Source organism: Bos mutus, chromosome 29 (genome assembly GCF_027580195.1).
Source record: "Bos mutus isolate GX-2022 chromosome 29, NWIPB_WYAK_1.1, whole genome shotgun sequence".
Classification (NCBI taxonomy): domain Eukaryota; kingdom Metazoa; phylum Chordata; class Mammalia; order Artiodactyla; family Bovidae; genus Bos; species Bos mutus.
This window is the reverse complement of record NC_091645.1, coordinates 32,494,324-32,564,915: the sequence shown is the minus strand read 5'-3', so window position 1 is coordinate 32,564,915 and position 70,592 is coordinate 32,494,324. Positions and strand designations below refer to the sequence as shown.

Here is a 70,592-nt window from a genome sequence, read left to right as displayed (position 1 = left end):
CTAAGGGGAAGGTTCATAGCAATACAGGCATACCTCAAGAAACAAGAAAAAAGTCAAATAAATAACCTAACTCTACACCTAAAGCAACTGGAAAAGGAAGAAATGAAGAACCCCAAGGTTAGTAGAAGGAAAGAAATCTTAAAAATTGGGGCAGAAATAAATGCAAAAGAAACAAAAGAGACCATAGCAAAAATCAACAAAGCCAAAAGCTGGTTCTTTGAAAGGATAAATAAAATTGACAAACCATTAGCCAGACTCATCAAGAAACAAAGGGAAAAAAAATCAAAGCAATAAAATTAGAAATGAAAATAGAGAGATCACAACAGACAACACAGAAATACAAAGGATCATAAGAGACTACTATCAGCAATTATATGCCAATAAAATGGACAACGTGGAAGAAGTGGACAAATTCTTAGAAAAGTACAACTTTCCAAAACTGAACCATGAAGAAATAGAAAATATTAACAGACCCATCACAAGCATGGAAATTGAAACTGTAATCAGAAATCTTCCAGCAAACAAAAGCCCAGGTCCAGATGGCTTCACAGCTGAATTCTACCAAAAATTTAGTGAAGACCTAACACCTATCCTACTCAAACTCTTCCAGAAAATTGCAGAGGAAGGTAAACTTCCAAACTCATTCTATGAGGCCACCATCACCCTACTACCAAAACCTGACAAAGATGCCACCAAAAAATAAAACTATAGGCCAATATCACTAACGAATATAGATGCAAAAATCCTTAACAAAATTCTAGCAATCAGAATCCAACAACACATTAAAAAAAATCATACACCATGACCAAGTGGGCTTTATCCCAGGGATGCAAGGATTCTTCAATATCCGCAAATCAATTAATGTAATACACCACATTAACAAATTGAAAAATAAAAGCCATATGATTATCTCAATAGATGCAGAGAAAGCCTTTGACAAAATTCAACATCCATTTATGATAAAAACTCTCCAGAAAGCAGGAATAGAAGGAACATACCTCAACATAATAAAAGCTATATATGACAAACCCACAGCAAACATAATCCTCAATGGTAAAAAATTGAAAGCATGTCCCCTAAAGTCAGGAACAAGACAAGGGTACCCACTTTCACCACTACTATTCAACATAGTTTCGGAAGTTTTGGCCACAGCAATCAGAGCAGATAAAGAAATAAAAGGAATCCAAATTGGAAAAGAAGTAAAACTCTCACTGTTTGCAGACGACATGATCCTCTACATAGAAAACCCTAAAGACTCCACCAGAAAATTATTAGAGCTAATCAATGAATATAGTCAAGTTGCAGGATATAAAATCAACACACAGAAACTCCTTGCATTCCTATACACTAATAATGAGACAATAGAAAGAGAAATTAAGGAAACAACTCCATTCACCGTTGCAACGAAAAGAATAAAATACTTAGGAATATATCTACCTAAAGAAACTAAAGACCTATATATAGAAAACTATAAAACACTGGTGAAAGAAATCAAAGAGGACACTAATAGATGGAGAAATATACCGTGTTCATGGATCGGAAGAATCAATGTAGTGAAAATGAGTATACTACCCAAAGCAACCTATAAATTCAATGCAATCCCTATCAAGCTACCAACATTATTTTTCACAGAGCTAGAACAAATAATTTCACAATTTGTATGGAAATACAAACAACTTCAAATAGCCACAGCCATCTTGAGAAAGAAGAATGGAACTGGAGGAATCAACCTGCCTGACTTCAGGCCCTACTACAAAGCCACAGTCATCAAGACAGTATGGTACTGGCACAAAGACAGAAATATAGATCAATGGAGCAAAATAGAAAGCCCAGAAATAAATCCACACACCTATGGACACCTTATCTTTGACAAAGGAGGCAAGAATATACAATGGAGAAGAGACAATCTCTTTAACAAATGGTGCTGGGAAAACTGGTCAACCACTTGTAAAAGAATGAAACTAGAACACTTTCTAACACCATACACAAAAAAAAACCTCAAAATGGATTAAAGATCTAAACATAAGACCAGAAACTATAAAACTCCTAGAGGAGAACATAGGCAAAACACTCTCCGACATAAATCACAGCAGGATCCTTTATGACCCACCTCCCAGAATATTGAAAACAAAAGCAAAAAATAAACAAATGGGACCTAATTAAAATTAAAGGCTTCTGCACAACAAAGGAAACTATAAGCAAGGTGAAAAGACAGCCTTCAGAATGGGAGAAAATAATAGCAAGTGAAGAAACTGACAAAGAATTAACCTCAAAAATATACAAGCAATTCCTGAAGCTCAGTTCCAGAACAATAAACGACCCAATCAAAAAAATGGGCCAAAGACCTAAACAGGCATTTCTCAAGGAAGACATACAGATGGCTAACAAACACATAAAAAGATGCTCAACATCACTCATTCTCAGAGAAATGCAAATCAAAACCACAATGAGGTACCATTTCACACCAGTCAGAATGGCTGCTATCGCCACCAGGAAACTCCTATCCAAAAGTCTACAAGCAATAAATGCTGGAGAGGATGTGGAGAAAAGAGCACCCCCTTACACTGTTGGTGGGAATGCAAACTAGTACAGCCACTATGGAGAACAGTGTGGAGATTCCTTAAAAAACTGGAAATAGAACTGCCATACGACCCAGCAATCCCACTGCTGGGTATACACACGGAGGAAACCAGAATTGAAAGAGACACGTGTACCCCAATGTTCATTGCAGTACTGTTTATAATAGCCAGGATATGGAAGCAACCTAGATGTCCATCAGCAGATGAATGGATAAGAAAGCTGTGGTACATATTCACAATAGAGTATTATACTCAGCCATTAAAAACAATACATTGGAATCAGTTCTAGTGAGGTGGATGAAACTGAACCCTATTATACAGAGTGAAGTAAGCCAGAAAGAAAAACACCAATACAGTATACTAATGTATATATATGGAATTTAGAAAGATGGTAAAGATAAACCTGTATGAGAGACAGCAAAAGAGACACAGATGTATAGAACAGTCTTCTGGACTCTGTGGGAGAGGGCGACGGTGGGATGATTTGGGAGAATGGCATTGAAACATGTATAATATCATATGAGAAACGAATTGCCAGTCCAGGTTTGATGCATGTCACAGGATGCTCGAGGCTGGTGCACTGTGTTGACCCAGAGGGATGGTATGGGGAGGGAGGTGGGAGGGGGGTTCAGGATAGGGAACACATGTACACCCATGGCGGATTCATGTTGATGTATGGCAAAACCAATACAATATTGTAAAGTAATTAGCTTCCAATTAAAATAAATAAATTTATATTTAAAAAAATAAAATTAAGTCCAACTTTCCTATTTTTGCTTTTGTGACTCATGCTTTGGATGTCATATCTAAGAATTCATTGCCAAAAGTAAAGTCTTAACAATTTACTCCTAAGTTTCTTCCAAAAGTTCTATAGTTTTAGCTCTTATATTGTGGTTATTGATCAATTTTAAGGTAATTTTTGTATGTGGTTGAGGTAGGGGGCCCACTGTCATTATTTTGCATGTGGATATCCAGTTATGCCAACACTGTCTATTAAAGAGACTGTTTATCCCCACTGACTGGTATTGCCGTACTTATCAAAAACCAATTGGCCATGGATGTATGGGTTTATTTTGGAAATCTCAATTTTGTTTCCCTGGACTAAAATATCTATTCTTATGGCAATTAAGTATCATTTTTATTACTGTAGCCAGCCTTTTGTTAATTTCCAGAGTTCTGAAAGTGTTGATTATCCATTTTTTTATTGTTTTTATGGAGGTGCAGATTTTCAGAGGTCATTATACACTCATCTTTGTGGATGACCAGTTTGTGTTAGTCTACAAATATGTGCAAAATTATTCAAAAGTCATTGTGTAGTTCAAGCTTCATCATTATAAAAGTATTAATTTCTCTCTCATTTTCTTTTTCTGTCCCTAAATAAAAGTTTGTCTGATACTGAAGTTGTAACTCTGGCCTTTTTTTTTTTTTTTTTTTGGTTGCAATGGTTGTGATGTCTTTTATTATCATTTTATTTTATTTTCATTTTGAACTTGGAAATTAACTGCGATCAGAAACACCCTATCCTATTTGTAAAATATATGTATATATATTGCAGTATAATTTACATAGAAGTGCAAAGAACTTTCACAATCTTGACACATCTGTGTAAATATTATACAGCTTAAGGAAAATAACATTACCCAAACCTCAAAAATCTGCTCACATTTCCCTTCAGCTGTTTTCACCCTGTAAGGATAAATTATATCTTGACTTCTCATAGTGTAGGTTAGTTTTACCTGGGTTTTTTTTTTTTTTTTTTTTTTTTTTTTTGGTACTGTAAGTGAATTATATACTCACTGTGTGCTTCCCTTTGTGTGACTTATTTTGCTAAACTTTACGTTGGATGTCTCCCTCATTGCTCTGTGATGCAGTGGATCATTCATCTACATTCTGGATATTATCCTGTTATGTCAACTGTACCATGTCTTCTACTGAAGGGCATTTGGGTAGTTGACATTTTATGTATACAAGGAATACTACTGCTCGGAACATGCAGGTCTGTCTCATGGTACATATATGTTTCAGTACACATTTATTAAGTGTAATCTGAGCTTGAGATTGCTGTGTACAAGCATGGGTATGTTCAGTTTTAGCAGGCATGGACAGAGTCTTCCAGAAGTGTTTCCAGTTCATTTATATGAACTCAGTAATACTTAGCATTTTAATCTTTTTATAAATCATTGCCAAGCTGGTAATATTTTTCATTTGCATTCCTCTAAAGTTGAGAGTTTTTCATGTGCCTATTTTCCATTTGCATTTATTTTTTCAGTTGCCTTGACAAGTCTTCTGACCAGCATACAACTGAATTTTCTGTCTCCCATAGTGATTTCTAGAAAATCACTTGTGTGTGCAAATCTTTTGCTGGTTGTATGTATATATTACAAATGTCTTCTCACACTTTGGATTTTTGTTATGTCTTAATAAACAAAAGCTCCTAACTTTGAAAAAATGATTCATTTATCTTTTCCATTCAGATAATCCTTATCCACTGAATTGGAGTAGTGCCTTGTCATAAACAGATGGCAGTGCGTTGTAGAGCTACTTCTGGGTTCTCTTTTCTATTCTATTAATCTGTCTTCCTTTTTTGACATTAATAGCACTCTTCCTTAATTTTTATCATTGGTCTTGATATTTAGTTATGGAAATTCTCCTGCTTTTAAATTATTTTTCATGATCATCTTGGCAACTATAGGTCTTTTGTACTTCCATATATATATTTAGAATAAAATTGTGAATTACCAAAAAAGAAACTTCTGGAATTCCAGTTAGTATTTTATTGATTCTGTAGCTCGACTTAGTGAGAAATGCTATTTTTAAAAAGAGGTTACCATTCTTGAACATACTGTATCTTTCCATTTAAGTTTTTCATTCTACCAACAATGCTTTTGTAGTTTTCAGTGTAGAGAGTTTGCATATCTCACTAGATTTATCTATTTTTGTTGTTTAGTCTCTAAGTCATGTCTGTCCCTATGGACCCCAAGGACTGTAGCCCACCAGGCCCTTTTGTCCATGGGGTTTCCCAGGCAAGAATACTGGATGGGTTGCTATTTCCTTCTCCAGGAGATCTCCCCAACCCAGAGGTCAAACCCACATCTCCTACATTGGCAGGAGGATTCTTTACCTCTGAGCCACCAGGGAAGGCCAGGTTTATCTGTAGGTAGTTGTTATTTTAGTGCTACTTTCACCTGTATTTCTTTTTATTTATTTATTTATGGCTGTGCTGGGTTTTTGTTGCTGTGCAGGCTTTCTCTTGTTGCGGCAAGCAGGGGCTACTCTCTAGTTGCAGGGTGTGGGCTTCTCATTGCAGTAGCTTCTCTTATTGCAGAACACGGGCTCTACAGTGTGCAGGCTTCAGTAGTTGCAGCACATGGCCTCAGTAGTTGTGGCTCCTGGGCTCCAAAGCACAGGCTCAATAGTGTGGCACATGGGCTTAGCTGTCCCACAGCATGTGGGGTCTTCCCAGACCAGGGATCAAACCCATGTCTCCTGCATTGACAGGGGGATTCTTTACCACTGAGCCACCAAGGAAGACCTCAACTGTATTTCTTATTTCAGTTCCATTCTATTTCAACTGCTTAGTCAGTAATAAACAAATGTTTTGAATTGTCCATGTATCCAGTAACCTTTGAAATTTACTTATAATGATTATTTCTAAATTCTTTTGGATTTTCTACATATGCAATCATATCACAGGTTAATAATGATCATTTTTTCCTTTCCAATTATTAGAGTGTTTCTTATTCTTGCTCTTTTGTTCTAGATAGTATCTTCAGTAAAATGTTGAGTAGAAATGGTATAAACAATCTGCTTTGTTTCTAAACTTAGAGGAAGAGTGTTCAGTATTTCACTGTTAAATAAGTACTAGATTTTGAGTAGCTTCCCTTAAATATAGTTTGTTCTATTTCTAGTTGGCTGAGAATTTTTGTCCAAAAAAGGTGTTGAATTTTACCACTTTTCCTCTGCATCTATTGAGATGATTGAAGGGCTTTCTTTTAGTCTGTTATTATAGTGAATTATATTGACTGGTTTTCACATATTAAGTGAAAGAAGTGAAAGTTGTTCAGTTGTGTCTAACTCTAGCCAGCCAGGCTCCTCTGTGTATGGAATTCTCCAGGCAAGAATACTGGAGTGGGTAGCTGTTCCCTTCTCCAGGGGGATCTTTCCAACCCAGGGATCGATCCCAGGTCTCCCGCATTGCAGACAGATTCTTCACCATCTGAGCCACCAGGGAAGCCCAAGAATACTGGAATAGGTAGCTGTTTCCTTCTCCAGAGGATCTTCCCAACCCAGGAATCGAACCAGTGTCTCCTGCATTGCTGGCGGATTCTTTATCAGCTGAGCTACCAGAGAAACCACTGAAATTATGTGACAAACCCACTTGTTCAGTGTTTATATAAATATATACACATACACATAATATATAAGTACATATATATATACACACACACTGGTATACATGTAGCCTCATTAGCTCTTTTGCCTCTTTGATAATAAGGGATATTGGCTTGTAATTTTTTTTTCCTTGTCAAATATTGGTATCAATGTTAGGCTGAACACATAAAATAATTTAGAAGTGTTGACTGTTTCTATCCTCTGAAAGAATAAATTTAAGATTTATATTATTTCTTCCTTATGTGTTTTGAGAAATTCATCTGTGAATCCATTTAGTTTTCTTTATTGGATATTTTTAAAGTAGAGCTAACTTCTTAAAATACATAGAGAATTATTCAGATTTGCTTTTCTTCTGTGTAAGTTTAAATATTATATTTATCAAGAAATGTAACCATTTTATCTAAGTAGTCAAAATTATTGGCATAAAGGTGTTCACACCTCTTGATACCTTTCTAATGTTTGTAGAATTTGATATGATTCTACTTATTTATTCCTGAGAATGCTAATATATGACTTTCGTGTTTTTATCTTCATTAGTTTTTCTGGAGGTTTGTCAATATTATTAATCTTTTCATGTAACTATCCTTTGTTGATTGCATGTGTGTGTCACACACATGACATTATCATTATCTTGATAATGTCTACCATTATTCTTTCTTTCTATGTTCTTTGGATGTAGTTTGTTTTAGTTTTTTCAGATGACATTATCACGGATTGTAAACTATTTTCCTTTGCTAATATATACATTCAGAACTAAAAATTGTCCTCAGAACTTTGCTTTAGTTGATAATAATGATATTTTCAGTATCATCCAACCCAAAGCATTTTCTTACATTGCGGTTTCTACTTTGACCTTATGTAGAATTGTATTTCTTAACTGAAAACCTTTTGGAGATATCTAATTATTAATTTATAATTTAATTCTACTGTAGTCAGTAGAAAATTACTTGGGCTTTCTCTTTTGAAATGAACTGAGGTTGGTGTTCTCGCCCAGAGTACAGTCTGTTTTGGCAGCATTTGAAAGAATAAGCACACTGCAGATGGTGAGTATAGAGGTCTACATATGTCAGTGAGTTCAAGTTGATTGAGCATGTTGTTCCCTGTAGGAATTTAGTAATATCTTTAGTAATTTTTCCTTATTTGTTTTACAAGTTACTGAAGAAAAAATGCTAAAACCCTAAACTATGATTGTGTATTTCTCTATTTTTTCTTTTAGTTCTGTCAATTTCCACTTCATAAATTTTGGAAAGTATGCTATTAAGTACATACAAATTTAACATTGGTGTGTTGTTGTTGTTCAGTCACTAAGTTGTGTCCAACTCTTTGCAACCTCATGAATTGTTGCATGCCAGGGTTCCCTGTCCCTCACCAACTCCTGGAGTTTGCCCAAGTTCATGTCCATTGAATTGATGATGTTATCCAGCCATCCCATCTTCTGTTGCCCTCTTCTCCTTCTGCCTTCAATCTTTCCCAGCATCAAGGTCTTTTCAAATGAGTCACCTGTTCACATCAGGTGGCCAAAGTAAACTGCTATTGATCAACATTAAATAGCCCTACTGAACAAAAACAATATTTCTTACCTTAAAGGTGACTCTAATTTAATATGACTATAGCAGCTCTCTTTTTTCTTAGGACTTAATGTGGTATATATTTTTTAATTTTATTATTTCCCATCTCTTTATTTGTATAATATGCTCCTCTAAAGGGTATACATCAAGGCTGTATATTGTCACCCTGCTTATTTAACTTATATGCAGAGTACATCATGAGAAACGCTGGGCTGGAAGAAGCACAAGCTGGAATCAAGATTACCAGGAGAAATATCAATAACTTCAGATATGCAGATGACACCACCCTTGTGGCAGAAAGTGAAGAGGAACTCAAAAGCCTCTTGAAGAAAGTGAAAGTGGAGAGTGAAAAAGTTGGCTTAAAGCTCAACACGCAGAAAATGAAGATCATGGCATCCGGTCCCATCACTTCATGGGAAATAGATGGGGAAACAGTGGAAACAGTGTCAGACTTTATTTTTGGGGGCTCCAAAATCACTGCAGATGGTGATTGCAGCCATGAAATCAAAAGATGCTTACTCCTTGGAAGGAAAGTTATGACCAACCTAGATAGTATATTGAAAAGCAGAGATATTACTTTGCCAACAAAGGTCTGTCTAGTCAAAGCTATGGTTTTTCCAGTGGTCATATATGGATGTGAGAGTTGGACTGTGAAGAAGGCTGAGTGCCGAAGAATTGATGTTTTTGAACTGTGGTGTTGGAGAAGACTCTTGAGAGTCCCTTGGACTGCAAGGAGATCCAACCAGTCCATCCTAAAGGAGATCAGTCCTGGATGTCCATTGGAAGGACTGATGCTGAACCTGAAACTCCAATACTTTGGCCAACTCATGTGAAGAGTTGACTCATTGGAAAAGACCCTGATGCTGGGAGGGATTGGGGGCAGGAGGAGAAGGGGACGACAGAGGAGGAGAAGGGGTCGACAGAGGATGAGATGGCTGGATGGCATCACCAACTCGATGGACATGAGTTTGAGTGAACTGCAGGAGTTGGTGATGGACAGGGAGGCCTGGCGTGCTGTGATTCATGGGGTCGCAAAGAGTCGAACACAACTGAGTGACTGAACTGAACTGAACTGAACTGAAACGGTATGCAGTTTTGGATTTTTATCCAGTCTGACAATGTTTGTCTATTAACTGGATTATTTGGTCCATTTTAAATCAATGTAATTACTAATACATTTTAGATAGTTTTAAGATTAACATTTTTCTATTTACACAATCTGTTCTTTCCTATCCTGTCCTTGTTTTACCTTAGGTCACATATTATTTCATTGTTCACTTAGAGGCTGACTGTTCCTTTCAGCGCTTTAAAGATATCTCCACTATCTTATGTCTTCCATTGTCATGTGGGAAAGATTGTCATAAATCTTATTGTTGCTTCTTTGAAGATAATGATTTTTTTCCCCTGAACTTTTTAAGATTTTTCTCTGTATCTTTAGTTTTCAAGAAGCTATTGTGTGCCTGGTGTATTTTGCTTTGTATTTATCGTCCTGTGATTAACTGAGCATCTTGAATCTGTGTTCTGATGCTTTGACATCTGGAGCCTTGCTGACCCTGGAGGGACTGCCCCTCCGAGGATCAACCACTTCCCTGAGAGAGCAGATAACTTGCCCACAAGTGCACTTTCAAACACAGGCCAACCGATCCAGGGTCTACACCCCACCATCTCCTTTATCAGGCCATCACACTCCAGGCCATTATTCCCCACCCTAATCACCCAAGGGCCAGGCACCAAACAGTAAGGCACCATCTGTTGGCCTTACTATTCACAAATGTCCTATACTTTAGGACACTAGGCTTCTCGAAAGTGTTGCCTGTAGACCGTGTCTCTGATTGCTAACTCCCCCTGCCTCACCATACTCCGGCCTGGAGTCTGTTCCATTGTTCCATTGATGCTGCTCATACCAAGGTTACCAATAACCTCCTCGTCTGATGATGCCAAACACCTGCCAAACAGGTGTTTTCTGAGTAGTCATTCATTCTTCCATTAAGTTTTTAGTAAGTCGCGCTTTTGTGATAGGCACTCGGGTTCTGACAGTGAATAGGACAGACGGGGCCCAGACCCCGAGGAGTTTACACACTAGTGAGGCAGACACAATGTGAGCAAGTGTAACAGAGTGCTAAGTGCATATAACAGGCGATACTTCTGCTGCCTTCAGGTTGGCAACCCAGGCCCCAAACTGAGGACAAACAGGAGCTGTGTGCCTCTTCTTCTCAAGAGGACTGGCTACCACCAGCACAACCTCCCAAGGGGCAGCATGTCAGCCTGAGCACCACCCCCCAGGCCTCTGCAGCTGGGGAGGGACCTGTGCAGAAGGCCTGCCCCGTGTCAGTGCCCAGGCAGATCCTGCTCCTCTCTGTGCTGCTGCTGCTGCTGCTGCTAAGTCACTTCAGTTGTGTCCAACTCTGTGCAACCCCCATAGACGGCAGCCCACCAGACTCCTCCATCCCTGGGATTCTCCAGGCAAGTACACTGGAGTGGGTTGCCATTTCCTTCTCCAATGCATGAAAGTGAAAAGTGAAAGTGAAGTTGCTCAGTCATGTCCGACTCTTCGAGACCCCATGGACTGTAGCCTACCAGTCTCCTCCATCCATGAGATTTTTCCAGGCAAGAGTACCAGAGTAGGTTGCCATTGCCTTCTCCCCTCTCTGTGCAGGCGGGAGGAAAGAGCTGCCCCGCAGAGCAAGGGCTCCGAGATAGCCTGTCTTGGCAGGAGAGAGCGTCATCTCTCTTCTTGCAGTGGCCAGTGGCTGAACTGCAGAGCCTGTGACTCAACCTATACCCAAGAGGGGTCTCGGGGACCACACAGCACCCCTGACTCCTGACATTTGAACCTGTGTGCCTCCCCCAACCCCCAACGCCCATATTACTGAAGGAGGGAACCTGGCAGGACCAGCTCCCTCAGGAAGGTTGAACAGTTTGCTGATATTCATCAGTTACTAATGGAGAGTAAACATTGTAAATGCTGGTGGTTTATGGGCTGGGGCTGCGACGTCAAGGAGAAAAATACAGAGTGATCAATGATCTAGGATTTCAAAGCCCTAGAGAAAGGATCCTGCCCACCGCCCCCAGCTGACAGAGACCAAACCATCTTGAAATCCTTCCTTGACACCATGTTTGTAGACCAAGGGTCCAAGACCCCCTGACTAGAGGGACAGATATCCTGGGACAGGGTCATGGTCCATCTGAAAGGTAGACTGAGGGAAAAGTACCAGACAAGTACTCAAGACTGAGGCATCTTCTTTAAGGTCATTTCTTGCCGCCTTAAACCTTTGGGGAAGAAAGAGGGGTATGGAAAGGGAGGGAGGGACTGAGGGATAGGAGAGGCAGTGGGCAGGGGGAGAGGGGAAGTGGGGAGGAAAAGAAGGGACATTGGTTGATTCTACCAGGTCTCACAGCCCATTCCTACCTCTAAAAGAGAAAACAAGCACCTTACTTAATCCCTAAGGTCACCATGGGTACCAAATGAAATGCACATGGAAGAATGTTCTAAAGTATGGAGCACTGGGTTAGCCTGAAGTTAGGGACAATTTTAAAATAGATGAAGGGCCTTTAAATAACAGTTTAATACAAAGAAGAGGCTCCTGACTGAAACTATTTATTTCTCCTCACCAGTTAATTTTTTTTAAACTTAGCTTTGCCACAGAGCTGACAGATCTAGCCAGAAAGGTTCATTTATGTCCATATCCTCAGCCACACAAAATCCAGGGGTCCCAGTTTACAGCCTGTTGTTGGGGAGTTTGAAGGGTTGGCACTCTTATTTGTGTGAAAACAGGAGACTACAAAACAATCCAAGTACCTGCTTTTAAGAATTAAGACCAGAGTGTATGAAACATCAAAAAAAAAAAAAAAATATATATATATATATTTTTTTTTTTTTATTAGACTCAAAAAGGACCAAGGAAACAGGAAATGGAAGCTAGGAGAATGGTGGCAGTTCACTGAGGCAAAGAAGGCCAGACAGACACTGGGAGGCATGCTGCTGGCACAACAGCCCCGCTACCTGGCTCTTAGGGCATTTTATATGGAGACTTTTTATCATAAAAGATGTTTGTAAATTTGTAGCTGGCCCTGTTTCTGTTTTTGTTGGGCTGGTGGTGCAGCTGCTTTCTTCACTTGGAGCCATGAGCGTAAAGAGAAATGCACTTTGGTATTTGCACTCCACCTGAAGACCAAAGGAAATTAAAGCAAGCATAGTCTGAGCTGGTACACGAGTAGAGTGCTGCTGAGGCAGACCCCAAGGAAGCAGGGCTGTTAAGCAGCAGGGTGCAGTGTGGCATGACCAGGGAGGAAAGTGTGCTGGTCTCAGCAGTCGGGTCCCTTGGGTCCACCCAAACGACGGCCCCTTTGGGGTTCAGCACAGAGTGGCTGCCACACCACTGCCTCATGTATGAAATGTCGCCATAGGCCTGCTTGTGAGGGCTAGGACCCACTTGGACAGATAGAGCCAAGCCCAAGGATTGTCTTCACCTAACCGAAGAGTCAGCATATCTTCTCCCAGCTCTTTAACATTTCAGGTGCTGTGAAAAGTCTACAAGTTAAAGAACTTTGTAAGTGGCCCGCTCACTTTTTGCTCAGGGGCTGACTTCTCTTCGTAAGGCCCCCAGCAGTGACTGAAACTGCAGCCAACACTTCCTCCTCACTCCACCTGCCCCTCACCCTGCCTAAGTTTCTTCCCCAAACTCCTACCACCTTATTCTATTAGGTCGGTACAAAAGTAATTGCAATTTCAGAGTGTGAATTTTATGTCATTATAACTAGGCTCAAACACATCTTCATTACTCAAAATAGGAACCATTACAATCAATACAATTGCCGACAAGAAATAAGTTTGTTTACTCCTATAGCATAAAACCCTGTGCTTTGGGATTCGATGAACCCTTAGAAAGCATTTTCTGCATCCTGCTGGTTATGGAAGCGTTTTCCCTGCAAAAAGTTTTCAAGATGCTTGAAGAAGAGGTAGTCAGTTGGCAAGAGGTTGGTGAATATGGTAGATGAGGCAAAACCTCATAGCCCAATTCATTCAACTTTGAAGCGCTGGTTGTACGACATGCGGTCAGGCATTGTTGTGGAGAACTGGGCCTTTTCTGTTGACCAATGCTGGCTGCAGGCACCGCAGTTATCGGTGCATCTCGTCAGTGTCCTGAGTATACTCTTCAGATATAATAGTTATGGCGGGATTCAGAAAGCTATAGTGGATCAGACTGGCAACAGATCACCGAACAGAGACTATGGCCTTTTTTGGTACAAGTTTACCTTTGGGAAGTGCTTTGGAGCTTCTTTCATACTACTGGTTGTCATATAAAACCCACTTTTCGTGGCATGTCACAATCCCATCGAGAAATGGTTGTTGCATAGAATAAAAGAAGACACTTCAAAATGACTATTTTTTTTTTATTTCAGTCAGCTCATAAGGCACCCACTAATTGAGCTTTTTCACCTTTCCAATTTGCTTCAAACGCCAAATATCTATAGAATGGTCAACGTTGAGTTCTTTAGCAACTTCTCATGTAGTTGTAAGAGGATCAGCTAAGTCGATGGCTCTTAGTTGGTTATTGTCAACTTCAGACTGCCGGCCACTACGCTCCTCACCTTTAAGGCTCTTGTCTCCTTTGAAAATGTCTTGAACCACCACTATATTTCATTAGCAGTTCCTAGGCCAAATGGGTTGTTAATGTTGCGAGTTGTCTCCACTGCTTTAAGACCCATGGTGAACTCGAATAAGAAAATCGCTCAAATTTGCTTTTTGTCTAACATCATTTCCATAGTATAAAACACGTATAAAATATAAACAGCAAGAAATAAGTCATTAGCAAAAAACATAAAGCGAGGAATGTGCATTAAAATGATGTATAACATAATCACAGTTAAGAACGTATTCCAATATCAAACGGCAAATTTCAATAATGCAAAACCGCAATTACTTTTGCACCAACCTAATACATCTTATTTGACAGGGTATGATTTCCTCAGCACTATCATTGCTTGCTGTCTGTCTCCTGGAAGGGCAGAGGCCTTGCCTGCTCGCTCGTGATAGATCCTGAGTGAGTGGAACGGTGATGCACGTGACTGGCCCTCAGGACACGTCTGCTCAGTGAATAAAGAGAACTTCCTTCATCTCTAGTCTTAAATCCTTCCACAATTTCGTTGAGCCATAAGTAAAATCTGGGGTTGATCAGGGGGACCAAAAGCCAGAGGTGAGAGTAGATACCACCAGAAATGACCTCCTAAGTATAAATAAAAGTTAGAAAATGAACTTTTTTAGCAAATTTTTATTTCTATCAAAATACAAAACATTTCTGAAGCAGAGTAATGTTACATGAGAAGCAGTTAAACCCTAAACTTCTTGAATTTTCACTTGCAACACTCCCAGCATTCCTTCACTGGCTACACATCTCGTCTCCCTGTGTGCCCTCTCTTCTCCCATTGCTCGTTTGCCCATGTCTGTGTTTGCTTGTTTTGCTCTTTAGCTCATGATATGAACATGCAGTGTTACTGGCGATGCATTGGTTAGTATCTGGCAAGCCTGGAAATGCCAGCGAGGGGAGCCCAGCATGGCAACCCAAGCCAAGGCTGGCCACATGTCCTCTCCTAACTGAGTCTGGGGTGTCACTCAGCTTTCAACTGGCAGGAGCCTAAGGCCAAAGGTCACTGTCTGTGGTAGGCAGGGCAGGCTTTATTGCTTAGGCCACAGAGCAGGCATGGATAAAGGGCACCTCCGGCTGGGTCTTTTGTGTGGATTGGGAAGAAGGGGTTGGGCAGCCTGAAGGGTGGCAGCTAGAACAGGCCAAGGCCCAGAACAGGTGGTCAGTGGACCCTGCAGGAGGAACCCCTTCTACAAGAAAGCAGCCAGAGCTGAGGGGAAGCAAGTTCCCTCCCCGTTCTGGCAGTCTGTGATTTGGTGGTTGGTAGTGCCTGCCTCTTGGACAGGCCCTTTATAAATGCTTAGACTTTGGAGATTTTGAGGAAAAAGCACCTGGTTGAGAGTGTAGCTATTTCCATAAACCTCCACTCCCTGACAGAGGGGATGGGGAAGGAGACAGGAAATGGGAGGAGGAGGTACCCTCCCCTCTGATTACAACCAGCCCACTCCAGAGCCAGCCTGGGTCTCCCCTTCAGGCCCCCAGTTGGTGCATTCACTTTGGCGTTGTGCACCTGTAGCACACCCACACACGAATGTACACACCACACCCCAGTCCCCCTCCCATACACACACACATGCGCACGCACACACACACACACACACGCCTGGTGTCTTCCCAGAGTCTACTCAGGATGCAGATGGTGTTCCATCTTCACAATTACCCTCTGCTCCAAGGGGTCTCCTTGGCCCACAGGTTCCCAAGACCCAGCCCCAGGCTTGGCACATGCTGGCATTCCCAGGCTTTTGAGAAGAGGGTGACAGAACAGGGCACTCACCAGAGACAGGTGGTACAGAGTGTAGGATTATGTTCATATAAGGCTTTGGTACAGCACCGGTTAAATGTTCTTATCATTTGACTTCTAAGTTATCTCTTAGAAGAAAAAAAAAGCTTACTGAAAAAATAGTGTTTTTATTTACTTTTGAGTTACATACCTGAAGTTCAAAAAGTAAGCCTCTAGTTGCCATTCAGATTCACACTCAAAGGTGTTCTGTGTGCAGCTGTACAATTTGTTGATTTGTCTTTAATAGTTAACCAAAGTCAGCCAACCAGTACCATGAAGTCAGCTGCCCATGATTACTGACTTTACCCAGTGCATACATACAGAAGAGAGAGAGAACACAAAAGCCACCCCTACGTCTCCCACCCCAAACCCCTAGGGGAAAAATAGAGGACAAAATACAGCAAGATTTAAGGAACCAGTGGGACGAAGGAGGTTCAGTCCAGCTGGCCTCATCAAGAACAGCACCATAAAGCACCCTAGCGCAGTTACGTGGTAGTATCGACATTCAAGAAATGGAAACGAGGTTTGAAGGGTCTTCACGAGAAGACCTGGCATGGATGGGGGAAAACCCCCAAAGAAAGTTGAAGACGGAAAAAGTGTGCCATGAGAGCAGGCACTCCCACCAGCAGGCTGAGTTGTACTCAGATTCCTAGAAGAAATGAGGTGAGAGGCCCCTGGACATCCAGAGGCGCAGAGCAGTTGGGGTCTTGGGAGGTGGCCACGGGACCCCTCCCGACCCACCCTCAGTGTGTCTACAGACCGCTGGGTGAAATAGGGAAAAGAAATCCACACACATTGCTTCCAGGTGTGCTATGGAAGAATCATACCCAGGGTGATAAAGTATCTTCCGGTGGAAGAGAAAAAGTCGGGGACAAGAGGAACCGGGCGTCACTGACGTGAAGCTGCTATAGTCCCTTCAGGTCAGCGGCTGTGGAAGGAAGGAGCCACTGGTGGGAGCACCACCCCGCCTTGTGCCCCTTCCTCTGGCCCCACAGATGGCAGTTTGGAAATGAAGTCTGAACGAGGCGTTAAGACCTTTGGAGATTGATGTATACAACTTGGCAAGGGGGGCTTTAAACTGCTGTTCTTCCCTAAACCAGCCATTCAGTCTGAAGTCCCGACGATCAAGACCACTGCACAGAGTGTTCCCCCAGGCCCTGGGCACAGAAGAGACCCCCACAGGGCAACATCGGGGCCAGACCCTTCGGGACAGGCAGTGTGCTGCGTGGGTTCTCCTGCTATCCCCCCTGCTGTTTGAGGTTACCCAAAGTGGCTCAGCACAAACACCTACATCAGACAGGAGATACAGGGCCAGAGGGCAGTGGGAACCCCACTTCCCCAAGCTACTGCTTGATGCCCAAGGGGGAAGGATACACCCACGCTGACTTTGGGTGAGGAATATTTAGTGACTCTGTCCACTCCAAACCCTGGTTCCATGAAGCAGACAGAGGTAGCAGAACTAAAACAACTCCACAGACACCCTCAGCACCCACCAAAGGGGAAGAGCACCAGCGTTCGGTGTCCCTCCCACCACGCGGGCACCAAGGCACAGGCACAGCCTATGGGGTGGCCTCAAAGACCTAGTCAGCACACTCATCCCACCAACCTGTCCTGTTAACAGAGGTTCAAAGGCAGATGCTGTTCCTCTACATATAATCAGATCTCCATCATCCGTTGGCCTCACGTGCCTTTGTGAAAGGCCGGCTCCGCAGAGAAATTGGAGGTCTTGGCTGGGCTACCTACCCTTTCCCACCTTCCTGAGGCTCAGGGTAGAGATAAACTTTACAACCCCTCCAAGCTCTAACGTCTCAAGGTAGGGCTATGTCACTTGTCTTCCCTTTTCTTCCCGCAACTGACTCCAGTTAGAGGTAGAGGGGTGGGATGGGAAGGCTGAGGGCAGTGACTCCTTGGTGTGAAGGACCATACCTTAGGTGTCATGTGAAAAAAAGCAGTTTCAGAGTAGCCCCAGACCCAGTGCGGTACTGTGATGCAGGATACCAGAGGTGGGACACGGTCTGTGAAGAAAGAGAGGATCGCTCCGGGAGCCAAAAGAACGGTAATGAAAGCCCTCTTGTCGTGGAGGTTCGGGCAGGCTGGACAGGACAGAGACTGTGTTGCCCTTCTTGCCCAGCCTCCCTGAAAAGTCTTACAAGGACATCTGGCTGCATCCTCCCCTGGTCCCCTGAGAAGACTGCAGGGACAACTGGTCACCTGCCAAGCATGGATATGGCCACTGGACCCCATGCTGGAGCTCCCCCAATGCAGACTGGACACAGACCACCATCCTCCAGTGTCCTTGGGAAATGGAAAGCGTCTTGAGCAGGTATGCCAGGGGCTGAAGGACAGGCCTGAGTGAATGCCAGGGCCCCTTAAAGCTAAACTGAGGCACGAGATGGGTCAGGGGTCAGACTCGAGCTGCACCCTCACCCCCTCTTCTCATGGTACTCCAAAAAAAGCAAAAAAGCCCCACCCATGGCTGAGGCACGCGAGCTCCTCTAATGACCGAGTTCCATAAGACAAAACCTCTTGGCCTATGTGACGCCCTGCTTGGGGAGGAGGGGTCAGCATTGGCTCTTCAGTTGACGAGCATGATGCGAGCAGAGACTGCACCCACAGGTGTCTCCTGGCTGCCGGCACCATGTGGCCCTGCACCAGCTTCAAACACATGACCCTTGGCAAGTCAGAGAAAGAGCTAGCACCCAGGGACAACTGTTGAGCCGCGAGGTGTGAGATCCTTGCAGCGTATGTGAGGTCTCGAGTTCTCAGAGAGGTATTCTTCAGGGCACACACTTTCCTGCTCAAATGCTAGTGAGCACCTGTTCCCCCAGAAGCTCCAGCTCTGGGTCAGACTCTACGATACTCTGCTCTGTTTTAGAAGTCCCTGGCCAGGTGCCAGAAGGAGGCTTTGTTAAAATTAAATTTTCATATGTACACATTTCCATCAGAAAGACCCAAGCGACTCTGAACAGAGAATGTCTCAAAAGACAGACGAGGCATGGAGGAAGAATGGGTGGGAGAGAGGGCACCAAGGCATGAGCTAGAACCCAGGCCACCCCAGGTGGTCGTGCTCCAAACATGTCTAAGCACGAGTACAAAAATAAAGCAAACTATGACTGCATATAGATATATAGATATATAGACAAGCTAGCTAGCTAGACTTCATATATATGCGTGTGCCGAAGGCACAACCCCGCTCCTCTCCACGGCTGTGGTCCGCTGCCCTCCCATCTCCCACTCCCCAGAGGCCCCAGCTCCCAACCACAACTATTGCATTCGGTCCCTGCACCCACCCACCCCCTTACATAAGCTCCCCTCTCTCCTTAAAATAGAACAAATCATATATATTTATATAATTTTATATACAATCTCCATAAAAATACACTAAAGATGGCATATTACTAATTTTACCCTCCTACCAAATTAGGAGTTGCCTCGCAAAGAAAAGAGTCAACCAAAAAGAGGGTCTGCTAGGCCTGAGGCTACTCAGGCAAATTAGTGTGTCCCTACAAATCTTTTGTACACACACACAGCACACCCAAATGCATACCACAAACATACCACACACACACACACACACACCACAAACGCACCACACACACCACCCTCACAGATGCACACCACATACCACACACATAGGCACCATACATACAGAGTACACCACACACACACACACACACACACTCTTACTTCCTGAGCCCAGGAAAGGAACATGGACAAGATAGCCCCCTGGGGCTGGAGGCCACAGAGCCAGTCTGGTGACTGCAGAGGGCCACGTGAGACAGCCCCACCTCTCTGCCCCAGCCAGGACACTGTCTGCTCACAACAGACCCTTCAGGTTCTCAGCAGGTAATAGAAATTTCCGATGAAAGTGATGGACAGTTTCCCTTCAAAGAACTGCAAGACGGCTATAAGGACATCTGTCCCCATGCCAGAAACAAGATCTCTTAGATGCTGTAAGCCAAGAGGGGGCAAAAAGTCTCTCAGCCCTCATCACCAACACAAGGAGTCGGCATCGGCCCCTTCCCTCCACACGTGTGGAAACCCCACACACCATCAGAAGCATACTCACAGGGCTTCTAAGGCGGAAAGTGGAAACCACCCGCCATGAGCCCAACCCTTCTCCCCTCTCAGATTCCCTTCCCTACCCAACCAACTCCCCGTCGCAAACCATCCACGAGGTCAGGATCCCTTGAGCCATGAAGAAGTGGGATGGGAAGGAAACGAGGTAACTGGTATGTACCTGGGGCGGAAGGGAGACTGTGGCCTGGTTCTAAAATAAACCCAGAGAATCCAGTGCCAGGGAGAGACTGGTAGGACTGGTGGAGCATATTTCTTCAAGATTCAAGAGGCCCAGCAGCTGTTTGTGTCACCATCAAGGGGGCTGGGACAGATGGCAACGGCCCAGGCCAGGGCATGAGAACTTGTAGCACTTCTCCCTACCACCCGGCCCAGCTCTCCCCACCAGCGATCCAGAGTGGACACTGTTTCCTCGCTGCTTCAGATCCACCAAGGAAGACTGGCCCAGTGATGTCATTAATGGCTACTGCCTACCGAGGATTCAGCAGTCCAGATGTGCCGCTTGTCTGGAAGGGACAGGCGCCAGCAGGGCTGTCTGCACAGCCGCCTCACTCTACCTCGTCCTACACAGACACCCCGGAGTATGGGACTGTCTAGGGATCAGACTCAACCTATTTATTCTTCCAGCTTAGAATGGGTCATGAAAACACTTCTACCCTCTCAGTAACCCAACATGCAAAACAGTACATTTGCTTATGGAAGCACTGATGAGAGCCCCAGAAGTAAAGCACTGGACCAAGGTGGACTCACTGCTGGTCAGTGGGGTGGTGGTGGACACCCCAACCAAACTCCCAGTTGCTGAAAGCAACTCTTCTCAGAGCAGCAGTGCAGCCCCAGGGGGCTCCAAGCTCCAGCCTCCCTTTATGTGGAGAAGAAAGAGCTGATCGAGGATGCCCACTTCCTTGAGGGAGCCCCTAGGAGCCTACCCACCTCTGCCCCCCTGCTGCTCCCCAACAATCCCTGCCCCCCAAAGCTCCATCACATGCAAGCAAAGCAAGCCCCAGATTAGCCACTAGCTTTTCTTTCCCTATGTTTCTCTATATGGTAATCAAATGTACTTTATGTACAGTTCTTCCCCAGCCCACCCCCAATCCCCTAAAAGGCTTTTTCTAACAAAACTGGAAGTAACAGCTCTAGCTGTGCACACTTGGGCCCTGAATTCTAATCCTGGAGAGTGACAAGGTCGCCCTGTTGCTCTCTGAAGTCTGCCTCCTCCCTGAGGCTATTTTGTCAACCTTGGAAAAAAAAAAAAAAAAAAGCCTAGTCAGGAAATTTCACATCTGATCCTACCAGGTTTCCTCTGTATGAAAAGGGCACAGGGAAACAGCTGAAATCAGTTTAACCCCAAATATTTTAGATACCAAATCAAAAAGAGACAGCACTGAAAAATAGAAAAGGTGACTCCAGTCCACCCTACTTGAGACGCCCCCATGCACAGGATCATGGGCCTTCTCAAAGGCAGGGCAGACCCTGCCCGCCCATCGTCCCCCTTTCAGACCCATGTCTGGGGAAAGTTGAGAGAGACAGGCTGAGGGCTTGTGGACAGAGATCACCAAGTGCTGGGCTGCGTCCATACTCAACCCCATTGACGCCGCCAGCAAATCGAGAAAAGGCCCCACCTTCTCCTTATTGCTTGCTTTCCCCCAAACAGCTGCAGCCGCAGGCTCCCTCTGGCAGCACTTCAGCCTTTCCCTGGTCTTCAAGTCACCTAACCCGAAACAGTGCAGCCTCCAGGCACGATGCAGGAGGAAGGGTAGGCTACTTCTAGGCAAGGTTACCGGATGGGCCGAGGGGCAGTCTGGGGAACACCTGATCTCCCGCGGACTGGGGCCTGAAAGTTGGAGGAAGCTTCAGAGTCATCCCTGCACTTGGTGACGGGCAGAGCGCAAAGGGCATCTGGCCCTTAGGCATGGCTGCACCCCCATGCACATACATTCACACCTGCACGTGCCCAGGACTGAAGCGTGTGCCTGTAACAGCCCTGTCTCCACCTCATGGACAGAGTGGACTGTATCCTGCTGATTTCCATCATAGTCCTTACAGGAAGTGCTGAACCAGCTCCCTGGGGTGCAGGAAGGCCCTCGTCCACATTCACTGTCACAAGAAGGAAGCCCTCTTGGGAGGAGTAATGAGTCCAAAGCTATTGAGAGATAGGTCGTCCTGGTGCCCTTCCCCAGTCCTGGGGACACCCAGCACAGCTGACACCCAGCGGCCGGCAAAAAGCACAACTCCAACCACTTGGTCCTCTGTGCTGAGGTACCAGGCCTGGCCGGGGGAAGGCAGGCAGGCAGGCAGGAGTCAGCACCGTTATTACCGCTGGCGACGGCGCACGGCAGGGCCCTGAACGCCATCCCCTCTGTATCCTCTCCTGTTGTAACCTCAGAGCCTACAGTCCCAGCACAGGGCTCAGGCATGGCAGCCTAGCTCACCCTGAAGACACACAGCCCTGATGTTGCACGCACGGTCCACCAGGACCTGCTCCACTCAAGAAACAGCCACCATGAGAGTACAGACGAAGGCCACAACTGACCCCTGGGCCCGGTAGAGGTGCCCGTGAGCCCCCTGCTGGGCACAGTGGCAGAGGTAGTGCTGCCTCGGGGAGGAAGCAGAGTCGCTGCTTCGCTGGAGCCACCGCCTGGGTGGGGCTTGGACACAGTGCCCAGCGAAGTACATTGGCCAGAAGGGGCAGGTTCCACCAGGTCAGTGGTGGGCAGTGGACAAGGCACAGCCACGAACACTGCTCCTGCCACTTCTTTCTCCACGATGGTCACGTTTGGAGAGAAACTGTAGTTGTGTGACATGCGAGGCAGAGCCCCAAGGGTGGACTGGGTCCCCACTCACCTGGCGTGAGAAGGAAGCACTGGGCTGAGGATTCACCCCTAGGATGGACGCTCCCACATTTGGGTTAGCTTGCCAAGGTCCCCAGACTGAGAGCCAGAGAAGTGTCCAGTGCTGTGACGGAGCCAATATCCAGGCAGGTAACTGGGGACAGGGGCTGTCCCCAAACCCACCAAGACAGCAGCACCAAGAAGGAGGTACTTGCAGGAACCTGATCGCCACCATGATTCTCGGGTGGCCAGAAGGGCAGACTCTGGCACAAGAGGAGGAGAAAGAGGCCAGATGCACCCTAGCCACACACAGGCCTTCTGCCCACCGAGGGCAGTACCACACTGCACACACACGAGAGACAGAGATCTCTCCTGTCGCCATCAGACCACCTCACAGAGGCTTCTGGGTGCTAAGAGTCTGAGTTAGGAAGATAACTCGACAGAGAAAGGATGGACCCCAGCTCCCACCTCCCACTCCTTCCACCTTCAACCCCAGGCCTCAGCCAGTTCTATACAAACAGCCCTGGGGGAAGAGGGGGCCCAGAGCACTCCCAGAACCCAGTATCCAGGCCCCCGGCTTTATCTGATCCCATCCTGTGGGAGTTCAGGTCTGCAGGGGGCACATGGGGAGCACGGAGAGGAGTGTGGGCGGGCTCCCCACACGTGGCAATTAATCAATCTGGGGAATTAGCTCCCACAAAAGGAGAGGAGGAATCCAATCAGAGCTTTGGAACAGCGCTCCGGAGGGCATGGGATATAAATAGAGCCGCAGCGCTGGGTGCTCTGCACAGATGGCTCTGGAGCGGGAGGCCCCCGGCCACAGGGCTCTGGGCCCGGCTGGACCCAAGGGGCTAATGAGGAGCTCCAGTCTGGGCACAGGGCCACCCCCGGCCCCGCTGCTAAGCAGCTTCACTTCCGAGCCAGACCACGAAAGCAAGAGAGATGCCCGCCTGGCCACCCACCAGACACCCTTCTCTGCCCAGGACCAAGAAATGGAGGCGGTGTTTAGTTCCATGGTAACGGACTGTTGAGCCCCCAGAACGGGCAGCAGTCACCGTGGCAAGCCCTCACTCTGCCCAGGACGCGATGAGGTCAAGACAAACGGGGGACCCAGCTGAGAAGGCATGTACCCCATTTCAGTGGGACTCATTCCCGAGACAGACACCAGGGCCCCCGCTAGCTCCCGCCAGTCCTCCTTGCCCAGCCCACATACCAGCTGCCCTCTCCCTCCTTCCCCTGACCACAGAAGTGAGCATTTGCTCCCACATACATATATATACATAGAGAAACCCACAAACTACACACATACACATTTGCATCTATAGCTATATATATGTGGAGTCTGGAAGACGGCGGAGTCCAGCCCTCTTTCAGGACTCGAGAAACTGAACAGAAGCAGAGCACAGCGCGAGCCCCTGCTTCCTCTTTCACTCCACTGATATCTGAGGAGGTGGAGAAATCCACCTAGTGAAGCGGGGAGAGGGGGGGAGGAGGCAGTCTCCCCCTGTCCCCAGTTCACTGCCCAAACTCCACCCATAGCCACGGCGGCCAGCGAGCCCTCTGCCCTCTCTCCCGGACACGAGGCCAGCAGGCCGGGAGGCGGAGGAGAGGCCCACTCAGGCCAGAGGGAGAACAAGTGGAGCCAGGGTCTGAGCAGCCCTGGAAGCCAACAGCTGGGCCACCGCTCCCCTGGAAGGGGAGGACGAAGCCCCACACACCCATCACCCCGTGCCTGCCCTTGCCCCTCAGCCAGCAGCCTCACTCAGGGGACACTTAAGTGGCAGCATCACAGCAGAGTGGCGTGACCGGGGTCGTCGTGCTCCACGCTACTGAGTATTGCCTTCTGGTCTTCCGGGAGCTGGCGGTGGCACAAGTCCGACAGACGGGCGAAGGGGTCGGGCCGGGAATGTCTCTTCTTCCTCCGGAGGCAGACAGCTTCGTCGGGCCACAGGACCTGAGAGTTTGGAAGGTGCTGAGCCTGGGAGGCAGAACCATCTAGGGAGGGGAGCAAGTGCAACACAAGACAAGAAAGGAAGAGAGTATGGTGAGAGTGAGAAGCCAGCGGTGCACCCCCGCTGCCCCCTGCAGGGCATGTTGCCTGGCCCCCAGGGCCACATGCTGGAGCCACCCACCTGCCCAGAGACCAGAGCAGAAAGTGCAACAGAGAAGACAGAACCCCAGCCTCCCCAAGTGCTGCTCTAGTGGGAGCCGGAAAGCAGGGTGGGCATGGCTGCACCTCTGCAGACTCAGATCTAGTCAAGCAACATCTCTCATCTTGTATTTAATATTGAATATATTCAGTAACTTTTATCTAATTTTTTTTCTATTTTTTTAAAGAAATACTTACCCATCTCTCTCAGTGCCTCCTGGGTACCAGGCCATCATTCTAGGCACAGGGTTGGGACTCAGCACACTTTCCCCCCACCCACTCCCACAAGCAAGGATGGATGTCTCAAAAGATTTTACTTGTCCATATCACAGTCAGGTCTGGCCCACCCTGGACTGCCAGGCCATCCCTCTGCTGCATGGTGCTTCTGGGGACACAGAGGTGAAGCCCTCTCGTTCTAGAAGATGATACTTCAACGTGGAGATGGGGAGGAAGAGATAATAGAGATTTAAAAACTACAACTGAAAACCTTTCAGATGCTGCAAGTGCTACCAAGAAAGGTGGCACAGAACCCTGAGAAAGAAAATCTGGGGTGCTGCTTCTGCCCTGAAGGAGCAACGCCGAGGCGAGTCTCGCATTACGAACCTTCCACAGGCCTAGGGGAGAAGTGTTCCCACAGTGTGATGGCCCCAAGCAAGGGGCGAACGCGACATGGGCTGGAGACCGAAGGGGGGCCGCCACACTAATGCAGAGGGAGCAGAGGCGGTGAGGCGGGAGGGCAGGCAGAAGCCTGTTCTGGTTGCAGGGGGACCTTCCGGAGGTTTTAGCCAGAAGTATGTGTGTACGTGTGCTGCACGTGTGTGTGAGCACACTCACGGGACTCTCTAAAACCACTCTGGCCGCTGTGTGTCGAATACACTGCAGGAGCCGGGACGGAGGCTGCAGGACCAGATAGGAGGCTGTGTTCTGGTCCAGGGGAGAGATGGGAATGACTCAGAACTTAACTTTAGCATCTGAGACAGAGATAAGTGGCCAGATATAGTGTGTGTTTTAAAAGTTGAGTCAACAGGGGACTTTCCTGTTGTTAACACTTTGTCTTTCAGTGCAGGGGGCTGCGGGTTCAATCCCTGGCTGGGGAGCTAAGACCCGACATGCCTTGTGGGCAAAAAATCCCCAAAAACATAGAAACAATGTTTCCATAAAGACTCGAAAAATGATCCATATCAAAAAAATCTTTAAAAAGCAAAGCGGAGTCAACAGACCTCACCAGATGGACCAGATGTGAGAAGAGGATGGGAATCAAGGAGCCTGAGCAACCAGGCAGGGAGGAGAGCCTTTTATGAGACTGGGCAAGAACCGGGAGAAGCAGACATGGAAGATTATCCATAACTATTTGAGACAGAACACCCAGAGGCATGGGCAGCAGGTACCCAGAAATATGAGACCAGCTCACAGACAAGGGCTGGGCTAAAGACAGAGCTTTGTGGAGCTGTGAACACATGACAGCGGACAGGACCACTTAAACAAAAAAGAGAACACAGGCATCTCATGGGACTTTTTTTTTTTTTTTGCCAAAAAACAAAACACAGATGATAGATAAATAATATATAGGTAGATAGAATGGGCTTAAATGGGTTGAAAATTCAGCTTTGGACTCTTCTCTCCCAAAATCTAAAAAAATGTGTCTTCTTTCTCTAAACTTCAGTATCCTCAGCTATAAACTAATAGGATAATGGTACCACCCAAAGGCCAAGTGAGAACTGAGAGCTCACTGCATCCCAGAAACGCAAGGGCCTCGGTGTCTCATTCTCCCATATGGAAGGCTCTCTGCGGTAGATAAGAAAGACCAGCAAAGAAGCCGTGCAGTAGCCTTCTCAGACAGCCTGTCACAGCACTCCAAAAACCACTGGTAGAATGAGAGCATGTGATAAATAGTAAGGAGTTTTCTAAGTCTGAAATAAGGCTGAACTATTTTTGCAGTTTCTTAGAAGCTATGTACAACTGCTGGGTAAACAGCATCCATTTCAGCAGAGATGTCCTTTCTATGAAATAAGGCAGTTTCACTCTAACTCATGGAGAGAAGTCTGCCCCGCCCTCAGACACTGAGTCCATGCCACAGGGACCCCTTAACACTGAGTTCAGTTCAGTTGCTCAGTCGTGTCCGACTCTTTGTGACCCCATGGACTGCAGCACGCCAGGCCTCCCTGTCTATCACCAACTCCCGGAGTCTACTCAAACTTATGTTCATTGAGTAGCAGATGCTATCTAACCAACTCATCCTCTGTTGTTCCCTTCTCCTCCCGCCTTCAATCTTTCCCAGCAACAGGGTCTTTTCAAATGAGTCAGTTCTTCACATCAGGTGGCCAAAGTATTGGAGTTTCAGCTTCAGCATCAGTCCTTCCAATGAATATTCAGGACTGACTTCCTTTAAGATTAACACTGAGTATGCTATACTATGCTATGCTAAGTCACTTCAGTCGTGTCCGACTCTGTGTGACCCCATAGACGGCAGCCCACCAGGCTCTGCCGTCCCTGGGATTCTCCAGGCAAGAACACTGGAGTGGGTTGCCATTTCCTTCTCCAGTGCACGAAAGTCAAAAGAGAAAGTGAAGTCACTCAGTCGTGTCCGACTCTTAGTGACCCCATGGACTGCAGCCTTCCAGTCTCCTCCATCCATGGGATTTTCCAGGCAAGAGTACTGGAGTGGGGTGCCATTGCCTTCTCCGTAACACTGAGTAGGACCCCAGAATTCCCATGTCCAACCAGAGGCCTGATAAAGAAGAAATACATAAGGAAACAGGGATATGTCCAAGGCATATGGCAGACTGAGGGGAAAAGTACTATTTATACTGTTAAAAAAATACACTAGGACTTCCCTGGTGGTACAGTAGGGAACACAGGTTCGATCTCTGGTCTGGGAAGATCCCACATGCCCTGGGGCAACTGAGCCCGTGTGCCACAACTGCTGAGCCCGCGAGCTTAGGGCACGTGCTCCACAAGAGAAGCCACCACGAGAAGCCCGCACACCACAACAAAGAGTAGCCCCTGCTCACCACAACCAGAGAGCCCACGCAAAGCAACACAGACCCAGGGCAGCCACGAATATTTTTTAAAATACACTAAAACAATGCCATGTATTTTCTAAAGGTGTACGCACAAAAGGGTTCTGAACACACGTGCCCCCAAGAAGGATGGTCCCTAGGTTGGATGAAACAACATTGGGAGGACAATCAGATTTTAACCTTATTTTTCTCCTTTTTTGACATGAAAACTCTATTTGTATATCACTTTGCAATTAGCACTAGAGAGGAGCAAAGAAGAAGACACACTAGAGGAGATGACTTTGCAGAGAACCCAGAGCTGGGATCTGTAAAGGCAGGTCGGAGTGGGGAGCGAGGGATGGCGCGCCGCTCCACATTTACCGGATCGTTTCTTTGACTTCGAGGAGCCCTTGGATGACTTTTTGGGCTTCTTTATCCGTTGGTACTTCAGAGCCTCCAGCCTCTCAGGTGCAGCAGCATTCCCGGGTGCAGGCGGATGTGTCCTGGAAGGGACAATTGGAGAGGCACAGGTAAGCTCACAGACGAGGGAGCTTTGGAGGAGGAGCTGGAGAAAGCCAAGCAGCTGCCCTGGAGAAGACACCTGCCTCCCTGCTGCTCCTGGAAGAGAGAGTCCCAGTGGAGAGCTCCTGCAGCGGGAGGCCCATCGGCCGGGCCACCAGAGACCTGGGAGAGGGAGAGAGACAGGCTTTAATGGTGAACCCGTCATGCGGCCCCCAAGCTGGGGAAGGCAGCGTGGAGAAGAAAGCAGCTTCCGTGTCTTAAGTTCTTGGACCATCACAGTCAAGACCTTTAAGTGAAAAGTACAGGGGCAGATTAAAGGGGTTGGGGGGAGAGCAACCCCACCCCTGACTGTCCCCCCCGCCCCCCAGGAAAGATAGGCCCGGCCAGATAGGGCCCTAGTGTCCTGTGAGATCAGCCGCTCCTTTGCCAAGAGTCAGGCAGAACCCTGCAGCCAACAGCAGCAAATGGCTGTCATCCACCCACATTTCGGCAGCAGACAGGGCTCAGACTCCATGGTCACGTGAGAGAGCAGACGAGCGCAGACGTGGATTACGACGGTCAGTGTCCATATCGGGCAGTCTGGCAAAGCCCGGGACACCTGCAGCGAGTGTCTCCACGGTTTAAGATACAGAGAAACCAAGGTTGTTGGGAGAGGAGACCTGTGTCGGAGTCTCATCCTGCCCCAACTGAAGAGTGGAGGTAGCAGCTCACCTAACAGAGTGCCTGTGTAATTAGGTCAAAGGCGACACCCAGAGCCCATGCCGCCAAGATGACAGAGAGCTCGAAGAGAGCTGAGAAGGTGGGCTGTGACGATCTGCACTCACTGGAGAGAAGAGTTCAAGAAAATCTAGAAGATCGTTGCCATTTCTTCTCAGAGGAAGCCAAACTTGGAGCGTGAGGAGTAAAGGGGGAAAGAGAGACATGGGTTGCTCTTTCTTTCCAGCCTGTGATGCTATCGGCACGCCATCAGGGAATCAGGGCCACCCTAAGCCCTGAAGTCTTGGGGGGAGTCACTTTCCCCATCTCCCTCCCCACAGCTCACTCTTCCATCTCCATTCCAATCAGTGCTTGGTAAATCCTGATTGAAGGAAGGAGGACAGCCAAACCTGTGAGGGGAAAAGAAGTCCCCAGCGGTGAGCAAGCAATCTAAGGTTAAAAAAAAAAAAGAGGGGCGAGAAGACCACAGCTTCATCTCCCCAACATCGGGGATCTTTGTAGGGACAAAGCACAAAACACGCAGGCTAATTGTAGACGAGCCTCTAGTTCCTGGGGCTTCTTGATCCAGCTGACAGTAAGGCAACCTGCATCTTCTGTGATAGATGCCATCCTCCCATGGCCTTTCCACAGATACAGTGCAGGGAAGCTCCTCCCAAGTCCAGGTCAGAGACAGCATCTCAATTCTCATCAGCCCCCTCGAAACACAGAGCTAAGAGCCCCACTACACGCATGCACGGCCTCAGAGAGAAGTAGGCCAGCTCACCATCAGAGGTCTGGTCTTCACCCAGAGACCCAACTGCCAGCTCCCCCTTCGTTCCTCTTTCACAGACACTGAAGTCTACCCCTGGAGGCCCTACACGGCAGCAGCTGGAAGGAAATCTGGAAGCAGACCGAGAATGCAGACGGCCAGGCCACAAGGGAGCGTGACTCCCTGGAGCTGATGCGGTGGGCTCACCCCACTCATCCTGGACTAAGGCTTCCCGGTGCTGCCTGGAAGGAAAGAGACGTGAACACACGGCTTGGGTCATCCGCTTGCTGGTGCTGGCCGGCCTTTTCCAGGGGCAGACAAGTGAGCGGCACACCATCTGAGGAGGCGAGTGACAAGCCAGCAGGCCAGGGGCCAGTGTGCAAACAACACAATGCAGAGTGACCCACTGGGCATGAGAGAAACAGGTACAGGATGCCCCCCAAAACTGCAAGGGATTCTCCAGGCAGCTAAGGCTTCCAGGGTCAGTATCATCATCACTGTCATCATTGCTCTCATCATACAGAACTTGTTCACCACTCATCATGCCAGGCACTGATCTATGCTCTCTGTAGGAACTCCCCTGAACCCTGACAGCATCCCTAAGGGGCAAACATGAGACAGACCCCATTTTTCAGATGGAGAAACTGTTAAGAGCTTATGCCGTTTGTCTCATAATCCAGTTGTCAACACGACACAGCCAAGACTCTCAACGTCCCGTAAGCTGTGTGCACAGCTTCTTCCTGATGGAAACAGGCACAAGCCCCACGGGAGGAGGACACTGCTCTCACCCCGCAGCCCCACCATGCCCCGAGCAGTCAGCCTGCCCTGGACATCCGCACTGCCACCGTCTTGGACATTCACCCCATCGGTGGAAGAGCCAGAGAAGACAGCCTGGGTAGGGAAGCTGGCTCAGGTGTGCCCTCAACAAGGATTCCCAAAAGGAAGAAATAAGCCACTGGGAAGTGGACGCAGGGGGGAGCCAGTTTTCCTTATGAAGCAACCAAGCTCCAGCCCTTCCAGGACACCTGCTGTCCACCTGTTCCTGCATTTGGCTCGGTGTTCAGACTCTGACACACAACAGGAGAAGCCCCGAGGCACTGGGCTGCTTGCCCATACAGGAGGCAGAGATAAAAAGGCAGGGTCTGGAAGGACGGGGGTGTGGAGAGGGGGTCACAGTGGGCCTTCATATTCAGTTAATTAGGCAGAAAAGTCACACGAAGCATCCCAGCAGGCTGGAAGCCAACTGCCTGCTTCTCTGGAAAGGGGGACCCTATCCCCTGTCCAGGCTAAGCCCCTGGGGGACTTCTGGGCAATGCACTTTGATGCCAAGGATCTCAGACAGGGAGGTGAAGCCAGAACTCTCTTTCCATTCAGCCCCAGTCCTTCCAGAACACACAGAGTCATCAAACTTGGACCCCTCCCTCAGAAAGCACGAGCATTACTGGAAGGTGAGGCCTCAAAGCCAGGCATCCCTGGTGAACTCCAAGTCTATGTTCCCACAGTGTTTCTCTGTGGTTCAGACCTACCAAAGATGGCCTGAAATATACCTTAACGCTTTTTGACTCTTACTCATTATAAAATTCATGCAAAACCCAAATCAGTCACAGTCCCAGAGACCTCTCAGCTGCTTTTGCTGTGCCCACCCAGAGCAGTGGAGGGAAGACACAGCTCAGCTCAGAAAGGCAAGCCACAGTGCAGGATGGCCGAGACCCCACACCTCTCCTGCCCAAGAATGGTCACCCTCCTGGCAACGGCAAAGCAGAAGGGAAAGAGTGTGGCCTTCGTTTCCTGAGTGCACACTCTGCCTGTCTGTCTATGGGACTGGGGAGGAGACCAAGCAAACCCACTCCCATCCACGGGGTGGCCAGGGCATGGGTGAACCTGCCTTCCATCGTAGCACAGCCACCAGGACTCTGCAGAGGGGCGCCCTCCCACTGTGCCCACCGACGGCCCCTCCAGTGGGCCAAGTGTGTGGCCTCCCAACTTAGGACAGGCTTTTACCAACGGGGCCGCATTCCCCGGGTTCACCCAGTACAAGGGTCCCCAACACACTCCGACACGCCTGCCTCATGGAGGCCATGGTCAGCATGAACAGGAAAGGGAACCTGAGAGAATGGGAGGCCCAGGCGGCTGCTGGTGTTCAGACAGGGAGCTGAAAGCCCTGGCCACTAACAGGCCGAGTCCTCCCAGAGACCACCCACCACTGCCTGCTCTGAGAAGGGAGCTGGAGGAGGAGGAAAAGGAGAGGAGGAGCGGCCCAGGACGGCTGTGGGCTGGGAGCAGGGAGTGGGGACAGAGCAAGAACGCACGTAGACGAGACGAGTCACACCTTCTCCAACAGACCCAGGGGGACACATGCAAAGGGGGCAAGACGGCAGCGTCCATGGGGGAGCCCGGCGCCTGCGGGGGCCCCCCGGCCTCTGCCCGAGCTCCTGACAGACAGCACAGTGAGGGCCTGACTCTTGAGGCCGAGGAGCCGGCCAGGCCAGGCAGAAACCCAGCAGCTCCCACCTCATGACCCTGGATTCTGGGTTTGTCACAACAGTGAAGGGACACTCAGCCTGCAGGTGTAGGACACCAGAGAGGGGTCACAGAGGAGAACAGGGCCCGGGCACTTTTCAAGAATGAAGGGGGAGTGCTGGGCCTGGAGTCATTAACTCCTCAGGGGGTCAAACTGGGGTCAGGGAGGAGAGAGGGAAGGTGGAGGGCCAGCCTGTCAGTGTCACTCAGCTGGCCGCTTGCAAGTGCTGTCCCTGGGCTTCCAGAGCGTGGCATCAGCCAGCTTCACAGGACCCGGCCTCTGGCTGCAGACACCTTCCCAGCTGCAGATCATGAGGAGCTGGCAAACAAGCTCTGATTTATGGGAGGCCACACTCATGTCTCGAGGAGACAGGCAGCCCCCCACCTCCCTTGCCCCCTGCTATCTCCAGGTGGGGAGGAGACAAGGCTTCCTCCTGGAAGCCAGAAGTACACAGGGAGGCTCTGCTCCTGTCTGAGTGCTTGGTGCCCTCACTGGCTAGTCCCCAGAAGCATCCATGGCAAAAAGCAGCATCTTCTTAGCCACCACGAGAGTGATGGGGTTAAGGGGCCCACAGAAGCCTCTTTAAGAGGCTCGGTACCCTTCTGCTGTCAAGTTGCTGAGATCCCCACCTGGAAGAGGAGACACTCACAGGGGAGCAGAGGGAGAAAAGTAGTGTTTGGTCAGCCCCTTGCCAATCCCCTACCTGGGGCCGGTTCTCTCCTCTAGGGGGCTCCTCCCAGAAGCCCCCAGAGCTGTGGCCCAGAGAGGGCAGGAGTGGCTGCTTCAGGGGCCTTGAGAGCAGCGAGCCTCCAGGCGAGGTCTGCGCCTCAGTCCTGTGACAGCCAAGAACAGGCTGCCGTGAGGGCTCAGGAGTGGTGACCTTCGCTGCCCAGGGCCCTCACAGGACGATGCGGGGCCTGGACCAGAGAAAGACCCAACTGGTGAAGAAAGGAGCAGGCCATAGCCCAGCCCCAAGCTACAGGGAGGACCGGTTATCAGTAGGATCCCCTGAGGACAGGGAGGGAACAGGGCAGGTCAAGGGGCCAGGGAGGGAGGGGGCCTCTGTGCTGGAGGCTGCTGGGAAAACCGGGCAGAAGAGAGCAAGGTGCTCACAGATACCCCGGGACCCAGACAGATTTCCCAAGTGCAGAGATGCAAAGCGCTCTAGGCATTCTAGGCCCTCAGGTGCATGCAGGCGCCAGGGCTTCTGTGGGAAGCTCTGGACAGCAGAATGCGGGTGTCTGGATGCAGAAACCAGGGGGGGCTCTGGGCGGGGCTCGGAAGCTGCAGCTAGGCGGTGGCCCGGCGGGCTGTGGCAACAGCATGATGTGGGGAGCCCAGGAAGCCGCAGGGAATTGGAGCGGAGGCTGCCGCCCCACAGAGGACCAAGGGGCTATGGTTTGGATTCCCCCGTAGAGGAAGCGATGGCCCTGCCAAAGCCCGTCCGCCGGTCCGCCCCCCACCGCCCGCCCAGCCGGAGCTCCCTTACCTATTGAGCTGAAGAGAGGCTTGTCTCGACAACACTGCCCAGATAGCTGAGATCAATCAGAAACAAAGCGGTTATCAACACGGGCGCCGGGACCACCCACGCACACCCAGAGGGGAGGGGAGGAGCACGGGGATCAGAGAACCGACAAGCGAGGAGGCCAGAGAATGGGGTGAGGGGCAGGAAGGAAAGAGACAGAGACCCAGACGGCACGATGGGACGAAGCAGATGAGGGCTGCACAAAGCACAGACGACAGGGCACGGCCCCCAGCATCTCCTGCAGACAGCTCACGGCTCTCCTCCACCTCCCAAGCCTCCTCCCCAACCTGAGCCGAGGGGTGGGCGGTGAGGCTTGTGCTTCCAGGTACCAGAGTGGGGAGTAAAGGGGGCAGGGCGCCGGGCTTCCTCCTCTTGACCACCTCCCGTCTGCCTACCACCAGGCCAGCCTCTGCTCTGGACTCTGTTCCCCTGCACAGGCGGCCACACCAAAGAAGAAGACCAAAGGACGGAACCAGAGGGGGCGGGGGCAGGAGATATGGGGTCTACAGACGGTGCAGGCTCTTCTCAGCAACTCGGGCCAACCCAAAGAAGATGGAGGAAGAGAGACAGACAGAGAAGGACAGACTCGGGGAGGAGGAAGAAGGAGGGAGGGAGAAGGACCCGAGAGAAAGAGCACGGGCAGGCGTCCAGGCTCAGTGGTACCTGGCACACCAGCTGCTACCATTTACAGTGGGCTCCCCCAGGCCGGCTGATCGCAGGGGCTTGTCTGTCTGTCTGTATGTCTGCAGCTTCCTGCGAGGCACACAGGTTGGGGTGGGGTGTGTGGCTCGGGCTCAGGGTTCACAGGCCTGAGATGTTGCTTTCAGCCTCCAGGAGGACACAGCCTCTAGAGATGCTGGGGTGGGTGGTGGGGGTTTGGCGGGTGGGGGCGTTGAGGGGAGTGGGGCGGCGCTCACTAGGCAGCAGAGGGCAGGAAGCTGGGGACCAGAGCCTGGGGGCCCAGGGAAGCCAGGCCCCAGGATCCTGCTTTCAAGGAGGAGGGGTCAAGGAAGAAAAGGAGGCTGGACACGAGGTCTCCGGGCAAACCCTGGAACCACCCAAAGTCAGGCTCCCAGGGAAGCACTGGGTGACCACTCAAGGGACGCACGTACCCTCCCCCATCCATGTCCTCTCCCCTGGCCGCCGCCCCGGGCGGGGGTCTCCTGAGAGCTCTGGGCAGGGTGGAGAAGATCCCTCACGCTCCTGGCCAGGTACCTGGGCAGGTAAGCCGCACCCCCACCCCAGTGACCACACCCTGGCGATGCCAAGACCAGCACTCCTCTCCTGAAGGATCTGCAGCATGTCCAGACAAGCCCTGTCATTCGGTGGATGGAGGGGCAGGGGCAGGGGGCAGGGGGGAAGGGGCGGAAGATGATCAGGTGCGGTGGGCACGAGAGACCAGCTCACACTCACCCTGAACTCGGTAAGGGTGGAGCGGGGGGCTCCGGTCTGAGCAGCTCCTCCCCCAACCTTCGAGGGGAAGGCGTCTGTCCGAACACATCCAAGCTGTCCGCAGGCCCCGTGGGGCCCGGCGGAGGGGAGGGGTAGGCTGTGGCCAGAGTGGTGAAGCCCACAGTGGGCCGGAAGCTGGGGCTGCCGCTGCGGCTGCTCTGGGATGGGGAGCCCGTGGATGGCGTGGACTTTCGCGAGAAGCTGACGGCGGCCGGCGGCTGCAGCGTGATCTCTGACATCTCAGCCTGCTGCAGGAGGCCGGGGCGGGGCCGGGCCCGCGCGGCCAGCTCAGGGGAGCCGGTGCGGGAGCCGATGGGGCTTTGGGTCAGAGGCGAGAGCCGGGAGGGCTGTAGCACCACTTGATGTAAACTGGGCTCAGTGCGCCTGGCCTGCCGGGGGCTGGGCCGGGGCCGGGGCTGGGGCTCGTACCACCGAGTGTCCAGGCCCAGCGCACTGGGGCCGCCGTGTGCCCCCGGCTCGGCCGGCTCGGGGTAAGGCAGCACGGGTATGCCCATGCCTTGGCTGGTGTGTCTCAGCTGCCCTTGGCTCACGAGAGGCTGCACAGGCCTGTCCTGCCACTTGGCGGTGGGGGGCACTGGGGCGGGGCCTCTGCCTGGCGATTTGCCAGCCCAGCCCTTGGGCGCCTCCAAAGACAGGATGCCTGGGTAGGCTGCAGGCACCTGCAGGGAGGCGGGCGGCAGTCCTCGGGGGAGGCCGGCCGCAGGCTGCAGGCTCTCACCCACTTCACAAGGGTGCAGCTGGTGGGGGAACATCATGGCCGGGGTCTCTAGACCCCCGAAGGGGAACTCCGGCCGGCCCCAGGGCTCTGGGGAGCGCCCACCCGTGGGCGTCTGAGTCAAGGGCAGTGTGCTGTTGGAAGCGTTCTCTCCATTCTCCTCGGGGATGGTGGGGTGGCCGAAAGGCCCCTCGGCGTGCAGGGGCGGCGAGGACATGACGGAGCTCAGGGGGCTGCCCACCTCCGGCATGTAGAAGGGAGGCGGCTCCACCTCCCCTGGACTGCTGCTGCTGAGGTACCCATAATACTGGCCGTGCTGGAAGGGCCGGGGGGCGGGCGGGCGGGCTTGACCGGTGGCCTGCAGCCGGCTCTCCAGGCCACCGGGGCCCTCCAGGCCACGGGGCTGGAACCGAGGGCTGTATGCTGGTGGTGGCAGGTAGGACTCCTGGCTGGACGACAGAGGGGTCAGCTGGGACTTGAGGGCAGCCACGGACGCGGGCACCAGCGGGTCCTCGTTCTCCTCGTCCGACTGGCGGAACTCGGGGTACATGTCGGTCTCCTCAGCAAAAGGGAAGCCCTCGATGCGCCGGGCCTTGGCGGAGGGCTCCACCTCAGAGGGGTCCATCACGAAGCGGCCATCAGGGCCCCTGCTGATGAGCTCGATGGGCGTGGTGGCCTCCGCCTCGGCCTCCGCCTTGGCCACACTGTACTTCTTGCTGCTGATGGCCCTCTTGGTCTTCTTATACAAGGACAACTCCTTCTCACGCGAGGGGCTCAGCATCCTCTTGGCTGCCGGCTGGCCCTGGTCATCGGAGGACTCGGACGGGGCACGGAGCGTGCGGATGCTCTCAGGGCTGACCTTGCCAGAGGACAGGCTGGGGACAGGGAGAGAGCAGACGGCGTGAGGGGGGCTTGGAGGACATGACTTCTTTCTGTTCTTCCCGCCAAGTACCTGAATCACTTGGCAGGGTGACAGTGAGGAGGAACGGCAGTGGGGCCACGTGTTCTGGCATGAGATACTCTGCCTGGCTCTCAACTGGCTAGGTGGGCGCTGTCCGTTTTCCAAACGGACACCCTGTTCCTACGCTTATTCCATCTGCTACTACTATTTGACACTTCTCTCTAGTCACACCTGCAACTTGACTCCTAGATTGCTCAAGAAATGCAAGCTCCTTTTACTATTAACTTAACCAAAACATATAAAGAAGATACATCTGTTAGGATGTGGGAAAAGAAAAAACATCAAAGAAATAGATTCTAAAGCCAAAGAGAAACAGTTCATCTGCTCTCTTGAGTTGTCTGCTTCCTCTGTCAGTGTGGACAACTTGAAACTACCATGCAGATCAATTAAGGTGACAAAGCTAAGCGAGCCCCCCACCCTCCACCCCGGACAGCCGTGCCCTCTCCTCCTGCGGAGGCCACTTACGGAGACTCCAGGCTCTTCCTGCAGTGTGTGATGGAGAGTGGAGGGTCTAGAGGGAGAAAGAATGGAGCTGGCTGAGGCTGATGCCACAGAGCCCACCCCAGCTGTCAGCAGGGCCCAGGGCAAAGCCCCGAAGGGAAGCGGCCCCCAGGCGTCAGAAATCGCTCCATCCAGGATCCTGCACCCCCGCCACTCCACCCTCATTCTGGTCCCAGCCACCTCTCCCACCATCAAGGCAAGTCCCGCTGGCAGCTCTGCCCACGAGGTCCGGTTTCTCTGTTTTCAAGGCGACACCCACCTTTCTTGCGCTTGAGCTTCCGCTTCCGCTGCTTGTTGACAAAGCAGGCGGCCAGGGTGCTGAACAGGATGGCTGCGGCCAGGAAGCAGATGGTGGCCACAATGCCAGCCAGGACCGGTCGAGCCAGCCCCTCGTCGGTCAGGTCCGGCTGCGGGAAGATGTCTGAGGGGATGGGGGTAGGGGTGGGGGTGGAGCACAGGTGAGACTCTTCCCTCCCCCAGGGCCCCAGGTGCCTCTCCGCCCGCATAGGATCCACATGTCTAAGGCTCTGCCCTAACACTGAAGAGGCAGCCTGGTGGGAAGAGGTGGAAGGGCATCAGGAAGCTGAGGAGTCACCACCTGTATCTCCTCCCCATGGGGCAGCCTCTCCAGGTGATGACCAGGCCATCACTTACCTGATGACCTCACCAGGTGCCCTCACCAAGCAGCACGCTCCACCCGGAAGCCACGCCCAGTTGACCAGACACTGCGGGAGCCTAAGTATCACATGGCCACAGGGACTCCCGCCAGCCTCTCTACAGGACCAGAGCCCAATAGGGTGACTGCAGCACCACAGGGCTGTCACTCCAGAATGCAGGCTCCCATTCTACCATGACGGTGCAGGTGGGCAACCCCTGCAGGGGGTCAGCACGTCCTGGCCATCACAGGCACATGCTGGCGTGGACAGGGCCATCAGACAACATCCTGTACTACTGGCAGAAGGGCCCAGATCCACAGAGCTTATGACAGACAGTGGGATTGGATGGGTCCCCAGGATCACACATCACCCAACAGCTCATTAGGAAGTGCCACCCCGCAGGCTCATCAAAGGGAAGCCCACATATCTTTGATACATTTGGCCAGAATCCACTCCCATGTCGATGAGGACATGGATTAAAACAACCCAGATCATGCTGAGTAGAAAAAGAGGGCTCAGCCTTTACAAGCAGGTGGCTGAACGACAGGGAATGCTGAAGCAGTTGGAGGACGTTCACCAGGGACTCTAGCCACTACTGGGAACCAGACATAAAGCCACTGAGCAGAACAGTTCACGAGAGGTGCCCCCAAACCCTCAAGTCCTCTACCCCGGCCTGGGCTGCAGCTCTCCCCCAGATGGATGCCAAGACAGAAGTGTGCTGGGCTACAGCAGGCACCTCGGAGGAGAAAAAAAACAAGACCAGGTTTCCTAGGGGATCAGTGGTTAAGAAGCCACCTGCCAGTGCAGGGCTTCAGTGCCTGGTCAGGGAAGATTCCACATGCTGCAGAGCAACTGAACCCGGGCACCACAGCTACGGAGCCTGCGCTCTAGAGCCCAGGTGCTGCAACCACTGAAGTCTGCGTGCCCTAGAGCCCATGCTCCACAAGAGAAGTTACAGCAATGAGAAGCCCGCACACCACAGAGAGTAGCCCTGGCTTGCCACAAGTAGAAAAAGCCCGTGCAGCAACAAAGACCCAGCACAGCCAAAACCAAAAATAAATGAATTAAAAAAAAAAAAGAAACCAGCCCCACAGTGCCTAACACACAAGACAGAAGTGTGTAAGGCTCGCTTCCCTGCCCACCCCACCGTACCAGCATCTCCAGGAATCCCAAGCATGAGCTCGTCGGGCCCCCTCCTGCCCCCTGCCTCCAGGGGGCCCTGCAAGCACTGCCCAAGGACATGTGCCCCAACTTGATCGCTAAGCAAAAGCTTCTTCCCAAACCGAGGGAACCACTTCTGGGGGAGGGATCTGCTACTTGGCAGGGACTGTAACTGGAGAAACATGCGTAGAATTGGGACCAGAGCCAAGAGAAAGGAAGATAAATGGAGACAGTGCTAGGGAGTTGGCTTTATTTAGCCTGAAAAAAATCTAGGGAGAGGAAGGAGCGGAGGAAAACAACACCAAACAGCAATTTTCCAAATGAAACACCCTAATTATAAAGCTGCCTTACCAAGAGGCATCGGTAAGCACCGCTGACCCGTTTCTGTCTCTTTGCTCCAATTTGCACCCCCCACGTTGCCCCACAAGTGGATAACACCAGAGGAACAGAAATTTGACAGCAAAAGGACTGAAGTTCTTTTTGACTGTTCTAATGAGAAGGTTAGCTGGATTTCCTTCTGTGGCTACCACAGAGAAATGGTCATGAATTTGGCTCTTCAGGTGGAGAAAGCCTACCCACCTCAAGGTCATGACACAGAGAGTCAGCTGGCGCCCCTCCTCTATTCCGGCTCAGCCTCTCCCCACACGAGCTGGTGTGCCGATGCGGCCCCGACCCCAAGTACCTGTGCTGGAGACGCCGGCAATGTTGCTGGGCTCGCTGATCAGATCCTGCATGACGGCCAGGACCCGGAACTCGTACCACGTGTCCTACAGCCCCAGAGATGACACCCCGTCAGCCGCGCAACCTGTCACAGCCACCAGTACCCTTCCCAGCTGACCCCCCGCCCCTCCCCCCGCCACCAACTCTGCAACTTGGGCTATCTGCCAATTTCCATGGGATAAATACTCGGACTGTGATAGATTCCAAGCTATACGTGTGAGGTCACTGAAAGCAAAACTATAAAGAGATGCAATGTGGGCTCTTGGGACCAATCCCAGCTCTAGAGCATCCAGGGAAGGGAGAAAGGAAGAAGGGATAAATAGCAGGCACATGTGCGATAAGCGGCTGCCTCCCTCCAGCTAGAGAGACGCCAAGGTATAAGGGGAGTCAGCTGGGAAAAAAATACCATGTTCTCCAGGGGCTGAGAACTGCTGAAGGAGGGCTCCCACCCTGGGCTGCCCATGTCGGACTCCAGCCCGCCCTGCGCTCCCTGGCTTTTGGCGGCATGTGGAGACCCCTCAGGGCTGGCCCTGAACTTGCAGACCTTGCCCAAACCCTGGCAGCAGCCCTGGGAGAGCAGGAGTGCAGGTGTGGCAGTATGCAGACAGCCTCCCGACACCTGAGCTCCCAGTGATTCTAGAAGCAATTCACGATCACTTCCAGCAAACACCAGGCTCCGCACCTGTGATAGGTCCCTGGCAAAGAAGTCCAACTCGGTGCCAGGAATGCCATCGTCCAGTGTCTCCCAGCGCTCTCCGACGCGGAACTCCAGGATGTAGCGGTCGATGGGGAAGCTGTGGTTGGCAGGTGGGAGCCAGGACAGGAGCACGCCCTGCTGGGTCCGGTTGGCTGTGAGGCACCTCGGTGGGGTAACCAGCACCAGGGGTTCTGGAGTTGTGACAGGGAATGCTGCAGGGCGGGGGGAAGATGATGAGGGGGTTGCTGAGGCTGCTGAACCCCCTCTACCCACGTGTTCCTGCGGCACAGGGACCCCAAGGCGGTGAGGGTCACATCCCCTGGGAGCAGGCGTCAATTTAAGGACCAGTCACATGAAGAGCCCTCCTGATCCAAAGGAAGGAGGCCGGGCAGCGGGCTTGAGCTTCCTGATTCTATCTCCAGAGCGCATCCAACAATACTGACGGACGAGGGATGGCATCATGGCCCTCACAGGAAAAACATCAGGAACCACTGGCAACTAAGGTGGTATCTTTAAAAAGATACTTTCGTTCCCTTCCGGAGGAGGAGGAACACCTTCCCTCAGCACTGCCCTGTCCCTACAGTCCCCTATGGCCCAGGTGGAAAGCTGGCCCCCATGGGGGGCTCTCTGGGGCAGGGTGAGCCTTCCTCCACAGCTGCCCCTCGGTGGCAATAAAGGACCCCGGGCAACACTGGTGTGGAGCTGCCCGGTCACGGCTGCCCTCGCTGGCCACAGACAGGGGACAAATGCAACAGCAGCCAGGAGGGCACGGCCCCTCCCGGGCCCCTGGGTCAGGAAGGAGGAGATGGGTGCACGCCTGCCACCAAATGAGGCTGGGGGCCAAAGGAAGGAACCAGCAGAGAACAGGAGGAGGAGAAAGGACCCCTAATCCCCCTACAAGGCCACAGGAAAACGGAAACAGGTGGTCAGCCATGAAGGATGAAACCAAAGCTCTTCCATCCACCCGAAGACACATGAGGCTGGCCCACAGGGCCCAAAGTGCTCAGCCAGGGCACTCTGGTCCAGACCAACCCCAAGGGATGGTGGGACAGACCCCTGCTGCGTCATCAGTGACGGTCATAGAAGGCACTTAGCAAGGTGCCTGCACAGAGCGGGCAAGAAACGTCTGCTCCATCCCAGCTCCTCCAGGAGTGCCCGGGCCCGGCCTCACCTAAAGTGTTCACAGTGACCACCTCACTGAAGGCGCTGGTGCCCAGTTTGTTCTGGGCCAGGACACTGAACTGGTACGCTGTCTCGGGCTCCAGGGCTTCCACCAGCAGCCAGCTGGGTCCCAGAGGCACGGGCAAGGACAGCCAGTCATGGGGCCCAAACTGTGCCCGCTTCATCCTGCCCAAGAGGGAGAGAGGATTGGGGACAAGAAGACGGGGTGGGTTACACTGGAGACAGGAGAGGGCACACAAGTGCTGGAGGTGGGGGGCACCCTGGCCTCCCCAGGTTTGAGGTCAGGAACAGGCTGTGACCACTCAGCTATGGCTGGCCCTGTCCCCATGAGGCCAGGTCCCTAGCCACTGCTGGTGCCTCATCTATGAAAGGGGACCCTTGGCATTATTGACGCTCAAGAAACTGGTCGAATAACCAGTTGCATTCTGAGAGAACCTCACCCTGAGCAGAGTCTTAAGAGTGGCCCTGCCCTGAGAGCGAGGACACTGGGAACAAGGCAGGTGCTAAAGTGGGAGAGTAACGATGAGCACCAGCGGGACCTGAGGGGAGGCCAGGTGCCCAGCTGCCTGGCTGCTCTGGGATGGTCAAAACTGGCCTGCCTGCGTGACCCAGAGGGCTTGCTCTGTTCAAGCAGGCTGGTGTCACTGAGGAGGAGCTGGGCACAGGACAACAACAAAGAGCGTTTCCCCACAACGGGGACAGGATTCTAAAGCCTTCGGGGTTAGAAGTCACCAAGGACAGCTGCACTGTGGGTGCAGAATGCTGGAATCCAGGGAGAGGTCAGCCCCTGCCCTGCAGCCCGCCACACTCCCCACCGGCCATGAAGCCTGTGCCCAGGCGCACTGTCCAGTGCCACCACGGGGAGGGGACGGCTTCCCGTTGGACTAGCCGTGCAGATCAAGGACCCCCGAGGAGGCCAGGTCCCTACACACCGATGGCTCACAGTTGCCTCTGCCCAGGAATTAGAGCCAGGGCAGCGGAAAGCACAGCAAAGAGAAGCCAGCATCAAAGGTCAGGATGGGAGAGCTGGAGGCAGGCAGAGATAAGGGGGGAAAGAGCCCCCTAGCCCAAGACTGCCCCTCCCACCCGGCACCCCAGCAGGCAAGCAGGGTGACACAGCGAAGCAGAGCCACAGGCAGCGAGGGGACCAGTCCATGCCCAGACCTTCTGCTCAGGCCTCCCCGAAGGTGGCCACATGCCCTGCCCTGGCCACACAGCCCCCTGGCAGTACCTCACCTGCCCCATGGGGGTGGGACGGGGTTCGCTTCAACTCTGAGCCCCCCCAAGCTCACCACCTAGGTCCGGTTTGTGTCCAGAACTCAAAGCCCAGGTACTCAGAGTCTAGGAAACAGGCCAGGTCCCTCTCAACCTCCCTTGTGCTGGAAGTCCATGGAGGGCTCTGCCTGAGTCTGTCTCCTCCTCTCCAGGCCTGGTGAGCCTGGGGCAACACGCACCCTGAGGAGACAGGTCTGGAGAGGAGGAGCTGAGGCGCACCCTCCCTGATCAACAATGTCGCCCCTAGTGCAGGTGGCCAGCTCTGGGCTCGGGAAAACCCTAGGTGAGTGTGGACCTCAACCGAGGGCTCTCCTCCCATTTTTTCTACATCTTCTGTCCTCAGCCTGACTCACACATCACTGAGATGCCAGTCAACCCCAAGGTTTCAGCAAAGATCTCCAATCACCGCATCTCACCAAATGAATGTACAGCCAGGTACAAAGGCAATGGACACACAATCCCAGAAAGAAATACCCATGTGCAGACGAGGGCAGGAAGGTGAGCGCCACTTCACACTGGTTTCTGGAACCATGGGGGAAGGGTCAGGATAAAGCTAATACTAGGCTTGCAGCTGGGCTGTCTTAGGATGCCCAAGATCAGGAGTCTCTTCCAGACTCCAGAGGACAGAGGAACCTACAGGAGCGAGCCAAGGATACGGAAGGGCCGCAAGGTCAGCTGAGGACACTCACCACAGGATGGTGGGCCATTCGGGCCCCGGCATCATCCCAGACGCCCCGCCCACAGAAGCCTAGTCACCAGGCAGCACCACACCCACCATCCAGAGGAAGGTCAAGCGGGCAGAGATACACACCCTCCTCATAACCTGCCCCCCAAGCCCTGTGGACTGATGAGGGAGGGATAAGCAGAGAGCGAGGCGTGCAGGGGTGACTCACAGAGGTCCGTACCAAACAGAGAATGTCTGCTCAAATCCTCCGTCGTAGCCTGGCTCCCAGGACACATTGGCAGTTGTCATGGAGACCTGGACCCGGACACTGCCCGGGGCATGGGGGCTGGTGCCTGGAGACCAAGCAGACACCTCAGGCAGGGAGGAAGGGAACCCGCATGACTGGGGCTGTGAGCCCGGGTGCCCTGCAAGCACGGTGGCCCCGGGGAGCAGTGGGGGCCATGAAGCTCTGAGGAGCTGGGTCTAGCCCAGGGCCCTAGGGCTGAAGGAGGAAACCTGTCCTGCCAGGGAGGCTGGTTCTTCCAGCAGGAGACGGCCTGAACATCAGGGATACGGGCCAAGGGTGGGGAGTCAACCCCTGGTCGTCAGGACTGTGCTCATCTGCAGAACACAGAAGTGCACCTGATGGAGGTCAGCAAAGCCAAAAGGCCCCGTCCCACACGACTCTGGCCTGAGACCCAAACACCATCGTAAGAGCAGCCCAGTCCAGCAGGCCCTCCACGTCTCCAGCAGGAGTTTGAATCCAGGGCCCACCACTCAGTGTGGTGATGCCAGTTGAGGTGTCCCACCCAGGCTGGCCTCGGTCTCTGTGAGTGAGCCTGAGGGGAATACCAGCTTCCACTATGCACCACTAGGTACCGAGTTTAAAGCCAGTGGTAAATGTTCAATGGCTGTTGTTAGGACAGTGGCTGTCTGTCCCAGAGGGGCAGGCATAATGTCCAGGCTGGGGTCCTAGGGACAATGTCTCCAACAGCAGAAGAGCCCCACGAAACGGGACACCCGCGCCAGGCCCCGCCCAACCCCGAGCCCGTACCGATGACGGTCAGGTGGGTGCTGGCAGTGATGCTGGTGACCACGTTGGTGGCGATGCACTCCCACTCCCCGTGGTCCTCCTTGCTCAGGGCGCGGAACTGCAGGCTCCCGCTGGGCAGGGTGTTGTGCTTGCTTCTGCTGGGCTTCCCTACCTTGGCCAAACACGGGGGCGGGAGCGGGCGGCCAGGGCAGAAGAGAAGCCACCGACACTCAGGGCTCCAGAAGGGGGTCAGCAATGGGCTTCAGCCCACAGCCCTCTGCCGCCCCTTGGGAACAGAGCAGTCCCGGCCGTGCCCCCATGGTGCTCCCCGCAGCCCTCCACTGCCCCCGCGTCACCCTCGGGGCTGCCCCTTGGGAACAGAGCAGTCCCAGTCATACCCCCATGTCGCTCCTGCAGCCCTGGAGCCGAAGGGTACCTTTCTCCAGGTGATGACGGGAAGGGGCCCCTGCCCCACCCCCCACGAGCCCCGGAGCCCAGGGGTACCTTTCTCCAGGTGATGACAGGAAGGGGCCCCTACCCCACCCCCCACGAACCCCAGAGCCCAGGGGTACCTTTCTCCAGGTGATGATGGGGAAGGGGTCCCCAGCCGCGGCACAGGGGATGAGCAGCTCCCGGCCGGCCTCCTGCCTGTACTCCCAGCCCGGTAGCACCGTGAAGTACGGGGGGTCCTAGGAGAGCAGGCCAGGCTGTGACACCAGGCATTTCAGGAGCCCGCCTGCCCATATGGAGGCACCCGCAGCCTTGCCTCACCTTCAGGACAAGCCTCGCAGGGGCAGACTGGCCCATGGTCCCCAGGGTGTTGTAAGGCACACAGGTGTAAGTGCCAAGAGCCTCCTCTGTGGCCTCCTCGATCCGGATGGAGCCGTCCTCCATCAGAGTCCAGCCCAGGTTCTGCCGGGCACAGACAGTGGAGTGGAGCTGTGGTCAGTGCTGACATCCAATCCGGCCCTACCAGTCAGACCCGAGCTGCCCCTCTGTGGGCAGACATGTGGGGTGGGGCATCTTGGGTCTGGGAGGATGGCCAGACCTGCTGGGCTTGGCCCCGCGGGAAGCAGCTCTTTGCTCTCCCAGAACTCTGAGGGGAGTGGAGGGGTCCTGCCGGGAACCAGATCCCTGGAGGCAGCATCTCAGAGCCAGGGGCCTCCCGAGACCCACACGCAGCCCTCCAGCACCTTCTCAACCTGCAGGGGGCGGCCATCCTTATTCCACTTGACCACGGTGGCCGGCGGCTCTGCGTCCACGGGGCAGCGGATGTAGCCGTGAATCCCCACGGGCACGTAGATCACAGGGGGCATGTTGAGGACTCGGGCTGGGTCTGCAGGAGTGGGAGTTGGGGCAAGGAGGGATGAGAAGGCACAGCGGGGGCCGAGCCACCCCACAGCCCAGGGCCCAGCACTCTGTGCAGCACCAGGTGCCAGGCCAGCGGGGCCACAAGACAACACGGCCCACCCCCAGGGCTGACCGCCCAGAGGCCAGCACGGCCGTCCCGTTTGTCCAGTCCTGCATCCTTAAGAACCCCCATCTGAATGCACCGAGGCACTGCCGCTCCTGCCCACCTGCAGTTACCCCCAAACACCTCTGTCTGCAGACTTGACAGCCAGCAGGGACCCTCAGCACCCCAGCCCGTAGACTCCCAACCTCAAAGCCAGTGTCTGGCCACTGATAAGACCGGTAAGATGACAGCATCCCTCCCAAGTAGGCGGGACCCCAGGCCCTTCCTCTCCCCACACCCTCGGAACAAGGCTGCTTCTGTGGGCTCCCTCCTGCCTCGGTCTCCCGTCTGTGTAGCTGAGGTGCAGAGTCAGCCACGGAGCCTCTGGAAGGTTCTCGGGCGACAAGAGCAGCAGCCCCGCGACTCGGGTGAGTCATCACCCGGGGGCCACGAAGGAGAACGATCCAGAACTCCCCGGGAGGCGGTGGGGATGAATGGGCGGCTCTGTCAGCGTCTGGAGCCCTTCGCAGAAGAGCATTACATAAATACCAGGCCGAGGTGTATATTTAGACATAGCTTCCTACTTTTGTATGGTGGAAGCTTTTTTTTTTTCCCCTCCAAGGTTTTCAAAGGGTTTATGAATGGGAAATACTCTGAACACTGCTTTTTAGTAGAAATAAAGATCCTTGTCTCACCCACCTGAAAATCTCATTCCTCCCCCCACCCCGGATTCTCTTTGAAGGCAAGAAGGTAAGAAAGGACAAGTGGGAGTGGGTGATGCGCTGGAGGGAGACGGGAAACCACTCTTCCCTGGCAGGCACAGCCACAGCTGGAGGATAGGAGTCCTCATCCAGGCAGGTCAGGGTCCTCTGGGACCACTCCTACCAGCCCTGTGCCTCTGTCTCTGCCCCTCTGTGCCCCATGACACAGCAGATGGGATCTTCCCCACGAGAAGTCTGCAAAGGAGCCTCTTCCTCCAGCAGGTGTGGGTGGGACAGACCTGATGCCCCAGGTCACACAGCTGTCTTGGGGCCTCACAGCTCTCAAGAACCTGGGACTCACAGGACAGCAGCTGAGAGTGATCCTCTGCTGTGGAAACTGGGGAGGAGGCCTCTGACCCCAGCAGCAGCAACACTGCATGAGGGCATGAGGCCAGCACTCAGGCAGCCCCCCACCAGGCCCCTGCTCTGCTGGTCTCCTGGGTCACCAGCTGTTCTGCTCACATCCTCAGCTCAGACACCGCTCCAGGCCCTCTCCAGACAGTCACACTCTCGCCTGCCTGCCCCTCCGTGCTGTGGGGGAGCTGGTTCTCCCACACAAGCCGTCAAGTGATGGAGTGCCTGTCATCTACTGCATCAAAAGGGGACCATGTTGCCTGAGTGACAGAGCCATCGGCCAATCAGGAGGGAGGGACAAGCCCTCATCACACTTCCTCTCCCCACCACAACCAGCAAGCTGAACGATGCTGCACAGAAGCCCTCGGCCGCTCTGGGTCTTGGGCAGCCCCGAGAGCTGCAGAGGGAAGGCCCAGAGGGGCCTGGTGCTGGCAGGAGTGGATGAGCCACTGGGAGAGGGCCTGTGCCCCTTACCAATACAGCGGGGGAGCAGAGACCTGGCAGGACAGTCACCCCACCAGGTGTGAGCCACACACATCCTCAGATAGTGAGAAAAAGCACTTCATTCCAGGTGCAAACAGAGGATCTGGCCAGCACCAGCACAAGGACAGTGTCCGGAAGGCCAACCTGGCCCTGAGCCCAGCCAGGGTGAGGCTGGTGGGATGGATCAGTGGACAGGGACAACCGCATGGCTGGGAGAAGGACCCAGAGCGGGCTCCATTCATGTGCACTAACCAGCCCCGGTCGGGCCTCCTCCAGGGCTGACCCCCTCCCTCGCCCTGGCCCCTCCTCTGCCCACCTTCCCTGAGGCCACCCTCCCGTCCCCAGCATGGCCAGTGCGCCCACTCACACTGCACAGTGAGGTACGCCGAGGCCGAGGGCGAGCGCCCGAGGCTGTTGCTGGGCACGCAGGTGTACTTCCCCGCATCCTCCGGCTTCACCCGGAAGATGATCAGGGTCCCGTCGATGAGGATCCGCACCCGCAGCTTCAGGTCGCTGCAGGGACACAGGACACATGGAGGAGAGGGTCTTCCATGCGATGCCAGGGCACTGTGCCCGGGAGTCCTCCCCATGGCTGATGCGTGGGATAGACACCCCCCACACTGACGCTGGTCTCAGCGCCCGGAGCACAGGAAGGGGACCCCAGCCCACCCTCCCATCCCAACCAGCTCCCAGAGCCCAAGGGCAGTCCCTGCTGGGAAGCCTCGCCCCTGGGAGGCCTGGCTGGGCTCAGGGCAGAGCGTGCACTCACTTCTGGAAGTAGACGTTCTCATCCTGCCAGTACCAGGTGTAGGTGAGGTTGCCGGGGTAGGCCTCCGCCCGGCAGGTGAGCAGCGCGTCCTGGGAGATGTTGACAGTGATGTTCTCAGGAGGTGAGACGATGAAGGGAGGCCCTGGGGGACAGGGACAAATGTGACCTCTACTGGGGCGGGGGGGACCACAGCACCAGCTGCGGGAGCTCTGCCCCTCAGAAAGGGGCGCCCCTAGCCCCGGGAGGAATTGAGCCAGCACTGGTCCAGAAGCAGGCAGCACAACTGAGCAGTTGTCATGGAGACGCATCCAGCTGCTGCCTGTGCTCAGGTTCTTACTCACCCTGCAGGTCCCAAGGATGCACGAGGTCCACAGGTGTGGCTGCACACAGCTCGTGGCAGACACCCACCCATGCACAGTCCCTCTGCCAACCTGGCCCCCTGAATAGCCAACTAACCCCTCCATAGATACAAACACACAGCAAGGAGGAAGGCCACTCTCTCGACCCACAAAAGGAACCGGCCTGCCTCTAGAGGAGTAAGAGGCTGACCACAGGTGAAGGGGCATCAGGGAGAGGAGGCAGGAGAAGCAGAGGACACGGCTGGAGTTCCAGCAGCCCTGGTGCTGACTTTCCAGACACCCTGTGGCTGTCACCAGCTCTTGCCCAAGTCAGGAGGCCAGGTGCAGCCACCCCCCCAGCTCCCTCCAGCAGGGGTGGGGAAGTGGAGCAGGTGGACAGAGGCCACCCCTTCTGGGGGCTCAGGGCCCCAGGCAGAGCATCACAGGTGCTGACCCCACAGACACGAGCCCTGCCAAACGCCCTTCATGTTATTTAAGCCTCTGGGGTTGGACTCAATTCAAACCCTTACTTATTAAGGCAGTCACCAGAGGATGGAGTCTGGTGGGGGAGGGGGCAGTCCTCCCCCGGGGAAGGTGGAGACACCACAGGACACCACCTGGACATTCAGAGAAACCAGAAACCCAGTCGGCATGGCGCTTCCTGCCACCCCACGGGAGGGCTACTGAGGGCCACCAAGGGAGCCCGCAACACAGGGATGAGATCCCACCCGGTTCCCTACCATCCCCAGCTAAGCCACCCACACCCTGGGAAGACCCCCAGCTCAGTGGGGCCAGGACTCCCTTCAAGAGGCCTCACCTTGGACGAGCAGGTGGGTGGTGTGCACCGCCTCCCCCTGGATGCTGTATGCACGGCAGGTGTAGGCGCCTCTGTCCTCCCGACTGACCGACGTCACCGTCAGGCTGCCCTCACTCACCTGGAGCCAAGGAGACGGATTCAGCTCCCACCCTGGGCCCCATCAACGCCTTCCCAGGTGGAGGGGGCCTCGGGGCCTGTGCACTGGGGAACCTGCAAGGTCACAGGTACCGCCCAGTCCGCCTGCCGCCTCCAGCCCTACCTGCGCCTCCGCAAAGGTGAATTGGTGGCAGGACAGGAGGCGGGGGGCAGCAAGGAGGGGGTGCAGCAGCCTGTGACAGACCCACACTCACCTGGTACTTGTTGCTAGCACCTAGGAGTGTCCCCTCCTTCAGCCAGGTGACAATGGGCTTGGGATTCCCAAAAGCTATGCAGGTCATGGTGACGCTACCACCCTCCTTGGCCTCAATGTACTGGGGAGGTGTTTCTGTAAAGGTGGGAGGAGCTGCAAGAGACCGAAGGCACGGGGCAGGCTGGTCAGCTGGCCGTCCCGCACATGGGCACCCTGCTCCGGGGCCCACCCCACAAGTCCAGGGCACTCCTGGAGGCAGGAGGTAAGCAGGAGACAGGCTCTGCCCACCTGCCTTCTGGAAGGGAGACCTGGAACTCAACAGTCTGGCTGGATCCCAATTCTAAACTTTCCCTTTTGTAGCCACCTAATTCCAAATAAAGGACTGTTTGTCCAGCACCAGGGTGCCCCAGAGGCTCCAGGGACATGGGGATAAATGAGGCATCCATATACCTGCAGCCCTTCACACCTCGACCATCCACAGACCCATCTTTCCATAACCCCAGCCCAGCCAGGCCCACGGTTGCAGGCCATACACCATCTGAGCCCCATCAGGCCTAACGTGGATCACAAACCAGGTGGTGTGGGATCACCTAGACCCTGAAGAAACAATCCTACATCTTCTCCCAGCCCAGCCATGGCCACTCCCTCCCAAATTGCTCCCCCAGCACCTGCTTCAGAGTCCTGACTAAAATCCCACCCTGTTGAAACAATCAGCTTTTAACACATCCCATCTCATCTGTCGAAGCTGCTTTTAGAAGCCATCTGATCACCCTCAACCCTCTGGACAATCACCTGGGGTCTTCTGGCCCAGCCTGAGGGTCCACAACACCAGGCTGGGCCTGGACTTCTGACCTTGTCTCAAGGCTCCAAGCTCAAGTTCAAAAGCCACTCGCCCTATAGCCCTGGGCTCAGCTATTCTGGGGTCTACCTAAAACCCTGCCCTCCACATTGATGGGAGGAATGATCCAGGTAGAGTCTGTGAGAGGAGCTGGTAAAACATAAAGCTACTGAATGGTGGTTATCTTGCCAGTACTGCCATCGCTGTTAGCTGCCCAGAGCTTCTGAGGCCCCAAGGAGAAGCTGTGAGAGGGGTCTCCTAGGAGGTAGCCTCGCCCCAGACCCAAGCAATGTTAGGGGTCACAGCTGTCCACCAGCCACCACACATCCCTCAAATCGACTCCAACACTCCAGCCTTCGTGTCTTCCTACGAGTGCCAAGAAATTCCATCCCTGGGATTGCTGCACCTGCCATCCCCCCTTCCTGGGCCATACTCACATCCCACCCTTCTGGTGCTTCTACATCTCTGCTAAAATGCTGCCTCTGCCTCACATGGTCAGGCGGTCGAGGAAGGCACTTGCTGCAATCCTGTCCCCTGAGACAGTTTAAAGCACTTACGACCAAGTCTCCTGAGAGCAGAGATCTCCATAAATCCCAGTATGTGCTCAGCTTTTAGCGCAGCTCATGTATGGAAGTGAGAGTTGCACCATAAAGAAAGCTGAGCACTGAAGAATCAATGCTTTTGAACTGTAGTGTTGGAAATGACTCTTGAGAATCCCTTGAACTGCAAGATCCAACCAGTTCATCCTAAAGGAAATCAGTCCTGAATGTTCACTGGAAGGAATGATGCTGAAGCTGAAGCTGAAGCTGCAATACTTTGGCTACCTGATGCAAAGAACTGACTCATTGGAAAAGCCCCTGATGCTGGGAAAGATTGAAGGCATGAGGAGATGGGGACGACAGAAGATAAGATGGTTGGATGGCATCACCGACTTGATGGACCTGAGCAAGCTTCAGGAGCTGGTGATGGACAGGGAGGCCTGGCAAGCTGCAGTCCATGGGGTCGCAAAGAATCAGACATGATTGAGCAACTGAACAGAACTGAAGTGGCAAGTTACAGAGTCTCAACAAATGGCTGAATGAACAGATGAACGCAATGAAATAGCTGCATGCCTGCAAGCGCACGTGCACACGCGTGCACACACCAACACAAATGCAAATATAAAACTGAAGACAAGACGATGGTGAGATGACCTTCTTCAACAATCTCCCCAAAGCTCCGCTCAGTGTGGCCACAGAGGTGGCCATGAGTGAAGGCTGGGTGACCGGGGAAGCGGTCTTCATCACGCACAACAAACATCTTTGAGAAAGTCAATCCTAACCCGACGTTAAACACACCAAAATTGATGGTAAAACACATTCTGTGTTAGTCGCACAGTCATGTCCAATTCTTTGCGACCCCATGGACTATAGCCTGCCAGGCTCCTCTGTCCATGGATTTCTTCACAAGAATGATGGAGTGGGGAGTCATTCCCTTCTCCAGGGGATCTTCCTGACCCAGGAAACAAACCTGGGTCTCCTGCACTGCAGGCAGCTTCTTTAGCATCTGAGCCACCAGGGAAGCCCCAAAACACATTCTAAGCCCTTGCAAAGGGATCCTGGCTTCCGAGCCCCAGACTGCCTCCTACCCTGGCCCGTGAGCCCATCCTAGCAGAGTCCTGCTGCCAAGCCTGCTCTTGAACTACAGCTCACACAGCCTCGGCCTCTATTACCTCTGTGTCACGCTTAAGGAAAAGATAATACAATAAATTATGTCCTGAAGTGACAAATTAATTACTAATTACATAATTACTTTATTATTTAGGTGCTAATCAGGAAAGCACTTTGAACAATTTCAAGTTTTCAGGAAAATAATGGTTTGACTCCCGATTATTTACCGGATTAGGTGTGAGCCTGCCAGCTGCATTTCCAGCTTAATTCTTCTTTTTTCACACATGCCCTATAATTAATCATGCAGGTTAGAAATAGGCTGGCCTCTCCTCCAAGCAGTTCACCGACAGAAAGCAAGGCCTGACTCGGCCTTTTCTAGTATTTCATATGCAATGAGGAAATAATTGGATTTTCTTCCTCCCAACTGGCCTTGAAGAAAACACAGAAGGAGGAGGAGACAACTTGTGATTCTAATTTTTCATTTTCCCAGGGTGATCCCGGTCAGAAATACCTGACATTCTAGTTTGAAAGAAATGCAATGTTTGTGCTCCAGACTCTTTCCTTCAATAAGGGAAGTGTTTACGCCAGAAGGAACCTCAGAATGCAGGAGGGAGAGAGAGAGGGTGAGGTCGCTCACCTTGGGAGCGGGGCCCTGGTAGGGAAAGCATTCCATGACGAGCTGAGCTCCAGTGCTAAAGCCTGGCCCTTCATTCCAACAAGCAGCCAGGCTCCTGAATGTGGTGGCTCTGCTTCCTCTGGGCCTCCGGGCATGCTGTTCCCTCTGCCCTGGAACACCCTGCAGGCCTGATCCCCCGACCCCCCTCACCTGGTCAACTCCTCTTCCCCAAAGGGTCTCTGCCCAGGGCTCATTTCCTCAGAGAAGTCCCTGTCCCTCATGCTTCCAAAGCCTACTGCAGTCGCCTCTGGACCTGATTGTCCCCTGAAGACCCTTCAGAGCTCAGTCTGCACACCCCCAGAGCCTGCCGAGTGGACATTCAGGAACGAATGTTGATCATGGGTCGATTCCCAAGGGCTCTTCGACCACCCAGGCTGCCTCTGCCAGCCCGAGGCCCCTCCTGGGCTGCCCAACTTGGTCGTTCTCTCCCGTGATGGGGAGGGTGACCCGTATCCTGCAGAGAGTGACCCCTGCACAGCCAACCTTCCAAACGCGGCACCAGGCGTCTTCATCTGCAGGGCTTCATTTAATCTTCACTACAGCCCTGCACACAGGCACGGTTCTTGGAAACAGAATAGTGAAGCTCAGCGAGGGGAGGCGGGTGTCCTGGCTCAGACAGTGAATGAGGTGGACTCACGACACAAGCTGAGTCTCGTCGGCCCGTGTTCCCCGCTGGTCCACCCGCCTCCACTCCCTGGACAGGACCCAGCGGTGATGCGCGGGAGGCAGGCAGGGCTGTGACGGCATCAGCCCACCTTGGGAGATGGCACAAGAAAGCAGGCAGCGTGGGGGCTCTTGGCTCAGCGCTCCATCAGTGGTGCCATCAGCGGTAGGTTTACCTTCTTAATTACATTTTGCTTGGACTAATATTAAGCTGAGTTTTCATTCCCAGCACAGACAACAGCTGGCATTGAAAGGAAGTTGACTCAAAAGCTCACCGGTAGTGGGGACAGCCCACCCAAGGTTTAAAATAAGCCCACCGTTGGTCTCTGGGGACTGACGGACAGGAGTCGGTTGCATGCAGTGAGTCAGCAGCCTGGACCACTGCCCCAAGGCCACCACTCCTAGGTCTGTTTGGTCCCAGAGGCCAGTCTCAGACTAAAACACCATTTTCCCAGGGCCCTCGATGGGTTTTCAGGGCAGAAGGTGCACAACCTGATCCAACCTCATGAGACAAGGCCAGTGGAAACTGCGAGAAGCTCACAAGCCAGGACACTGCCAGTTCCTCTCTGCTGAGCATGGAATTCAGGGTCACAGACATCATACCCACAAGGACCTAAGCTGTGCCTGGGCGTCCAAAGCACACGTGCCATTGAAGCCTCAACAACCAGCTCAGTATGTGTGGCACGTGGCGGCTGAACACACTATATCACAAACTGAATCAAGAGTAAAATAAAGCAAAGCAAAAACCCTGCTCTCCTCCACCATGGGGATCACTTCTTCCACTTTCTCTGGGTTCCAGTGTTCCCGGCTCCTTGGGAATTTCCCCTCCCAAAGGAGGGCTCCCAGGGGCACAGGGGACCCTCGGTCCCAGGAAAGACCCTGGCCCTGTGAGAGACCATCACCCTTCACCCCAGGAAGTAAGTACCCACTAGCATTGGAAGGGTTACCCTCTAGGCCGGGACCAGCAGCATTGCCACCCGGCCCTGGGTTTGTCCTGCTGCTGCCCATCAGTTGCAGCTCAATGGCTGGCTGACACTCAATGGTTACTCAGGCAAATGGACTAAAGGAAGGCTCTAACAGGGGATCCCTGAAGAGGGTCTTCCTGCAACTGCCCTAGAATCCACCCTGCAGATGCTCAACCCTCCCGGATTCCAGAACCCAGTTCCCGCCCCCACCCATGGTGACCGCCGTCTGTCAGGAGCTGCCCGGCCTCTGGGACTCCAGGACGACCAAGGGGCCAGGGGTGTGACTGGTATCTGACCGGTGGGCCAGGCCAGGGTCTCCAGGAAGGCTGAGGAACTTGGGGCACAGCTGCACCAGGGTCTCCAGGGCAGGCTACAGTCAGGGGCTGAGTCCCAGGGGCATGGGGAAAAGGCTCAAGCACACGCAGGACACACACCGAACACGCTCGCACGCAGGCACACAACCCGCACACCGCGCACCGTGGATGGTGAGATGCACCCAGCTGCCGTTGTGGAAGGTGTCGTACTGCTGGTCGAGCAGGAGCACCTTGCACTCGTACCAGCCCTGATCCTCGGCACGCACCTGCTCCAGCCGTAGGGATGCCTTGTCGTGGAGGCTCGCACGGCCTGTGGAGAGGGACCAAGAGGGTCAGGGCAGGGCGCTGCCCCCTGCAGCCCTAGCCCCACAGGGACAGCCTCCCTCGACCCCAGCCCAGGGCAGGCAGGCCCAGGGCAGAGCGGCCCCAAAAGCCCTGCTCTCTCTGCCCACCAGCTGCACCAAGAAGGCTTCAGTTCTCTGCACCGTCCCATTCTCTAGGGACGGAACAGAGGAAGGAGCTCTGCTGAGGTGGGATAGGAGAGGATGAGTGGCCCTGGGAACCTCCGGCCAGGCTGAGCAACATCCTGTCCCGGGGGTCCCCGTGGCTGCCACGCCCAGCACCCTGTCTGTGTGGCTTCCCTACAGCAGCCAGGGGAGAGGCCACCAGGGACAGGGTGCTGACATCCCCTCCCAGTCCTGCCGCTGGGGCCAGAGAGCAGAGAGGACTGGTCCAGACAGAGCCCAGGCCCCAAGCTTGGCTGGAGTGGGGGTTGCGTGTAGCCTGAGAACTCAGAGCAGCTGGCAGGTAGAGCTCTAATCTACTCCAAGCCACCCTCCCTAACTCAGACCCCTTCCCCAGAGTGCCCTCCGGGTCCTCCCTCAGCCCAGCCCATTCCTCGCCCCAATGTCACGACCTCCTCTGCTTTCCTCCTTGTGTTTTCGACACTGGCAATCTGCCTACAAATCAGACAGTCCCAACCAACCAGGGCCGGAGAGACACAGACACAGGAGGAGAGAGAAGGGCAGAGAGAGAGAGAGAAATAGAAGCTGACAAAAATGCAAGGCAGACCTCAGAGCCCAGAGGTAAAGATAAAACCCATGTCCTGCCAGCTTCCTCTTCCTTTAAACCCCAGCGCGCACACACACCCACACACACACACACACCCGAGCACACACTCACATTGCCCCATGCCCTCCTCCCTGGTGGGCAGGCCCTTGGCAGTGACTCAGTGAGGCCCAACTGGCAGGAGTCATTGCAGAACAAGACACAGGGGGCCAGGAGGAGGAGGCAGAGTGGGTGCCCAGACGCTCCCTCCACCCAGGACAAGAGGCCCCAACTTCAGAGCCAGAGGGAGGGAGTGGGCGAAGCCAGACAGAGCAAACCCCATGGCTGCCTGCCGAGGCTCTGACTCAGCTGCTTCTACTGAGCCGCCCTCCAGCCGGCCTCCTCTCCCACGCGGCGGGCTCTGGGCCTCCCTTCTCCTCTGGCCTCCGGATCCACAGGGCCCCCTGCGGATCGGTGAGGCTGTTCAGGAAGCCCTGTGTCTGCCCCACCTCCTTGTCCCTCTCCTCTCGCCACTTAATTAAAACCTACCAGAGTGCAAAGGATGGGAGGACAGAGGCAGCGACTGGAAAACAGAGATAAGAGGCCCATCGGAAAGGACGACAGGTTACAAGACACAGGCAAGAGGGACAGGGTGGGCCCCCCCCGCCGGAGCCAGGCGGGAAGCCAGAGCAATGGGGCAGCCCTTACCTGCATATTCAGGGTCCACGTGAGGCGGGTAGTAGCCGAACTTGATGAAGATGGGGATGGGCACCCCAAACTTGAACCATTCCACAACATAGGGCGGGGGCTGCCCCGTCACCGGGTGGACCACGTCGCATCGCAGGACCACGCTCTCTCCAGCCCTTGCGGTCACGAACTCGGGCTCCTCTCGCAGGCCGTGGGCACCTAGCGGGACAGCTACATTGGGACGCAGGAAAGGAGAGGCCAGGAGATCCTGCCCGGCTGTCCCAGAGACCACCTCTGCCCTCCGAACCCTGAAGAGCACAGCCCGACCATGCCTTTTCCCAGTGACACTCCTACCAGCTCTGAGGAGGGTGGCCACTGAGAAGGTAGAGGGGCCTCGGCCCCTCTGTGGACACCAAGGTCCGGGCAGGCACTGCAGCCAAGGGTGAATGGGGACCTCTTCCTGCACCAGGATGCTTCCTGCTAGAGCACAGCAGGGAGACTCGGAGCCGGAGTCCTCCCACGCCCCACCCCCAGCTCAGCCTGATGTTCACAGCACCAAACAAGAGCGTTCCACACAGGAGCGGGGAATCCCCAACAAGCTGAGCAGAGGCTGCTCCTGGCATCGCCAGAGGGAAAACCCCACCGGCCTGAGCTGGCCTCTCTGCCCCTCCTCCCTCTGCCCGCCTCGCCTGCCGCAGAGGAGGGAGCGGGAGGGGCCTCCATCCCTCCAGTGTACAAGCCCCAAGTCTATCAGCAGGAGAAGCCCCAGACATCACCATCCGGACCGCAGGATGCTGGGGACACGGGAGGGGGACCCTGGGGCCACTAACCTCAGCCAGCTAAGGGGACCACCCCTACCTGGCAGAGGACAAAGCACGTGGCTAGATAAGGCACTAACATCCTCCAGAAAGGGACTGGGAGGGATGGGAGGTGAGGCAGGGAGAGGCCCATATCCCCCAGCCCCAGCCCCAGCCCCAGCCCCAGCCCCAGAGAGAACAGGTTAACCCAGGCTCCGCCCCAGGTCTGCAGCCCCACCTCCAGCCTGACTCGGGCTGCCACACCAAAGTCACCTTGTCCACCTTCCTTCCCAGTGAAAGAGCTCGATGGGAGGCCCCTCCCCCTGCCTTCCCTCCCAGCACCCACACAATCCACCAGACCCCGCCCCTCCCCTCCAGAGCCGGCTGGGCCCCTCCAGGCAGCACCACGGACAGCGGCTGCTCCACTGAGGCTCTGGCCTGACTCTGCGCACACCTCTGACCCCTGTGGGCTCCTGCCAGGCACCTCTGTCTGGCTCTCCTTTGTGTCTCTGTGTATCTGGCTCTTTCTATGTGTCTTTCTATTTGGTTCTGTCTCTCTCTCTCCAGTGTCTCTCCTGTGTCCATCTCTCTCTGGCTCCTCCTCCATGTCTGTCTCTCTGTATCTCTGTCTCTCTCTAGCTCCCACCCACATGGGTTATGCTGTCTACCTGCTCCCCTTCTTTGTATGACTCTATCAGCGTGTGTTGGGGTGGGGGGGTACATGTGGGGTTCCGTTTGCCTATGCTGGGGAAAGGGTTTTGCTTTTCTGCTGCCTGGCCCCTGTGTGCTTGTGTGCTCTGCCTCTCCAGGTCCATGTCTCTGTCGGCCTCTCCTTCTCTCCCTCCCGCTCCAGCTCCCTCTCCTCCTCCCGCAAATTGCGGAAGAAGGAGGAGGCAACCCTTCTGGAAGCTGATTGGCTACTGGTGACATCACTGTTTTCTAGAGAAAGAGCTAAGATCACAGAGTATTTTTGGAGCAGAGCACAGTGTTGCCCTCACCTGCCTGAGGCCCCAGCAGGTTTCCCAACCCTCCCAGACCTGCTTTAGGCAAAGGCTAAATTCCAGCCCCTCAGGGAAAGTGTAGCAGGCTCCTCCCAGCCCCCACCCCATCCCCTGGGGGCACCAGGCAGGGACTGGGCCCGCCTCAGAGCACCCTGGCACAAAGGCTGACCCTGGGCCCTGGAGGGGTGGGCAAAGAACAGACATGTGTGCACATGAGTGTATGTGTGTACACATGTACATGTGAGTGTGCAGACTTTGGAGGAAAGAAGAGGAACTACAAGAGCCAGGGCAAGAGGCGGGAGTGCCTCCCAGGGGTGGCCACCTGGGGCAGGGGGCAGGGTTGCTTGCCCTCCTCTCATAGAAAAGGTTCTAGAGGCTCTGGGAGGCAAGACCTTGACTGCCTCATTCTCCGCACAGCAACTGGGCAACGAGGTGGCCTCTTCCACACCCACCCAGGCTCAGGGCTGTGCACCCCACCTGAGACCCAGCCAGACCTGGGCCCCACCCCACAGGTCTTCCCACGTCCCTCCGCCAGAGACAGCAGCTGGAAGAAGACATGGTGAGACCAGCAGCACAGAGACAGTGAGCAAAGCCAAAACAGACGGGCTTCCAGGATGAAGGCAGTGGAGTGGGAGGCCCTGTCCCAGCCCCCGCACTCAGGCCAGTCTTCCTGGCTTTCAGAATCCTAAAATATTTATCAGCTTTCCTCATCTCAACACACACACACACACACACTCTGCGTGTGCTCTCACCCATCACCCACGAGTACTTCCCCCTCAGCCTGAGCTTTTCTGAGCCAAAGCATGTCTAATAAAACACTTTCTCCAGAAAAGCTTGCTGCAAAAAAAAAAAAAAAGTAAACAGGCTGGCAGCAGAGATGGAAGAGGGGTTTGATGGAGGAGAGAAATGCCTTCAAACCTAGGACACAACCCAAGTCAAGAGCAAAAGAGATTCCAGGGGCAAGAATGGAGACAGACGGTCAGGGTATGAACAGACAGGCAGAGACAGAGACACAGAGAGAGGTCAAGGGCACCCAGGATTCTGCCAGGGACACAGAGACATAGGCCTTCAGAGGATGGAGAATTAGGAAAGTCAGGAGGGGACAGAGCCAGGCCCCAGGAACAGTAGGGAGGAGGAAGAAGGCGGGGGTGGGGGGGGGGGTGGTGTGGGAAGGCAGAGATGGATGGTATCCAAAGAGGGAGGGCTTCAGGAGGGGAGGCCCCAGACCCCTCCCCACCACAGAGGCCTGCAGCAGCCTCAAGGGGACTCTGGCACCCGCAGGGTGAGCACCGCAGGGAGCACGAGGTGTCCTGGATTCCATGCACCCTTTTCAGAGATGGCAGGACCCAGCTGTACCCGGAGGAGCAGAGCAAATCTGCACTTTGGGGTTTTGCCCAGCGCTCCCTGGTAAGGAGAGAGGACACAGGAGGAGGAGGTGCCCCGTGGTCTGGCTAACCTTTCTGAAAGCCCACAGGGTGCAGACCTCCTGCTCTCTGGGCCAGGTGGTGCCCGGCAGGTTGCCAGGTCCAGGGCTGCCACTGGATCCCTGTGAGCACAGGACCATGAGCCCTCCACAGCCTGGCACAGCCCCCACCCCTCTTCCCAAGCTGGAGCTCTTCCAGGGGCGGGGCTGGGGGAGGAGAGGCAGCAAGACTGCAAAATCTGGTGGCAGCAGCCAAGGTCTGGGAACCAGGCAGGGAGGGCCAGCCGCCAGACAAACCAGCTTCCTCTAGGTCACTACTACATACCAGGTCCTTGTGGGACCCCAACACCCATCCGACAGACGTACCACCATCTCTGTCCCCTGGCTGGGCCAGCGGCCGGCGTGGGGCGCGGGGGGCAATTAGGTAGGGGCAGGTTCCAGCTGTCCTGTCTCCCCTTTGCCCCCACTTGCCCCCCACCACAGGCTAGGTACCAAGGCACAAGGCCCCTCCCACACTGACCCAAGAAGCAGCCCCCTCCCCTCTGTTCCCTGAGTCAAAGGCCAGCCCCTCCACAGTGCACTCAGGACAGGTTCTCACAGCCAGACCCCTGCAGTCCTGAACCCAAAAAGGCCAGCGGGGCAGGCCGGGGTCAGTAGGCAGCTGCGGGTGCAGGGCTGAGCCCACTCTGCCTGGGACCCAGGAGCTCCGGCTCTGTCTATCTGTGGCACAGGGAGACCTCCCCACCTCAGTGAGTGAGTGAGTACACGTCCCCGGGGAGGCTCCCCCCTTCCCCCGCCCCCTTGGGCACCAGACTCCCAAACCACAGGCCTGTTGTCTAATAATACCAGCGACAGCCACCGCCACCTCCATCTGCCAGCCTAAAAATAATCCCTGCTGAGTCCAAAACAGGCACAGCCCCCAATAGTCCCCCAGTCGCTCCTCTGTGACAAGCCAGGGGGTTCCAGGAGATCCCAGGAAGCTTGAATCGGGCTCCCCTGGAACGTCCTTTCCCCCCTACCCCCACCCGGGAGATGCAGACCCAGAGGCTTGCATGAGGAAAGCAGAGGAGAGACTCCATACACACATAGCCAAGTGTGAGATGGAGAAACAGCCATGTCCACATAAGGCTGCACCCTGGGTGTCCTTTGCAGACAGTGGGTGGGCCAGAGGTCACTGGGATATTCTGCCTCCAGCCAGGACCCCCACACCCCACCTAGGAGGTCCTTGGAGAAGTCCCCACCTTTTAAGGTCTCCCTGTAGCTATTCTTCTGCCCCAACTCCCCATCAACCTCTGAGGGTAGAAGTCAGAGATCAGGTGAGCCCAAACTGGCCCTCCCATCATATAACAAGGCACTGGGGAGGGATAGGACACCTTTCCTCCATGGTTGCCTCTCCTCCCTAACTCTCCAGCCCAGGCAGCCCAGGAGGCAGCAGCTCTTAGCCACCTTAATTTGCTCTCGGCTAGATTGTATTTCCAAGAGCCTGTTCCCCAGGAGCCACTGGCAGGAAGCAGTCAGTAATCCAACCTCCGCTCTGCTCCTGCAGCAGCTCCTCCAGCTCCTCCGCAGAGAGGCCCAGCCACACCCACCCTGCCCACCGCTGGTGTGGGCCTGGTCCAAGTACCCCAGAGCTAAGCTGGGGAGGGCCTCAGGTGAGGCGCCAGGTGGACGAAAGTAAGCAGGGGATCGAAGCCCGAGTCTGCTCACAATGAAGCGTCAGCACTCCCTACCTGGAAGCCGGAAAACCAGGACAGCAGCTTCCTGCATGTTACCCGGACAGTGTATTACCTGCCACAGCCCAGCTGGCCAGGGGCCTGGACTGGGAGGGAGCTAGGGGGTGAGGGCGGGCAGAGGGCACCACCCAGTCACCACCCTTTCAGAAGAACAGGCAGGCTGGCTGGGACCTCGCTTGTAGCCTGGCCCACAAGGAATTGTTCTCCAAAACTCTTCTGGAGGCCCTGACTCTGCTCACCAATCTCCTGCTTAATCACGCAAGAGAGAAGAGAAAAGCAGGAAGATTCCTAAGAAAAATAGGTCAGCTGCCTCAGGCAGGCTGAGCTGGCTCCCCTGGGCAGTGCCCCGGCAGGACCAGGCTACAAGCTGCCTCTGCACCCAGCTCCCAACCCCCAGGGACCAAGTCCCTTCTCCATTCAGGAGTCTGGGCTACTGGGTAGCCAAGGTCAGAGCCACCTCTTAGCAAGTCAGACCCGTCTTCTGCGTCCCCTGGCTCTGCCTGTGTGTGTCCCCCACTGAGGTTTTCTCTCAGAGCTCAGTCTCCCTTCAACCCAGCCCCAGGGCTGAACCTCCAACTTTGGGAGCTTCTGAGCTGTCCATACTCACGTGTGGAGCAGAGGGTGGGAAGAGCTGGGTGTCTGCTCCAAGTCCAGCCTCGCTGCCACCCACGGCCACCAGCAATCAGACAGGAAAGATGCCCCACCTCGCGCCTGGAGACTCTGGGTCTCCTGTCTGCTACATTCATGTGCAAACGCATACACACAGTTGCACACACAGGCAGGCACACACACAGATGTGTGCAGGCACTTCTAGCAGCTACCACCAATGATGGCTCTTTCCACAATTCACATTCACTCTCTTACACAAACTGCTTTACCCATCACTGGGCACAGACAGGAGAGAGCTGCCCTGGGACCCTGGCCTAGCCCAAGGAGGCAGAGGACTGGAGAGGGTTGGGGAGCAGGGGAGGGAGTGCGGCTCTCCCTGTGGGCCAGGTCCACTCCCACCCACTCAGCGCAGCAAAGCCCTGACAGCCAGGCCTGAGGCAGACAGCCAGGCCTGAGGCAGAGATCTGAGGATGGAGAGCACAGGGCTCTGAGCCAGGAGAGGCCGGCCAGAGAGAGGCTGGGGTTCAGCATCTCCCAGCCAGGCAGCCTCTGCTCCTTTGGGTAACTGGATCCTAGCTTTCTGTCTCAGAACCTCAAACCTGAAACCACCACCAGCCCTGGGACCTGGCAGCTCCGGGTCAGCACATGAGACGAGCTTGGGGCCAGCAGCTGAAAGCTGACTCTCTTCCCACACATCCCCTCCTCAGCTTCTCCCAAACGCGTGCTGCCAGACACACCCCTGCCTGCCTCCAGCCGCGGGTGCTGGGGACACAAACACGCATGCCACGTCCTGAGCCAAGTCCCGCTCAGCTGAGAGGCTGCCTGTGGGGGTCTCTCTAGCAGATTCCAGACCTAAATGCCCTCCCTCGTGCCTTCACCACCAAAGGAAGGGAGGAAAGGCCAGGCTGAGAGTAGAGAGCATTAGTCCAGCTACCAGCACTGTCCGGGTTAGAACCCGCTTTATCTGGGGACAGCAGTAAGCCAGGCATGGAATCTGTGGTCCACAAGAGGAGGCAGCCTTGGTGATAAAGGCCGGGGTCCTCCGCACCAGCTTGCTCAGCGAAGGCCTCAGGCGCAGACTCCACTCACCACCTTCCAGGCTCTCTGCACGCCCTCCCCAGCCTCCACACTGCCCCCCAGACACACAGGATTCAAGCCACCCCTCTCTCTGTCCCAAGCCTTTCAATCCTCTGCTGGAACAACCACTGCTCAGCCAGACCCTAAGACAAGCATCTCAAAGTCCCTCCCATCAAGAAACTCCTGGAAGTCACCTCTGCCAGTTAGAGAACAGCTGAGCTCTCACAGCAGCATCTGAAACGCTGGCCCATCAGCCCATCTCCCACTCCCGGAGGCCGTAGAGATGATGCCTCCTGGGTGTCCTGCAGCCTCTCCACCAGGTTCCAGCCACTGACACAACTCTAGTTCTGCAGATCTCTCAAAGGATTTCTGAGCAGCCCTCCACATCTCCCTGGGCAAGGTCAGCGGGGAAGGCAAACTTGGTTCTGGACAAAGGCAACTGTCTGAACTCCCCCTGGGGACATTTCCAGCTCCCAGTGCCCTGAATCATTCAGGGGAAAGAAATGGAACCAAGATCATCATCAGTTACTTACTCATGACTTAGCGACTAAACCACCACTACCACAGAACATTCAGCCAGCCCCTCATTTCTTCACGGCACTAATGTTCACAAATACCCCACACGCTCATACTGTTAACCCCCAATAAGGCAAGTGACAATCAGAGAAGCAAAGCAATGTGTCCAAGGTCACAGGCCAGCAAGTAGCAGTGCTGGAACTTGAGTCCAGATCCTTTACCACCACACACAGAGCCCCTAGGCTAAAAAGACACCCCCCTCCCCAAAACCCACAGGGATGGCAGGCAGGGGTTCATGTCCAGGCACCCCGGACAGAAGGACCTCTCCATTCCCGGAAAGAAGGCAGAAGCTCCAGAACCAATAACCTTCAATGCTGGGAAGTCCTTCCTTCTGTCTGGCCCTTCTGTGTGCTGCTATAATATAAGCACACATTTCCCTTGATTCTGTGCTTAAACTTGCAAAAAGTCCATCCTCTTCCCTGGACTCCTCAGGCTGGGATCCTATTTCAGAGCCTCCCTTCAACATCTCTCTTTTATTCAAACATCCCAATACATCCTTTTGTGCGACAGTCCCATAGCAGGAACATACCACAAACTGAAGGGGAGGAGATGGAGGCATCAGAAGAGTACAAGGCAGTAGGGAAGGGGCGAGCACTGAGGCTGGAGACAAGTTCTCAAGCGCAGCTCAAGCCACCTCACACCCCCACCCCACCCCACGAGCTTCTGGTCTGTTTCCCCACCTGACAAAGGAAGAATTTTAAAACCACCCGGGGTCACACACCATATAATAAAAGCACTCTTCTCTTCGCCTTCCTCTGCCTCTGTTTTCACACCCCCGCAAACACCAGCGAGACCGATCTCATTGCAGAAACTTTTCCAAATCACTTCCCCTCCCCCTACACAGCCCCAGACAAGGTGAGCAAAGGGTCCTCCTGCGCGAGAGCGGCCGGGCGCTGGGTCTTCCGCTGTGGGTCCTCCTACTGCTTGCTGTCCACCTGGCGGTTCTCCCCGGAAGCCATCCCGGCCGGCCCTGGGGACCTGCCCGCAGCTGGATCGTGTCTGAGCGCTGAACATCGCGCGCTCAGAGTCCGGGCACCTCCAGCTTCCATAGCAGGGCGGAGAGCCGAGGTGCCACACAGAGGCGTGCGGGCCGCTCTGCGGTCTCCAGAGCAAAAGCCCGCGTGCTCACGCGCCCATCACCCAGCTCACTGGCTTCCCTCTGCCCTCTTCCCAGCTCAGACCGGAAACAGAGAAAGAGGAAAACCTCCCTCCGCCCCGAGAGGCGGCAGTGGAGACCCCCTCCAGCTGCTCTCGGCCACAGCAGCTGTGGCCAGCTGTGGCCGGCTGCGGCGCGCTCCCGGGGAACTTTTGCCCGGCCAGGCCGGGCTCAGGTACAGCGGAGCCGGACGCGGGCAGAGCCAGTCGAAGTCGGCCGCTCCTCAGAGCAAGCGAGAGACTCCCCGCGGAACCAGCTCTTTTCCTCTCGCGGCGCTCCGTGCGCCCCGCCCTGCGAGGGGATCCGATCTCCGGGTGCCACGACGTGTGGTCCGGAGGGACTCGAGCCCAAGCCGAGCCCGCACCGGCTCCCCTGCGGACCGGTGGCACTGCGCGGGGTCCAGCGTGCCGCAGCCAACCGAGAACCCGAAAACTCCCTGGCGGCAGAGTTGAGAAAGCCACCGCCTCCCCAGCGCTCGAGGCGGCGGCTGCGCCCGCGAAGGGCACCGGGCGCGGCACCCGCTGCAAAGCCCTGGTGCCAAGGGTGGCGGCATGGACCCTAGCCCGAAGCGTTCTCTCCAGAGCGCCGGCAGCCCGGGTTCAGGCCCTTCCCGCCGACCGCGGATACGGCGTCCCCCCTCCTCGCGGTGCCCGGAGCGCGCCCGCCGGGAGGGCGCGGGCTCAGCAGGAGGACGGAGCCAAGATCCGCGGGAGGCGCAGGGGAGGGACGCTGCACTTCAACTCACCTTGAGCCGCAAGACCTCGGGCGCTGATCACACTTGCTATCAAAGTGGCCACATACCAAATCATAGTACTACCGCGCGCCAGCCAGGAGCCTCATCCTATCGCAAAGTGCCCGCGCAGCCTACGCCCCGCGCCGGTGCTCTCGCGGCTCCTGCGGCTCCTGCAGCCCGGGCGGCCCGCTCCCCATCCCTCCGAGGATCCGCTCGGCTCGGCGCGCAGCCTCCCGCCCGGCGCAGCGGCACCTGCACTGGAGCCCGGGCGGAGCGCAGCCAGCGCCGCGGAGAAGCCCGGCCGCACCGCCCCGGGCCCGCCCCCGCTGCCCTTCCATTGGGCGCGGCCAGCGAGCCCGGGGTCCGATTGGCCAGGATGCCTGCCCGTCGCGTCGAGGGGGGCGAGCCCATTCAAGGTGCGTTGACGTGTGGCAAACCCAGAGCCGCAGAATCATGCGCATTGCCGGGGAGAAGGCGCTGCCGCGTCTCCGCTAGGCTCTGCTCCCTGCTCCCACTGCATGGCAAGTTTCTGGGGGAAGGAATGTGGCCGCCGGGCCGGCCAACGGGACCCTGGAGTCTCTGCTACACTGTAGGTCTGAGGGGTCGGTGCCCCCGCCCATCCAGGGAACCCAGCATCCGGTTTCCATCCAGCAAAAAGGCGTCCCGGGAGGACGGTGCTGATTCAGTGATGGGGAAACCCGGGAACAGCAGCCTGGGGAAGCTGAGAACGTCCTTCACTGGAGATCTTTTCAAAGGGGTCACGCGCTACCGCCACCTCCCCTCCTCCCTTCCACACTCGGCCACTCTTTCCTCCCCAGCGCACTCTCTGCCACCCAAACATGAGATTACGTTAAGTTCCATCCAGCCTGAAGGCAGGGGGATGACTAAAATGACCTCTAAAAGTGGCTAAGATTTGGGGTGAGTCATTGGCTCAGCTGCAGGAGTGTCACGGGCCCCCCTCAGGAACACACGTGTGCACACTGCCACCCCCAGTGCGGGTCATAGTTGCTCATCGCCAGGAAGTCTCCACTTTGAGCAATGAAAGTGTTCCTTCTTCTTCTAAAAAGACTGCCTCCTCAAGCACAAGATTCCTCCCCCGTCCCCACCTGCCTGGGAGCCTGGCCCCATCTCAGCAGGAAGAAGCCAAGATGGATTTCGAGAACAGTGTAGGGATCTGGGACAAGGGACCCAGGGAAGGGGAGAGTGGTCTATTTCTCAACCTCACCCCTCCCCCCATTATAGTTGTATTTGCAGAAGAAATAAACCAGCGTCATGGAAACATCTACAAACAGTCCTCTCACACCAGGGATCTGAGGCTGCAGTGAAGATGTCTGATCTTTCACAGAGCGAGAGCAGAGGTGATAGGGGCTCAGTTCCCCAGGATGGGCAGCAAAGGGGGCTCAGGAAGGTCACCCTCATTGCCATCGCAAAGCACTTGTCAGCCACAAAGCACTGGCTCTAGCATATGAAGCTCAAAGGGAAAAAAAAAAATGAGGGAAACTTGCTTGTAAGAAACGCACACATACATACACACAGACACACAGACCATGCATGGAATGTGGCCTGAACATTGGAGGAACAGCCTTCCCTGAAAGGTGAAGCCTCTTAGCTCAACACCAGCCAGGACATGGAAAGCTGGAAGGCCCCTTCCTGGCACAGCAGCAATTACACTGGGCAATCTAGCATCTGGATGTAACCTGGAGAACCAGAATGCTTAAATGACCTCCTGCCCAGTCCAGCCACTCTAGTTATGAGACGTAACTCTGCTCGTGCAGAGATGCCTCTCCTTGAGCCCTCGTTTTAGGGCCTCTTTCTCTGCCAAGATGCCTTTCTTGGGGATGTGAAGCGAGTTGGAAGCTAATTCCCAGCCAGCATGCCCAAGATCTAGAGCTCCACCCCCAACATATACATGAACCATGGTCCTAGGGCTTTGAGCCTCACTAGGATCCACTTGGAGAACTGGCAATAACAGGATTCTCTTTCCAGAACCTCTAAGCATCTATCTGGCCTGAAGAGAAATGCTGGACCCCCAGGGCTGCACATGTCCCTAGCCCTATATAGGTAGAAATATGGCCGAGTGGGAAATGTTCTTCTAGGGACCTGAAAAGTAGGGAAGGGGGCACAGCCACTATCACCATCTTCTTGATTGTTTTTTCTTGGCCATCAGCTTTTTCCCACTTTGGATGGTAGTTTCTACTAGGAAACTAAAATTGTCAAACTGAAAGGAAAAGTAACACAAAGAACTTAAGAGCATGAGTTGAGTTAGGAAGGGGTTCAAAAGAACTATCTGAAAAGAAGACTGATTTCTTCTGGATACATCTATTGGAAATGCAGTGGAAGAGGGGGGTGAAGGCAGAGAGGAAAGGGAGGAGACTTGAGATTCAAAAGGAAAAAGTTACCTTCATCATCAGATGTGTCTCAGATTTAGTTTCAGATCTGCTCAAAAGAGATACAGAGTATCGGATCACAGTGAGGAATGAGACCAAAGTCTTTCCCTCTTGCTGCTGCTGCTGCTGCTAAGTCACTTCAGTCGTGTCCGACTCTGTGCGACCCCGTAGATGGCAGCCCACCAGGCTCCCCCATCCCTGGGATTCTCCAGGCAAGAACACTGGAGTGGGTTGCCATTTCCTCCTCCAATGCATGAAAGTGGAAAGTGAAAATGAAGTCGCTCAGTCATGTTCGACTCTTAGCAACCCCATGGACTGCAGCCTACCAGGCTCCTCCGTCCGTGGGATTTTCCAGGCAAGAGTACTGGAGTGGGGTGCCATTGCTTTCCCTCTTGCCACATAGCTAATCTCCAGACCCAGGAAGGATGGGACACATCCAGTGATAGTCTCAAGGCGAGTGTGGACCCCCGCATCCAAGAGGGACATGAGGGAGGGTATGAGCCACTCCCAGGATGTACACCACTCTCAGCGTACCTGGTTAGTTATCAGCATCTCTGATAATACAGATGTGTGATAATACCTTACATCAAGTAAGGGAATAGATGTCATCTCTCCCACATTTTGGAAATGCAGTATGCTAGTCTTATGGGTTTCTCCATGTAAAACCAGCTAGCCACCTATCCACACATTCCCCCTGGGCCCCTGGAGGATGAGTGTCTGCAAAAGCTTCAAGTCTAGAAGAGGAGGCAGGGATTCCTTCTTCACATCCACTGAGCCGTAGGACTCAAAACCAGGAGTTCACTCACCCTGCTTGCTCAGTGGTTCCAGACCCCTTTGTGGAATCCTAGTGGGGATGTCCATCGGCGCAGGTGCACAGTTAAGTACCCGAGAGGGTGTTCATGTCTCTATAGTCAGGGAACCATATCAATTTTCTTGCTGTACAAAAAACCACCCCAGGGCTTCCCTGGTGGTCCAGTAGTTAAGAAGCCACCTGCCAGTGCAAGGGACACAGGTTCAATACCTGCTCTGGGAAGATCTCACATGCCACCAGGCAACTAAGCCCTGCCCCATGACTACTGAGCCCATGCTCTGCCACGTAAGAAGCCACTGCAATGAGAAGCCCATGCATCACAACTTGAGAGTAGCCCCCACTCACTGCAACTGGAAAAAGTCTGTGCAAAAGCAATGAAGACCCAACACAGCCAAAAATAAATAAATAAATAAATCAGGGTTTTTTTTTTTTTCATTCCAAAATGTAATGACTTATGATAGCTCAGTTCATAAAGAATCCGCCTGCAATTCAGGAAACCCTGGTTCAATTCCTGGTTCAGGAAGATCCGCTGGAGAAGGGATAGGCTACGCCAGTATTCTTGGGCTTCCCTTGTGTCTCAGCTGGTAAAAAATCCGCCCATAATGCGGGAGACCTGGGTTCGATATGTGTGTTGGGAAGATCCCCTAGAGAAGGGAAAGGCTAGCCATTTCAATATCCTGGCCTGGAGAATTCCATGGACTGTATAGTCCATGGGGTCACAAAGAGTTGGACATGACTGAGCAACTTACACTCACTCACTCAAAACAAGAGTCATGTATTCGCTCACACATCTGCAGTTTGGGCAGGGTGTGGTGGGGACATCTGACCAACCAGGCGAGGGAAACTGTGCTTTGTAGATGCTCACTCATACAATCAGCAAGTGATGCTAGCTGGCAGCCAGGGCTGCAGGCAAAGAAATACAGTTGCCCTCCAGGTGGGCTTCCCCGTGGGTGCTTGGGCTTCCTCACAACATGGTGGCTGGGTTCCCAGAGCTGGCATTCCAGTAGAACCAGGCAGAATATGTACTTCCCTTATGTC

General features: G+C 53.8%; 1 protein-coding gene across 3 annotated transcripts; it reads right to left on the bottom strand.

The window, feature by feature from the left end:
- Window positions 1-13,840: 13,840 nt before the first annotated feature.
- On the bottom strand, window positions 13,841-66,613 carry IGSF9B (immunoglobulin superfamily member 9B). 3 transcript variants are annotated; one of them, XR_011463089.1, is made up of 21 exons: window positions 66,369-66,613; window positions 57,273-57,470; window positions 55,681-55,827; window positions 50,414-50,565; window positions 50,064-50,181; window positions 48,909-49,050; window positions 48,507-48,652; window positions 46,282-46,424; window positions 45,860-46,000; window positions 45,661-45,777; window positions 45,110-45,260; window positions 44,285-44,408; window positions 42,106-42,281; window positions 40,920-41,146; window positions 40,200-40,284; window positions 37,960-38,121; window positions 37,665-37,710; window positions 35,464-37,113; window positions 34,015-34,060; window positions 28,399-28,520; window positions 24,855-24,864 (listed from the first exon to the last, which is right to left on the bottom strand). XR_011463089.1 is itself a non-coding variant. In XM_070365078.1 (20 exons), the coding sequence occupies exons 1-20, from the start codon at window positions 66,430-66,432 to the stop codon at window positions 24,656-24,658; spliced, it is 4,320 nt and encodes a 1,439-aa protein (XP_070221179.1). In that variant the 5' UTR covers window positions 66,433-66,613; the 3' UTR covers window positions 13,841-24,655. The 3 variants fall into 3 exon arrangements, 2 of the variants coding, with proteins under 2 accessions (XP_070221179.1, XP_070221180.1); XM_070365078.1 differs by lacking the exon at window positions 34,015-34,060 and having other exon boundaries at window positions 13,841-24,864; XM_070365079.1 differs by lacking the exon at window positions 34,015-34,060 and having other exon boundaries at window positions 13,841-24,864; window positions 44,297-44,408.
- Between the last annotated feature and the right edge of the window lie 3,979 nt (window positions 66,614-70,592).

Coding starts and splice junctions, on each gene's coding strand:
- IGSF9B (XM_070365078.1), bottom strand. CDS start 66,432: ATGATTTGGTATGTGGCCACTTTGATAGCAAGTGTGATCAGCGCCCGA. Junction 48,653..48,908: donor GAGAACGTCTACTTCCAGAA/GTGAGTGCACGC, acceptor GTGTCCCTGCAG/CGACCTGAAGCTGCGGGTGC. Junction 45,261..45,660: donor CCATCATCACCTGGAGAAAG/GTACCCCTGGGC, acceptor TGTTTGGCCAAG/GTAGGGAAGCCCAGCAGAAG.